This window comes from Triticum aestivum, chromosome 5A (genome assembly GCF_018294505.1).
Source record: "Triticum aestivum cultivar Chinese Spring chromosome 5A, IWGSC CS RefSeq v2.1, whole genome shotgun sequence".
Classification (NCBI taxonomy): domain Eukaryota; kingdom Viridiplantae; phylum Streptophyta; class Magnoliopsida; order Poales; family Poaceae; genus Triticum; species Triticum aestivum.
In genome coordinates this window covers 367818987-367879934 of record NC_057806.1, presented here as the reverse complement: position 1 = coordinate 367879934, position 60948 = coordinate 367818987, and the positions used below count along the sequence as shown (strand labels likewise).

General features: G+C 44.0%; 1 protein-coding gene across 1 annotated transcript; it reads right to left on the bottom strand.

The window, feature by feature from the left end:
* Nucleotides 1-18782: 18782 nt before the first annotated feature.
* Nucleotides 18783-27863, bottom strand: LOC123106936 (transcription factor TGAL7). Its single transcript, XM_044528966.1, has 11 exons — nucleotides 27592-27863; nucleotides 26813-26913; nucleotides 26260-26324; nucleotides 25976-26158; nucleotides 25779-25865; nucleotides 25430-25489; nucleotides 24603-24680; nucleotides 24436-24493; nucleotides 24016-24284; nucleotides 19937-20164; nucleotides 18783-19312 (listed from the first exon to the last, which is right to left on the bottom strand). The coding sequence occupies exons 1-11, from the start codon at nucleotides 27693-27695 to the stop codon at nucleotides 19142-19144; spliced, it is 1404 nt and encodes a 467-aa protein (XP_044384901.1). The 5' UTR covers nucleotides 27696-27863; the 3' UTR covers nucleotides 18783-19141.
* Between the last annotated feature and the right edge of the window lie 33085 nt (nucleotides 27864-60948).

Sequence of the window (60948 nt, the reverse complement as noted above, 5' to 3'; positions counted from 1 at the left end):
GGATCACGTAATCACTTAGAGGATTAGAGGGATGTCTATCTAAGTGGGAGTTCTTAAATAATATGATTAATTGAACTTAAATATTATCATGAACTTAGTACCTGATAGTATCTTGCTTGTTTATGTTGATTGTAGATAGATGGCTCGTGCTGTTGTTCCGTTGAATTTTAATGCGTTCCTTGAGAAAGCAAAGTTGAAAGATGATGGTAGCAATTACACGGACTGGGTCCGTAACTTGAGGATTATCCTCATTGCTGCACAGAAGAATTACGTCCTGGAAGCACCGCTGGGTGCCAGGCCTGCTGCTGGAGCAACGCCAGATGTTATGAACGTCTGGCAGAGCAAAGCTGATGACTACTCGATAGTTCAGTGTGCCATGCTTTACGGCTTAGAATCGGGACTTCAACGACGTTTTGAACGTCATGGAGCATATGAGATGTTCCAGGAGTTGAAGTTAATATTTCAAGCAAATGCCCGGATTGAGAGATATGAAGTCTCCAATAAGTTCTATAGCTGCAAGATGGAGGAGAACAGTTCTGTCAGTGAGCATATACTCAAAATGTCTGGGTATAATAATCACTTGATTCAATTGGGAGTTAATCTTCCGGATGATTGCGTCATCGACAGAATTCTCCAATCACTGCCACCAAGCTACAAGAGCTTCGTAATGAACTATAATATGCAAGGGATGAACAAGACTATTCCCGAGCTCTTCGCAATGCTGAAAGCTGCGGAGGTAGAAATCAAGAAGGAGCATCAAGTGTTGATGGTTAACAAGACCACTAGTTTCAAGAAAAAGGGCAAAGGGAAGAAAAAGGGGAACTTCAAGAAGAACGGCAAGCAAGTTGCTGCTCAAGAGAAGAAACCTAAGTCTGGACCTAAGCCTGAAACTGAGTGCTTCTACTGCAAGCAGACTGGTCACTGGAAGCGGAACTGCCCCAAGTATTTGGCGGATAAGAAGGATGGCAAGGTGAACAAAGGTATATGTGATATACATGTTATTGATGTGTACCTTACTAGAGCTCGCAGTAGCACCTGGGTATTTGATACTGGTTCTGTTGCTAATATTTGCAACTCGAAACAGGGACTACAGAATAAGCGGGCACTGGCAAAGGACGAGGTGACGATGCGCGTGGGAAACGGTTCCAAAGTCGATGTGATCGCAGTCGGCACGCTACCTCTACATCTACCTTCGGGATTAATATTAGACCTAAGTAATTGTTATTTGGTGCCAGCGTTGAGCATGAACATTATATCTGGATCTTGTTTAATGCGAGACGGTTATTCATTTAAATCAGAGAATAATGGTTGTTCTATTTATATGAGTAATATCTTTTATGGTCATGCACCCTTGAAGAGTGGTCTATTTTTATTGAATCTCGATAGTAGTAATACACATATTCATAATGTTGAAGCCAAAAGATGCAGAGTTGATAATGAAAGTGCAACTTATTTGTGGCACTGTCGTTTAGGTCATATCGGTATAAAGCGCATGAAGAAACTCCATACCGATGGACTTTTGGAACCACTTGATTATGAATCACTTGGTACTTGCGAACCGTGCCTCATGGGCAAGATGACTAAAACACCGTTCTCCGGTACTATGGAGAGAGCAACAGATTTGTTGGAAATCATACATACCGATGTATGTGGCCCGATGAATATTGAGGCTCGTGGCGGATATCGTTATTTTCTCACCTTCACAGATGATTTAAGCAGATATGGGTATATTTACTTAATGAAACATAAGTCTGAAACATTTGAAAAGTTCAAAGAATTTCAGAGTGAAGTTGAAAATCATCGTAACAAGAAAATAAAGTTTCTACGATCTGATCGTGGAGGAGAATATTTGAGTTACGAGTTTGGTGTACATTTGAAAAACTGTGGAATAGTTTCGCAACTCACGCCACCCGGAACACCACAGCGTAATGGTGTGTCCGAACGTCGTAATCGTACTTTACTAGATATGGTGCGATCTATGATGTCTCTTACTGATTTACCGCTATCATTTTGGGGATATGCTTTAGAGACGGCCGCATTCACGTTAAATAGGGCACCATCAAAATCCGTTGAGACGACGCCTTATGAACTGTGGTTTGGCAAGAAACCAAAGTTGTCGTTTCTTAAAGTTTGGGGCTGCGATGCTTATGTGAAAAAGCTTCAACCTGATAAGCTCGAACCCAAATCGGAGAAATGTGTCTTCATAGGATACCCAAAGGAAACTGTTGGGTACACCTTCTATCACAGATCCGAAGGCAAAACATTCGTTGCTAAGAATGGATCATTTCTAGAGAAGGAGTTTCTCTCGAAAGAAGTGAGTGGGAGGAAAGTAGAACTTGACGAGGTAACTGTACCTGCTCCCTTACTGGAAAGTAGTTCATCACAGAAAACTGTTTCAGTGACACCTACACCAGTTAGTGAGGAAGCCAATGATAATGATCATGAAACTTCAGATCAAGATACTACTGAACCGCGTAGATCAACCAGAGTAAGATCCGCACCAGAGTGGTACGGTAATCCTGTTCTGGAGGTCATGCTACTAGATCATGATGAACCTACGAACTATGAAGAAGCGATGGTGAGCCCAGATTCCGTAAAGTGGCTTGAAGCCATGAAATCTGAGATGGGATCCATGTATGAGAACAAAGTATGGACTTTGGTTGACTTGCCCGATGATCGGCAAGCAATTGAGAATAAATGGATTTTTAAGAAGAAGACTGACGCTGATGGTAATGTTACTGTCTACAAAGCTCGACTTGTCGCAAAAGGTTTTCGGCAAGTTCAAGGAATTGACTACGATGAGACCTTCTCACCCGTAGCGATGCTTAAGTCCGTCCGAATCATGTTAGCAATTGCCGCATTTTATGATTATGAAATTTGGCAAATGGATGTCAAAACTGCATTCCTGAATGGATTTCTGGAAGAAGAGTTGTATATGATGCAACCAGAAGGTTTTGTCGATCCAAAGGGAGCTAACAAAGTGTGCAAGCTCCAGCGATCCATTTATGGACTGGTGCAAGCCTCTCGGAGTTGGAATAAACGTTTTGATAGTGTGATCAAAGCATTTGGTTTTATACAGACTTTCGGAGAAGCCTGTATTTACAAGAAAGTGAGTGGGAGCTCTGTAGCATTTCTGATATTATATGTGGATGACATATTACTGATTGGAAATGATATAGAATTTCTGGATAGCATAAAGGGATACTTGAATAAAAGTTTTTCAATGAAAGACCTCGGTGAAGCTGCTTACATATTAGGCATTAAGATCTATAGAGATAGATCAAGACGCTTAATTGGACTTTCACAAAGCACATACCTTGACAAAATTTTGAAGAAGTTCAAAATGGATCAAGCGAAGAAAGGGTTCTTGCCTGTGTTACAAGGTGTGAAATTGAGTAAGACTCAATGCCCGACCACTGCAGAAGATAGAGAGAATATGAAAGATGTTCCCTATGCATCAGCCATAGGCTCTATCATGTATGCAATGCTGTGTACCAGACCTGATGTGTGCCTTGCTATAAGTTTAGCAGGGAGGTACCAAAGTAATCCAGGAATGGATCACTGGACAGCGGTCAAGAACATCCTGAAATACCTGAAAAGGACTAAGGATATGTTTCTCGTATATGGAAGTGACAAAGAGCTCATCGTAAAAGGTTACGTTGATGCAAGCTTTGACACTGATCCGGACGATTCTAAATCGCAAACCGGATACGTGTTTACATTAAACGGTGGAGCTGTCAGTTGGTGCAGTTCTAAACAAAGCGTCGTAGCGGGATCTACATGTGAAGCGGAATACATAGCTGCTTCGGAAGCAGCAAATGAAGGAGTCTGGATGAAGGAGTTCATATCCGATCTAGGTGTCATACCTAGTGCATCGGGTCCAATGAAAATCTTTTGTGACAATACTGGTGCAATTGCCTTGGCAAAGGAATCCAGATTTCACAAAAGGACCAAACACATCAAGAGACGCTTCAACTCCATCCGGGATCTAGTCCAGGTGGGAGACATAGAGATTTGCAAGATACATACGGATCTGAATGTTGCAGACCCGTTGACTAAGCCTCTTCCACGAGCAAAACATGATCAGCACCAAAGCTCCATGGGTGTTAGATTCATTACAGTGTAATCTAGATTATTGACTCTAGTGCAAGTGGGAGACTGAAGGAAATATGCCCTAGAGGCAATAATAAAGTTATTATTTATTTCCTTATAATCATGATAAATGTTTATTATTCATGCTAGAATTGTATTTACCGGAAACATAATACATGTGTGAATACATAGACAAACAGAGTGTCACTAGTATGCCTCTACTTGACTAGCTCGTTAATCAAAGATGGTTATGTTTCCTAACCATGAACAATGAGTTGTTATTTGATTAACGAGGTCACATCATTAGTAGAATGATCTGATTGACATGACCCATTCCATTAGCTTAGCACCCGATCGTTTAGTATGTTGCTATTGCTTTCTTCATGACTTATACATGTTCCTATGACTATGAGATTATGCAACTCCCGTTTACCGGAGGAACACTTTGGGTACTACCAAACGTCACAACGTAACTGGGTGATTATAAAGGAGTACTACAGGTGTCTCCAATGGTCGATGTTGGGTTGGCGTATTTCGAGATTAGGATTTGTCACTCCGATTGTCGGAGAGGTATCTCTGGGCCCTCTCGGTAATACACATCACATAAGCCTTGCAAGCATTACAACTAATATGTTAGTTGTGAGATGATGTATTACGGAACGAGTAAAGAGACTTGCCGGTAACGAGATTGAACTAGGTATTGGATACCGACGATCGAATCTCGGGCAAGTAACATACCGATGACAAAGGGAACAACGTATGTTGTTATGCGGTCTGACCGATAAAGATCTTCGTAGAATATGTAGGAGCCAATATGGGCATCCAGGTCCCGCTATTGGTTATTGACCGGAGACGTGTCTCGGTCATGTCTACATTGTTCTCGAACCCGTAGGGTCCGCACGCTTAAGGTTACGATGACAGTTATATTATGAGTTTATGCATTTTGATGTACCGAAGGTTGTTCGGAGTCCCGGATGTGATCACGGACATGACGAGGAGTCTCGAAATGGTCGAGACGTAAAGATTGATATATTGGAAGCCTATATTTGGATATCGGAAGTGTTCCGGGTGAAATCGGGATTTTACCGGAATACCGAGAGGGTTACCGGAACCCCCCGGGAGCTATTTGGGCCATAGTGGGCCTTAGTGGAAAAGAGAAGGGGCTGCCCTAGATGGGCTGCGCGCCACCCCCTTCCCCTAGTCCTATTAGGACTAGGAGAGGTGGCCGGCCCCCTCCTCCTCTTTTCCCCTCCGAGGAATCCTAGTTGGACTAGGATTGGAGGGGGAATCCTACTCCCAGAGGGAGTAGGACTCTCCTGCGCCTCCCCCCTTGGCCGGCCAGCCTCCCCTCCTCTCCTCCTTTATATACGGAGGCAGGGGCACCTCTAAACACACAAGTTGACACAAGTTGATCCACGTGATCGATTCCTTAGCCGTGTGCGGTGCCCCCTGCCACCATATTCCTCGATAATACTGTAGCGGAGTTTAGGCGAAGCCCTACTGCTGTAGTTCATCAAGATCGTCACCACGCCGTCGTGCTGACGAAACTCTTCCCCAACACTTTGCTGGATCGGAGTCCGGGGATCGTCATCGAGCTGAACGTGTGCTCGAACTCGGAGGTGCCGTAGTTTCGGTACTTGATCGGTTGGATCGTGAAGACGTACGACTACTTCCTCTACGTCGTGTCATCGCTTCCGCAGTCGGTCTGCGTTGGGTACGTAGACAACACTCTCCTCTCGTTGCTATGCATCACATGATCCTGTGTGCGCGTAGGAAATTTTTTGAAATTACTACGAATCCCAACAGCAACTAGATCTTCCCAGTAGCAGTAGGAGTTGTTGAGTCTGAAAATACAGATAGTTGGACATGGTTTTTCCAGAATTTAAAAGAACTAATAGGACATCCACCAGGTCTTGTCATCCACACAGATGCATGCAAAGGACTAGAAACTGCTGTTGAAGATGTATTCACAGGAGTTGAGCACAGGGAATGCATGAGGAATTTGGCAGCTAATTTCTCCAAAAAATTTAGAGGAATTTTTTTAATGATAATTTGTGGCCCTGTTCATTGACATATAGCATGAAAAAACACAATTATCATCTTAGACAGCTATACAGCAAACCTGGTGTGAAAGAGTACCTAGAAGAGCATCATAGCAAACTATGGGCTAGGGCCTTGTTCAATGAAATATGCAAAGTTGATTATGTCAATAACAATTTAGCTGAGTCATTCAATTCCAAAATTAAGAAGTGAAAGGGGATACACATTGTGGACTTGCTTGACAAAATTAGGCAGTTCATAATGGAAAAGTTTGACTTGAGACAGCAGATTGCAGCTGGGACATACAATGGGCACATCATAATCCCAAAAATCATGATTATGCTTCATGCAAAATCAAAAGACCTTGATATGTCCATAGTGAAAAGAAGCACATTTGAGGCAGAGATTACTGCAATTGACAAGGAAAAAAGAGAGTGGAGATATCCTGTTAATTTGCAAACACATACTTGTAGTTGTAGAAAGTGGCAAATAACAGGACAACCATGCATACATGCATTGTACTTTATCACTTCAATGAGAGGTCCAGTTAGTGAGATTGATCAGTATGTTCATGAGTATTTCTCTGTGGCAAATTCAAGGCTACTTATGCTGATAATCTGCCACTTCTGGAGGGCAAGCAACAATGGGATGTTGTAGACCCAGGATTTAAATTGAGTGCTCCATTGCAAAATAGGCCACCTGGTAGACCTAGGAAGACAAGAATTAGGGCTAAATCAGAGGGAAAAGGACTTGGAGGAAGAAAGAATAAGTGTTCAAGATGTGGGAAACATGGGCACAAAGGCATCCACTGCAAAGAGTCCATTGACCCTGCATTTGGAGAGGAAGAACATTGGGGTGCTGATAATGCTGATGATGAACCTCTGGCTAAAAATGATGAAGCAACTGATGTTGCTACTGATGCAACAACTGCTACTAATGAAACTATGGCATATGCTGCTACTGATGATGTAAATGCAAATGCAAGTGTTGGAGATGATGCAAATGCAGATGCAAATGCAAGTGCTGGAGATGCTGCTAATGCAAATGCAACTTCTGCATATGCAACAACAGTCAGTAGTGCAGTCAGGTACTTTTTTGGTTTATTTTTGAAGTTATTTCCTAACTTCTTCAATGTTTGCTAACTGACCTCTCCCATTTATTTGTGACTTTGCAGCCCAAGAAAGAACTACAAAAGACCAGCTGAGAGGGGGCAGTCACCACTTAAGAAGAAGTTCAAAATTGCAGAAGAGGAGATTATAGGTTCTGTCACTGGAAGCAATAATCCTACCAGTTCTTCTACTCCAAACAAGGCTGTGAGCAAAACTGTGAGCACCAGGAGGAGTTCTAGGCTCTCTTCAAACCCAGCTTGCAATACCAGGAGCAAGAAGAACAAGTAGATGTGGTAGTACTTGTAATGCTGTGAAAATTTGTTGTGGGTGTGAAAACTGTAAGGTCATGTACTAGATTTGAAGTTTTTTGTGGCACAATGTTGTGAACTCTCTTATGTCTCAATGTGATCATGTCCTATGTTTGGTCCAGCTGCTAGTGTGCCCATCTAACTGTCAAGTTTTGTCACATTACTACTGCACTGTCAAGTTTTGTCACATTACTACATTGCTACAAAATGGAACACAATATACTCAAAATAGCAAACTTATTTCCAGTTAAAACTTGTCACATTACACCAGATGAAACTCATTTCCAATGTGCTCTAATTAAGATAGCTCACACAACAAACATTACATTTCATTACAGACCATAATCCAGCTAGTATGGATTCTTAAACCACTCAGAAAAAACTGATGCCAAAATACTAATGCAAATTACTATGAGAAATCCCCATGTTTGTATAAGTTCATTTCTCTTCTTGATCTTCAGCTTGAGTTTCTTGTTCTTCTCTGTTAAGTACATCAACCTCCTCTCCAAATGATGGGACTTTAGCCAGCTTTTCTCCAATCCAGCATGAAGTTCCTCGAATGCACGAGCAACACAATCTGTGGGGGGGGGGATCAATCCAAACTACCCAGTCGCATTCATCAGGGAGCTGCAGAATTATATCTTACATTATACAACAAAAATTTGGCAAATAATGAAAGCAAAATGAGAGGACATACAGAGTGGGAATGAGAGTTAATCCCTTACATCTAGGGGGCAGCCTAAGAATCTTCTTCCCGTGCTTGCACCTCCCCAGGCGACGTGACGAGCGGGGATGAGACCGTGCCCTGCGCACCGCCGTGTCGTGCTCATCTCCAGCCCAGAGAATGACGGATGGGGGAGGTAGAACTCGGATTGAAACTGAACAATCCCAACACCATCGACCTAAACGCAAGAAATCCCCAATCTAATGAACCCTAATTGGGACAGAAATCCCCCCAGATCGATCCACCGACGAGCCACACTTACCTCGCAAGCCACCGACGAGCTCGACGTGGACATGCCGCCGCCCTCCAAATCGACCCACCGTCGGCCTCTGAATCATGTTGCGGTCGATCTATCCCCTCTCTAAATCGAGTCATCGAGAGGTTGAAGAAGAGGAGAGAGAGAGTGTGAAGCGGAGCGGAGGGGCATTTCTATGGGCCAGGGCAAATATGTCAAATTGACGGCAAGTTAGCGGTCAAACAGCCTTGACTGAACGGAAACGGAGCGAAGGGGCATTTCTATAAGTGGCACTGACGGCAGAGGGGCAAAACTGAGCATACCCGAAAACTAGGGGCAAAACTGAGTAGTGGGTTCGAGTTAGGGGCAGAACTAGAATTGGCCCTTTCAAAAAAATTCCTACGCACACACAAGATCATGGTGATGCATAGCAACGAGAGGGGAGAGTGTTGTCTATGTACCCTCGTAGACCGGCAACGGAAGCGTTGACACAACGTAGAGGAAGTAGTAGTACGTCTTCCCGATCTGACCGATCCAAGTATCGAACGTACGACACCTCCGAGTTCTACACACGTTCAACTCGATGACGTCCCTCGAGCTCCGATCCAGAAAAGTGTTGAGAGAGAGTTTCGTCAGCACGACAGCATGATGACGGTGATGATGTTCTACCGACGCAGGGCTTCGCCTAAGCACCGCTACGATATGACCGAGGTGGAATATGGTGGAAGGGGGCACCGCACACGGCTAAGGAACGATCACGAAGATCAACTTGTGTGTCTAGAGATGCCCCCTTGCCCCTGTATATAAAGGAGCAAGGGGGGAGGCCGGCCGGCCCTCTATGGGCACGCCAGGAGGAGGAGTCCTCCTCCTAGTAGGAGTAGGACTCCCCTTTCCTACTCCTACTAGGAGGAGGAAAGGAAGGAGGAGAAGGAGAAGGAAGGAGAAGGATGAAAAGGAGGAAAGGGGGGCCGGCCCCCTAGTCCAATTCGGTTTGGGCTAGGGGGCCGCGTGCCCTGCCTCCTCTCTTCCACCACTTGGCCCATGAGGCCCATTACTTCTTCCTCGTATTCTCGTAACTCCCCGGTACCCCCGAAAATACCCGAATCACTCGGAACCTTTCCGATGTCCGAATATAGTCGTCCAATATATCGATCTTTACGTCTCGACCATTTCGAGACTCCTCGTCATGTCCCCGATCTCATCCGAAACTCCGAACTACCTTCGGTACATCAAATCACATAAACTCATAATACAATCGTCATCGAAACTTTAGGCGTGCGGACCCTACGGGTTCGAGAATTATGTAGACATGACCGAGACACGTCTCCGGCCAATAACCAATAGCGGAATCTGGATGCTCATATTGGCTCCCACATATTCTACGAAGATCTTTCTCGGTCAAACCGCATAACAACATACGTTGTTCCCTTTGTCATCGGTATGTTACTTGCCCGAGATTCGATCGGCGGTATCTCAATACCTAGTTCAATCTCGTTACCGGCAAGTCTCTTTACTCGTTCCGTAATACATCATCCCGCAACTAATAATGCTTGCAAGGCTTTAAGTGATGTGCATTACCGAGAGGGCCTAGAGATACCTCTCCGACAATCGGAGTGACAAATCCTAATCTCGAAATACGCCAACCCAACAAGTACCTTTGGAGACACCTGTAGAGCACCTTTATAATCACCCAGTTACGTTGTGACGTTTGGTAGCACACAAAGTGTTCCTCCGGTAAACGGGAGTTGCATAATCTCATACTCATAGGAACATGTATAAGTCATGAAGAAAGCAATAGCAACAAACTAAACGATCAAGTGCTATGCTAACGAAATGGGTCAAGTCAATCACATCATTCTCTAATGATGTGACCCCGTTAATCAAATGATAACTCATGTCTATGGCTAGGAAACTTAACCATCTTTGATTCAACGAGCTAGTCAAGTAGAGGCATACTAGTGACGCTCTGTTTGTCTATGTATTCACACATGTATTATGTTTTCGGTTAATACAATTCTAGCATGAATAATAAACATTTATCATGAAATAAGGAAATAAATAATAACTTTATTATTGCCTCTAGGGCATATTTCCTTCAGTCTCCCACTTGCACTAGAGTCAATAATCTAGTTCACATCGTCATGTGATTTAACATCAATAGTTCACATCACCATGTGATTAACACCCATAGTTCACATCGTCATGTGACCAACACCCAAAGGGTTTACTAGATTCAATAATCTAGTTCACATCGCTATGTGATTAATGCCCAAAGAGTACTAAGGTGTGATCATGTTTTGCTTCTGAGAGAAGTTTAGTCAACGGGTCTGCCACATTCAGATCCGTAAGTATTTTGCAAATTTCTATGTCAACAATGCTCTACACTAAGCTACTCTAGCTAATTGCTCCCACTTTCAATATGTATCCAGATTGAGACTTTGAGTCATCTAGATCAGTGTCAAAACTTGCATTGATGTAACCCTTTACGACGAACCTTTTATCACCTCCATAATCGAGAAACATATCCTTATTCCACTAAGGATAATTTTGACCAATGTCCAGTGATCTACTCCTAGATCACTATTGTACTCCCTTGCCAAAAATAGTGTAGGGTATACAATAGATCTGGTACATAGCATGGCATATTGTATAGAACCTATGGCCAAGGCATAGGGAATGACTTTCATTCTCTCTCTATCTTCTGCCGTGGTCGGGTTTTGAGTCTTACTCAACTTCACACCTTGTAACACAGGCAAGAACTCTTTCTTTGACTGTTCCATTTTGAACTACTTCAAAATCTTATCAAGGTATGTACTCATTGAAAAACTTACCAAGTGTCTTGATCTATCTCTATAGATCTTGATGCTCAATATGTAAGCAGCTTCACCGAGGTCTTTCTTTGAAAAACTCATTTCAAACACTCCTTTATGCTTTGCAGAATAATTCTACATTATCTCCGATCAACAATATGTCATTCACATATACTTATCAGAAATGCTGTAGTGCTCTCACTCACTTTCTTGTAAATATAGGCTTCACTGCAAGTCTATATAAAACTATATGCTTTGATCAACTTATCAAAGCGTATATTCTAACTCCGAGATGCTTGCACCAGTCCATAGATGGATCGCTGGAGCTTGCATATTTTGTTAGCACCTTTAGGATTGACAAAACTTTCTTGTTGCATCATATACAACTCTTCTTTAATAAATCCATTAAGGAATGCAGTTTTGTTTATCCATTTGCCGGATTTCATAAAATGTGGCAATTGCTAACATGATTCGGACAGACTTAAGCATAGATACGAGTGAGAAACTCTCATCGTAGTCAACACCTTGAACTTGTCGAAAACCTTTTTGCGACAATTCTAGCTTTGTAGATAGTAACACTACTATCAGCGTCTGTCTTCCTCTTGAAGATCCATTTAATCTCAATGGCTCGCCGATCAATGGGCAAGTCAATCAAAGTCCATACTTTGTTCTCATACATGGATCTCATCTCAGATTTCATGGCCTCAAGCCATTTTGCGGAATATGGGCTCATCATCGCTTCCTCATAGTTCGTAGGTTCGTCATGGTCAACTAATATGACCTCCAGAATAGGATTACCATACCACTCTGGTGCGGATCTTACTCTTGTTGACCTACGAGGTTCAGTAACAACTTGATCTAAAGTTTCATGATCATCATCATTAACTTCCTCACTAATTGGTGCAGGTGTCGCAGAAACCGTTTTCTGTGATGAACTACTTTCCAATAAGGGAGCAGGTACATTTACCTCATCAAGTTCTACTTTCCTCCCACTCACTTTTTTCGAGAGAAACTCCTTCTCTAGAAAAACTCCGAATTTAGCAACAAAAGTCTTGCCTTCGGATCTGTGATAGAAGGTATACCCAACATTTTCTTTTGGCTATCCTATGAAGATTCACTTCTCCGATTTGGGTTCGAGCTTATCATGTTGAAACTTTTTCACATAAGCATCGCAGTCCCAAACTTTAAGAAACGACACCTTAGGTTTCTCGCCAAACCACAGTTCATACGGTGTCGTCTCAACGGATTTAGATGGTGCCCTATGTAACGTGAATGCAGCTGTCTCTAATGCATAACCCCAAAACGATAGTGGTAGATTGGTAAGAGACATCATAGATCGCACCATATCTAATAAAGTGCGGTTATGAAGTTCGGACACACCATTACACTGTGGTGTTCCAGGTGGCGTGAGTAGTGAAACTATTTCACATTGTTTTTAACTGAAGGCCAAACTCGTAACTCAAATATTTTACTTCTGCGATCATATCGTAGAAACTTTTATTTTTGTTACGATTGATTCTCCACTTCACTCTGAAATTCTTTGAACTTTTCAAATGTTTCAGACTTGTGTTTCATCAAGTAGATATACTCATATCTGCTCAAATCATCTGTGAAGATCAGAAAATAATGATACCTGCCGCGAGCCTCAATATTCATCAGACCACATACATCAGCATGTATGATTTCCAACAAATCTGTTGCTCGCTCCATTGTTTTGGAGAACGGAGTCTTAGTCTTCTTGCCCATGAGACATGGTTCGCAAGCATCAACTGATTCATAATCAAGTGATTCCAAAAGCCCATCAGCATGGATTTTCTTCATGCGCTTTACACCAATATGACCTAAACGTCAGTGCCACAAATAAATTGCACTATCATTATTAACTTTGCATCTTTTGGTTTTAATATTATGAATATGTGTATCACTACGATCGAGATCCAACGAACCATTTTCATTGGGTGTGTAGCCATATAAGGTTTTATTCATGTAAACAGAACAACAATTTATTCTCTTACTTAAATGAATAACCGTATTGCAATAAACATGATCAAATCATATTCATGCTCAACGCAAACACCAAATAACACTTATTTAGGTTCAACACTAATCCCAGAAGTATAGGGAGTGTGCGATGATGATCATATCAATCTTGGAACCACTTCCAACACACATCATCACTTCACCCTTAACTAGTTTATGTTCATTCTGCAACTCCCGTTTCGAGTTACTACTCTTAGCAACTGAACCAGTATCAAATACCGAGGGGTTGCTACGAACACTAGTAAAATACATCATCAATAATCTGTATATCAAATATACCTTTGTTTACTTTGCCATCCTTCTTATCCGCCAAATACTTGGGGCAGTTCCACTTTCAGTGACCAGTCCCTTTGTAGTAGAAGCACTTAGTCTCAGGCTTAGGACCAGACTTGGGCTTCTTCACTTGAGCAGCAACTTGCTTGCCGTTCTTCTTGAAGTTCCCCTTCTTCCCTTTGCCCTTTTTCTTGAAACTAGTGGTCTTGTCTACCATCAACACTTGATATTTTTCTTGATTTCTACCTTCGTCGATTTCAACATTACGAAGAGCTTGGGAATCGTTTCCGTTATCCCTTGCATATCATAGTTCATCACGAAGTTCTACTAACTTGGTGATGGTGACTAGAGAATTCTGTCAATCACCATTTTATCTGGAAGATTAACTCCCACTTGATTCAAGCGATTGTAGTACCCAGACAATCTGAGCACATGCTCACTGCTTGAGCTATTCTCCTCCATCTTTTTAGCTATAGAACTTGTTGGAGCCTTCATATCTCTCAACTCGGGTGCTTGAAATATTAACTTCAACTCCTGGAACATCTCATATGGTCCATGACATTCAAAACGTCTTTGAAGTCACGATTCTAAGCTGTTAAGCATGGTGCACTAAACTATCAAGTAGTCATCATATTGAGCTAGCCAAACGTTCATAACGTCTGCATCTGTTTCTGCAATAGGTCTGTCACCTAGCGGTGCATCAAGGACATAATTCTTCTGTGCAGCAATGAGGATAAACCTCAGATCACGGATCCAATCCGCATCGTTGCTACTAACATTTTTCAACTTAGTTTTCTCTAGGAACATATATATAACATAGGGAAGCAACAACGCGAGCTATTGATCTACAACATAGATATGCTAATACTACCAGGACTAAGTTCATGATAAATTAAAGTTCAATTAATCATATTACTTAAGAACTCCCACTTAGATAGACATCCCTCTAATCCTCTAAGTGATCACGTGATCCAAATCAACTAAACCATGTTCGATCATCACGTGAGATGGAGTAGTTTCAATGGTGAACATCACTATGTTTATCATATCTACTATGTGATTCACGCTCGACCTTTCGGTCTTCGTGTTTCGAGATCATATCTGTTATATGCTAGGCTCGTCAAGTTTAACCTGAGTATTCCGCGTGTGCAACTGTTTTGCACCCGTTGTATTTGAATGTAGAGCCTATCACACCCGATCATCACGTGGTGTCTCAGCACGAAGAACTTTCGCAATGGTGCATACTCAGGAAGAACACTTGTACCTTGATAATTAGTGAGAGATCATCTTATAAAGCTATTGTCGAACTAAACAAAATAAGATGTATAAAAGATAAACATCACATGCAATCAAAATATGTGACATGATATGGCCATCATCATCTTGTGCCTTTGATCTCCATCTCCAAAGTACCGTCATGATTTCCATCGTCACCGGCATGACACCATGATCTCCATCATCTTGATCTTTATCAATATGTCGTCACATGGTCGTCTCGCCAACTACTGCTCTTGCAACTATTGCTATCGCATAGCGATAAAGTAAATCAATTATTTGGCGCTTGCATCTTATGCAATAAAGAGACAACCATAAGGCTTCTGCCAGTTGCCGATAACTTCAACAAAACATGATCATCTTATACAAAAACTTATATCTCATCACGTCTTGACCATATCACATCACAACATGCCCTGCAAAAACAAGTTAGACGTCCTCTACTTTGTTGTTGCAAGTTTTACATGGCTGCTATGGGCTGAGCAAGAACCATTCTTACCTACGCATCAAAACCACAACGATAGTTTGTCAAGTTAGTGCTGTTTTAACCTTCTCAAGGACCGGACGTAGCCACACTCGGTTCAACTAAAGTTGGAGAAACTGACACCCGCTAGTCATCTGTGTGCATAGCACGGCGGTAAAACCAGTCTCGCGTAAGCGTACACGTAATGTTGGTTCGGGCTGCTTCATCCAACAATACCGCCGAACCAAAGTATGACATGCTGGTAAGCAGTATGACTTATATCGCCCACAACTCACTTGTGTTCTACTCGTGCACAACATCAACACATAAAACCTAGGCTCGGATGCCACTGTTGAGGAACGTAGTAATTTCAAAAAATTTCCTACGCACACGCAAGATCATGGTGATGCATAGCAACAAGAGGGGAGAGTGTTGTCTATGTACCCTCGTAGACCGGCAACGGAAGCATTGACACAACGTAGAGGAAGTAGTCGTACGTCTTCCCGATCTGACCGATCCAAGTACCGAACGTACGTCACCTCCGAGTTCTGCACACGTTCAACTCGGTGACGTCCCTCGAGCTCCGATCCAGCAAAGTGTTGAGGGAGAGTTCCGTCAGCACGATGGCGTGATGACGGTGATGATGTTCTACCGACGCAGGGCTTCGCCTAAGCACCACTACGATATGACCGAGGAGGAATATGGTGGAAGGGGGCACCGCAGACGGCTAAGGAACGATCACGAAGATCAACTTGTGTGTCTAGAGGTGTCCCCCTTGCCCCTGTATATAAAGGAGCAAGGGGGGAAGTCGGCCGGCCCTCTATGGGCGCGCCAGGAGGAGTCCTCCTCCTCCTAGTAGGAGTAGGGAGTCCTACTCCTACTAGGAGGAGGAAAGGAAGGAGGAGAAGGAGAAGGAAGGAGAAGGAGGAAAAGGAGGAAAGGGGGGCCGGCCCCCTAGTACAATTCGGTTTGGGCTAGGGGGGCCGCGCGCCCTGCCTCCTCTCTTCCACCACTTGGCCCATGATGCCCATTACTTCTTCCTCGTATTCCCGTAACTCCCTGGTACCCCCGAAAATACCCAAATCACTCGGAACCTTTCCGATGTTCGAATATAGTCGTCCAATATATCGATCTTTACGTCTCGACCATTTCGAGACTCCTCGTCATGTCCCCGATCTCATCCGGGACTCCGAACTACCTTCGGTACATCAAATCACATACACTCATAATACAATCATCATCGAAACTTTAAGCGTGCGGACCCTACGGGTTCGAGAACTATGTAGACATGACCGAGACACGTCTCCAGCCAATAACCAATAGTGGAACCTGGATGCTCATATTGGCTCCCACATATTCTACGAAGATCTTTATCGGTCAAACCGCATAACAACATACGTTGTTCCCTTTGTCATCGGTATGTTACTTGCCCGAGATTCGATCGTCGGTATCTCAATACCTAGTTCAATCTCGTTACCGGCAAGTCTCTTTAATCGTTCCGTAATACATCATCCTGCAACTAACTCATTAGTTGCAATACTTGCAAGGCTTTAAGTGATGTGCATTACCGAGAGGGCCCAGAGATACCTCTCCGATAATCAGAGTGACAAATCCTAATCTCGAAATACGCCAACCCAACAAGTACCTTTGGAGACACATGTAGAGCACCTTTATAATCACCCAGTTACGTTGTGACGTTTGGTAGCACACAAAGTGTTCCTTCGGTAAATGGGAGTTGCATAATCTCATAGTCATAGGAACATGTATAAGTCATGAAGAAAGCAATAGCAACAAACTAAACGATCAAGTGCTATGCTAACGGAATGGGTCAAGTCAATCACATCATTCTCTAATGATGTGACCCCGTTAATCAAATGACAACTCATGTCTATGGCTAGGAAACTTAACCATCTTTGATTCAACGAGCTAGTCAAGTAGAGGCATACTAGTAACGCTCTGTTTGTCTATGTATTCACACATGTATTATGTTTTCGGTTAATACAATTCTAGCATGAATAATAAACATTTATCATGAAATAAAGAAACAGATAATAACTTTATTATTGCCTCTAGGGCATATTTCCTTCAACTTTGACAGCCCAAACATGTTTGGAACTAGGAATCGAGCTTGAATTGATAACATCAACATACATTGATTTAACTGTAAATACTCCAGACCTAGTAAGCTTCCAGCGTAATTCATCTGGTTGTTGAGAAAGCTGAACCTCCATCAGTCTACTTACTAGACGGAGCCATTCTTCCCAACGATTGCCCATGGGCGCCCTTCCGAACTGAATATTAAGGGTGATAGATTGAAGTACCGTTGCAACAAACACCTCACGTCGTTGAACAATACGATACAAAGACGGGTATTGAATGGCTAAGGGTGTCTCTCCGAGCCAAGTATCCTCCCAGAATCGCGTACTAGCACCGTTACCAATAATAAACTTTGTCCTATTAAACAGGGATAGTTTGACTTTCATAAGCCCTTTCCAAAAGGGTGAGTCAGTCGGCCTTACTGTCACCTGAGACAAAGTTTTGGTTTGAAGATATTTGCTATGGAGGATTTGCGCCCAAGTGGCATCAGTCCCACTTGATAACTTCCACAGCTACTTGCTGAGAAGACATATGTTCTTAACTTCAAGATTTTCAATACCAAGACCCCCTTGGTCTTTCGGTCTATAGATGATATCCCATTTGGCTAGACAGTATTTTCTTTTTAGTTCATCACCCTGCCAAAAGAATCGTGATCGATAGAAGTCCAGTCTTTTCCTAACTCCAACTGGTACTTCGAAGAACGACAAAAGAAACATAGGCATACTCGTGAGAACCGAATTTATCAAAATTAGTCGGCCTCCGTATGACATGAGCTTGCCCTTCCAGCAACTCAGTTTCTTTTCAAATCGGTCCTCGATGTACTTCCATTCTCTGTTTGTCAGTTTACGATGGTGGATTGGTATTCCTAAGTATGTGAAAGGTAAAGCCCCCAAATCACAACCAAACACACGATTTCTACATAATAATCATGTGTGATGTACTACCTATCTCAACATGCTCGTCCGGCTAAATGTGCACACGTTTGCTTCGAGCTTATCGTGTGAGATGGGTTCCCCTATCGCACACAGGTAGCCCATATGGTGTGTGATGCACCCCCATATCGCACACCATGGCAAGACGTCAATTCGCATATAATGTGCATTAGAGATTTTTAACCGCGTGCAATGGATGGATCTGCACTAGTGTGAAAAGCTTTGGGCTAGGAGAACATTTCAACTTCTACTCACTTTTGTGGGAAATAAAATAGTTGGTGAACATTTTGAACTTTTTCTCAAAAGTTTTCATGGTGACGGTTTGTTTCAGAATAAAATATTAACCATTCAGCATGCTAATCAAGGAACTCAGACATATAATGCTATGACTTTCTTGCAAACATCCGACAGACCATATCCAACTCAATTTTGCTCTAGATGAACTTAAATTATCCAATGGTTGCTGAAAATCAGTTAGCTAGGAAGAAAAATGGTTGGAATCAAGTCACCACACTAATACCCTAGCATTCTTCTCTGGCTAGCAGCTAACACTGTATGTACACCTTACAAAATTAAGTTGCAAGTTCCACATGTGCAGACCGACCGAGAGCTGAACTCCCACACGTGCATGCACGCACACCCTCTCTCCCAGTGTGCATGCATGCATATGCTGGACCTTAATAAATTAAGCTAAATCTCGCAATCAGTCGACCGCTGCTGTTGCTTCTGCCCATGGTCTTCTTCTACGGCGCCGGCGGGCCCTGCTCGTCGTGCCGTGGCCTGGCAGCCCAGAGGGTGCTGACGGCGCGGAGGCGGTGGAAGTAGTCGGCGATGGCGACAAAGCAGCAGGCGGCCTGTCGGACCGTCAGCATGCCGTGCAGCTTGTCCAGGGTCTGCTGCCTCAGCCCATCTGCCTGCAGCACGCAGAAGGAAGAAACACTGTTAGTAGTTAACTTGGACAATCATTCATGTACACTTGAACAGTGCTAATCGAGAGAAAACGTCGACTTCCGAACGGTTCCATCAAGTGGCAACATAGGATCATGTGGGAGATGATAAACTACGTATGGGCCGGTTCGGTCGATCTGTCAGGATCACTCTATAATCAAGCTTGCTGCTACTTTTTCCTGCACATTAATTCTGCAAGATCATGATGTCCCAACTCCTCCATCTTGTCATCCCCCAGTTTCTATGTTAACGTGCGTCCGTTCGTACGTCTGCAGCGTCTAGCGCACATGTGTGTGTGTGTGGATGGACGGGCCGGGGGCTTCGACCTCCTTCCAAATTTGACTTGGTGCAACGCGTCTGGCAGCTGCTGGCTAGCTAGGTTTCGCCTAACCTAAATTCGTCCGGCCGGCCATGCCGTGCATGCTGATCCCAAGTTCCCAACAACCAGGCATGATGACGCAGTGCACGCGTGTGGATGATGCTGGCCGTACGTTCGTCTCACGTCCTAATTAGGGTCTGGTAGTGTGGGCCCCAGACGCAGTCTGATGCTGACGTGACGTACGCATCACATGTGATCATATACTACGCACCTGCCTGACGATGGCTTCCATGGAGGAGATCTTGTTGAGGGCGAGGGACATGTGGCCCATGAAGTTGCCGCCGGCGGCCTCCGGGGAGGCGATGGTGTCGGAGAGAGAGTGCTGGAGGGTCCCCATGGTGTGGTTCAGCGACTCCTCCGTCTCCTGCACCCACCGCTGGAGGTTGTAGATTCCCAGGAGCTGCCCCTCTGACAGCGACTCCACTTGCTTCAACATTACCTGCATTAGTTAATTATTTATTAAGTAATCCATCATATACAGTTAAGCGTATATCACTTTTGAATATTTAGCCCAATTAGTTGAGAGCATTTGTGAAATTATGGACAGTATATAATATGGTTTAGGTTTAGCTATATATAGATGTACTAAGCAATTACCAGAAATTAGATGCTTAGCTTCTAAATATATATTGAAAGTAAATATCTCTATTCTCCACAAAAATGGAAAACAAAAATATATATGGTCCATGCTGGAAAACAGAAATTAATGAGCTAGGTACGCGTGTAGTGCACTTCTTTGAAGGAAAGTGTAGAGCACATTTCATCAACACATATACATGATTTACCCATTCCATCTGGAATATGTATAGAGTAAGCTCAAAAAACAACCTAATATATGCTGAAAAGTCCACATGAAAAGACGCTCAAAACTACGTGATGTTCTCTTTTTGAGAATCTTGTTGCAGGTGATCTTCTCGGGTCGAGTTTTATATATACACACGCTTCTAGGATATATGTGCCTACATATAAACCTTCTAGAAGGCCAATGATATGGGAAAGAATCACAGTTCAGTGAGAAAACATGATTAACATTTTTCTTTATCTAAAATCGGTGCATTTTTTGTTGTCATTACAAAATTATTATGCAGGATTTTGGAACATGGAAGTTTTATCTCAAAGAAGGTCTCGAAATTACTAGACTCCGAGCAAAGCAAAAGAAAGCTGATTTGATTAGCAGTTGGATTGAATAGAATCTCTAATTTTATCATGTTTCCCAAAACTGGTGTTAGTTGATCCTTTTAGATCGGCTTCTTGTAGCCTATGTAATATGTAATTTGTTTTATTTATTAATATAGAAAATACCGTAGAACGATTGTTCTACGGTTTCGGCTAAAAAAATCATTTGGGAGAAGACGGTGTGGAAAATAAAGTTAGACTGATCAATTCACACACATGACCCATAAACTGAACTGCTAAATATTTGGTATATGCGCTCTTTTGATCTGAAATTTTCTCACGCCGAACCGTATTTCACTAGCTAATATGTTTTGGGCATTTGAATATACTGCTCGCTGGACAGTATAGACCACGTACAAAAGCATGATAGTCAGTTTAAAAATCCATTTTTTATATACGTCTAACACGAAATATGTGCAGTTCCTGGTTTCAGCATGGTCAAGAATGTTTTCTTTGTAGAATATAAGTGAACAGCAAAAGAATCACTATGAGATTTGGAAATCCGTCCCCATCACACATCTAACTTCTCCTACACATGTTTCTGTCCAATATTACCTACTCCCCAATCAATCCATTGTGTCTCAACAATGCACATGCATCCAAAAGCTAACCTTGTTTTTTTTTCCTTCCTCAGTTTCAACTATTCCATCAAGTATATATTGGATCCTCAGCAAAACCTTTTCAGTTTTTGGAATAAGTTAGGGGACCTCTGGAGTTGTTGACCATGTAATTAGAGCGGGGAAAATTAAGATGTGTTTTAGCTTTTCCAAAGCCGGCCTAGAGTTGCTGGAGAATGCAAGTAAGACCAGGCGCACATTAGCTAAAAAGGGCAAGGGAGACATTATTGGAAATTCATTTTGATGGGAAAAAAGTTGGAGGTGGTGACTCAACCTAACATGTCTTTAGGTTTAAACTAGCACACACACTTTTCCCAAAATGTATGTTTGTACTTGATGTTTCTCACACACAAAATTGTACATAAATGAATGGAATTTTGAGGGGTCGGGGGGGGGGGGGGGTCAGAAAAGTCAGGGTTTTATGATTTTGGAGGTGAAAAAACATAGGTAGAACTATATGCCATAACGTTTGTGTTTTTAACCATGTACGTAAATCTTTTAAGTGTCTAGATCGAATTGATTCTTGCGACATCACGGCGAGATCGAAATGTAATTGAAACAATCAACTAGAGACCGATGGCAGAAAATGGCCAACCCCAGGTAGGATATATAGTGTGGTAGGTTCGAAGTGGCATGTCTCCTGAGTGAATTGATCAAGGGAAATGAAATTAGGGTATTGTATAGATCAAGACTTGACATATGTATTGATATTTGAAGGATTAGTTGACCTTATGAGGGGGGGGGGGGGGGGGGGGGGGGGGATACCACATATAATAAGGAAGAATCTTTCATCAGCTTTGAGATGATTAATTAGTTCTTCATATAAAATGGGATCTATATGTTTCCATTTTATAGCCGAGTTAGTTACAATATGGTTGCAAGAACTAAATCCCATTTGCCGCGAAACAATATGAAAACTAAAAACATAATAGCCGATGAATAAACTGCATGCTTCCAGCCCACTATATTGTTTGCAAATGTTATTCATATGAATTGCCTAGACCATGAGACACTTCTTGACAGTTTTCCACTATATGAGCTTGTTTGGTTAAAGGAGATTAAGAAACAAAGTAATGTTTTCAAAGAATATTATTTTTGCAATCAGAAATTCCCATCTAATATAAACAAGTGGCTTTATAACATACTGTTACAATACGGTATTTCAAGTCCCAATGGTAAATACATGGTTAACCATATTTGGCCGAGACTCTAAAAGGGAGTAGTAGGGGAATCAGGGACATTAGGCTCTCGCCTTACTAAAATTAAACCTACCGTGGACCGAGCTTTTAACAAAGCTTAAAATAAGGAATAAGTTGGCATGATATCAACTAGATGCACCATTTATTTTTTGGGGACAAAATTAGTCTTTCTAGCTGCATCCTAAATCGAAGGGGAGCCTTGGTGCAGCGGTACAACTTTTGCCTTGTGATTATGAGGTCATGGCCGGTTCAAGTCTTGGAAACAACCTTTTGTAGAAATGCAGCGAATGGCTGCTACAAAATAACCAAAGTGTACGGACCCTTCTCCGGACCCCGTGCAAGCGGGAGCTACGTGCAATGGGTTGCCCTTTTAACTGCATCCTAAATCGCATGATCTGTCTAACTGCAGGGCTAAATCCATTACCATAATGTTTATTGTGTTATATTTTCACATTTAGGGATCGAGTCAAGCCCCAAGCTGATGGGTAATAAGACTGAAATCTACAAGCTCATAATCCCATGAAAACCCTCTTTAGAAATTCAAAAGAACGTTTTTTTTCATAAATCATAGCCCTACCCCCCCCCCCTTCTAAAAATGGACCAACTAGGTCTAGCCCTTGATGGCATTTTTTTAATAGAAGAAACAACCTGAGCACCACGGGGAGAGTTGAGACTCGAACCCGGGTGGGCTGTTTGTGCGCTCCCGTACAACTGACCAACGGAGCAACGCGCTGCTCTCCCATGCCCCCTCCTGTCTCTGCTTCTCTGAAGCATCGTGGTTGACGACTCTTCCCCACAACCTGATCTAATGGATCTGCGGAAATCAACGCTCATGCTCCTTGTTGTGTCGCCGGAACCAATGTCACTGTGATGTGGATGTGGGCAAGGTACTTATTTCACTATACCTTTGTCTCGATCACCCAAACAAACAACATGAGGACACAAAAACCTAACAAACTAGACAAAGACTCTCACAAGCGCGAAGAGATCCGCCTTCTCTCTTGCCACCCGAGGACTGAATGGCAGAGATAGAACATGAAAAGTAATTGCACATCAAAATCTTTTTGCACTTCCTCTTCGCTCATCAAGGGCCCACAATTTGACCTCCTACACTTGCTTCCACAATCCTCCCTCCCCCCTCACCCAGAAAACCACATGGTTGAATACATACACTAGCTAGGAAATACTACCCGGAACATGATATTCAATTAAGCGAGAATAGCAACCCTTAGAGACCATCCTTGGTATTGAATGGCTAGGCCATTCCTTGCAAAATAATCAAACTGTTGTGTGCATACCTTGATGACCTCTGTGGGTCGAAACCCACCCAACCAAAGGAAGCAACGTTCTGCGGGGCTGGCCCACACACCACATAAGAGATGGAAGATGTCAGTCCTAGCAATCGCGGCCTTGAGGTTTAGCAACTCTTCATGATGTGCCATGGCACCACCGACCAACACCTGCACCTGGTTGTCCGGCGCATTGTCGTTCAACAATGCCCTGAGCTGGAAGATCAACTTGCTGTGCTCTTCCACCCATCTCCCATACTCCATGTCAAACATACCAGCTGTCCATCATAGATATCATGTGGAATATTAGAAATAATATCGAGTTGTTAACTAGTAAATGCATAATTAGAAACACATTTAAAGGATTGTTTTAGTAATTCGTAAAATTAAAGGGACTGATTGATTGGTTGGTTTTGAGTGTCTCATTACCAAATGAAGGGGCAGATGGAAGGCCTTGGTGGTGATCTCCAGTACCCAACAAGACACCCTGCAGTAGTTATTTTAGCATGGAGCTTGTCAGTTGTCACTAACTGATTGATAACTCTAGCTAGGAGAGTTAATAAAAAAAAGCAAGTGTTGCTTTCCGTTTTAGTTACCTGTACTCTTCCTGCTTGAACCTGTTGTTCGATCTGGCTTAGCCTAATCCTACTTGTCTCCAACTGTTGGATGTAAGCCTGAAGAATGAAGAGGTAATTACCTCTAATTAGTTCCTTACATAGTTACATATGCTGCATCAAGGCGTATGGTAGATGCACATTCTATTTCAGTTTTTGAACGTCCTGGATCTAGAAATATTCAAACAGCGCTTGATTGAAGAGTTCACTCAACGACATAGAAAAGTTATTTTCCTTAAATATATCAGGAAGATGCATGGAAATTTGGTAGCATACAAAGCTTACTTTTCTGCTACTAAATTAGTCTAATTTCTATATCTGCTCGCACATAATAATGGGAGATAACTGGCACAAATAACCATAGGTCTTGAGGTGCTATATTAGTTTGTAGAGCCAACCAGCCACGGCATGATCAGAATATATTGCACCTGGGAATATCGAAACATAAATAGCGATAACACTCTTGGAAAGTACTAACATAGTTCTCTAGCTAGTTGGTGTGTCAAGTTCAAGAAAATAAAGATATCCCTGAGCACATAAGTCTGAAAGAAAGAGCCAAAAACTGCTACATCACAAATCTCATTTAATCACTACTAGCAGACAATGAAACCCCATTTATTTAGTGAAGGGAAAAGTATAGTTGACTAATGGCGGCGTTACTTGCATATGAACAGCGTATACACATATGTTTCGACCTTAATTAATGCCACATGTATTAATGTATGTTTATGAAGATATGTACATACAGAAATATATGCATGCACAATTTGTTTCTTTAAGTTACGGTGTTTCTTGGTTGACTGACTCACCTTCTTCCTGAGCCTACTTTTCCTGGCTGCCTCTCTATTCTGTGCAAGCCTCCTCAGTGTCTGCAACATGCACATATAAAATACACACACATGTCAAAGTCAAGAGTCATAACATATATATGCAGCTAGGGTTAACTACCATTTGTATGTATGTGTGTAGCCTGCCTGCCCTGTAGACAGTGACTGTTCACCCTCTCCTAATTAGTTTTCTATAAGAAAACCTCTTCTAATTAGTTATGTTATTCTACCTTTAGACTAATTAAATTATTATGTTTCAAAATATTTACTATTTGTGAAGATTTTTCTTTAGAAAGGAGGCCTGCCCGAATCAGTAGCCTAGCTAGTTTACCTTAGGGTCCTGTGTTCTCCTGTTCCCTTCCCTATCTGGGTCTGTGCTAGATGATGTTGCACCCTTCCCACTGCTGGTTCCTTCCTTCTGCAAGCCACATTTGTTACAAAAACATGTGAGAGAAAGGGGGGACATTTCTACATATATTCTGCCTATACTTTTGTAGATAGGAAGGAAGAAATTGTAAAATAAGATACCTTGATGAGACTGGCACTGTTCTTGTTGTCCTTGGCTGAACCAGTCAGCAAGGGTGTTGCATTGGGGCCGCCGGCGGCACCTTGCAGCACCAGCTGCTGCTGCTGTTCAGGCCTCTTTGGAGACGCCTGCTGCGGGTTACCGCCATTAGCAAGCATGGCCGCCATGACTGCGCCGCCATTAATCTACACTTACAAACATATCACCACCACGCCATCCATGACAAATCAATTAAATTGACCGTATATATTGTGTAATTTGCGTGCATACGTACGCATATACGTACCTTTGCAGTAGGGTTAAGCGGCTCGGCGGCATGCATGGGCTGCGAGGGGAAGATGTTCAGAGTTTCTGCAAGTGGGAGTAGGATTGATTAACAAGGTGCTGCAACTCGTAGATAGAGAGAGATAGAGAAAAAGATGTTGCGTGGTGCTTTGGAAGCTAGCTATAGCTAGAAATATTGAGCGAATGGAATTAATCCAGAATTAACACTAATCGCTCTTGGAGAAAGTGCTTTCGATCTTAAATACATGTGGTACTTGTAACGCATGCTTCTGGGGCTGCAATTCAACAGGGTGCATGAGAAGGCGCAAATGGAAAGGAATGTGTGAGAAGAGGAAAGAAGGAATATTTATAGCTTCTTTAAGATCAAGTTCTTGCAAAGGGGGGAGACAGTCTGTTACATGTCACACTCTTCACACAGGAAGAATTACCAAATCCATACCAAGAAGGAACACATCATCAGGAACAAAACACACGAAACCAACAACAAATTAGACACAGAAAACTGGGTGATTAAGCATATGTATGTAAGTGGGTTTTTTTTTCCGAAAACTTACGTCGTTGTTCCTGAATCGACTGTGGATCATGACCATCTAGGTAGAGAAATATTGCCGTTTGATCGAAATCTGCCATGTCGTAGCTCGTCGACTCCTTGCTCCTAGAAAGGAAATTGGATGAGGAAACAAGCAATAGTCGGTAGTTGAATACATCAGGAAGCAAGTAGGAACACAACTTTTCTTTAATGGAGCAGATAGAAGAGTCGGTGTGTGAAATCCATTAAAAAAGTTTTGATCTTAGCTACTTGCTGAAAGGTACAAGGAAAAGAATTGTATCCTAATATTTGGAAAGTTTGTTTCCTTCTTTCCTTATCTCAGCCCCTAAACTACTTCCATGTCCCTAACTAATCACTAGATAAGTAATTTGACATAATGATCGAGTGCTGAACAGTTCCTCATATATGTCTGTGTATGAATTCTTCAAAGCCATCAAAAACCCAAACTCCACAAGATGTCAAATGACGGTAGAAGAATCTTGGTCGTTTTGCTAATTAAACTAGTTACCTCTATGCATAGGCACACAAGAAAAATTCTTCGGAGACTGACAAAATAAAATTAAACCTAGAGAGGAAGCGGGGGAAACCAAAAGGTGAGAACAGAGAACCAGAAGGAACAAATATCAGTATGGAGTTGGTGAATTCCTAGCTATTCTATGGAACCAAACAAGCAAAAGTGTGCTGTTCATCTCTTTGCGTGGAGGCTGGGGGGAGACTCAAGGAGAGAACTCTGGAAAGGCCAAAAGAAGAGGGGAAAACGTAGAGCTCGTGTGATCAACTTACATGGAGGAAGAGGCGATCATCGGTGGTGGCGGGGCGCTCCAGAAGCCCAGGGGGAGCTCCGTGGGTTGGTGATGGTGGTGATCTTCTTCTCTGATGCCTCCCATGAAGCCCTTATGAAGGCTCTGACCATCCTCCACCTCGTCTGTCTCTCTCTTCACACTATGCACATCTCTAGCAAAAGGATACAAAATCAGATATTAATTGCAACTGACTTCTGTTTGCACTCTTCTTTTATACTTGGCACCAAAGATATAAAGAAAGGGCTGTAGCTTTTCGTCTGGAAGTCACCTAAAATCTCCCCCCTACTCCCCTTATCTTTTGACCAAGAGAGAAGAAGACTTTTAAGAGAGAGAGAGAGAGAGAGAGAGAGAGAGAGAGAGAGTTAAGGGTTGAGCAAATACTAGCTAGTCTGTATTAATTGGCAGATTGTGAGAAATTTTATTTCTACCATTCAAATTTGTTCTTCTCATTCTTAACACTTCCTATTCAAGTTCATATCAGTCTTGCCACTACATGTCTGCTAGTTTTTTTTACCTAGCGATGTTGAGCCAAGATATTATTGGAGAGAATTTATTTAATTAATATTTCCTCGTTAAAAGCGTATATATAAGATTTGGGTGGCGATGCGTGCGGTCACATAGGGATCGACAAAGAAGATATGAAGATGTGCCGCCAATTGTAAAGATGCTAAATCTCCTCCTTACTATAGCCTAATTATTGAGTGTGGTTTTCTGTAGATTGAGTTATATGGTACACCTTATCTTAGCCATCCATTTCGGCATCGCGATCCGTGCAGGAAAATTTGTCTTTTTTGCTTCTCTCAAATGAAACAACATATAAACTTCAAACTTTTCAGAACAATAAAAAATTCTAGCAATAATTTGAAAAAAAAACTTTTGAATTTTTTTCATGTACTTTAAATGCTTAAATAATTTTTTATTAAAAAAGTCTCATTTTGTATATTTATGTCAAACCAAAAAGCCTGAATGCTTTTTCACACGTTGAAGTTCTAAAGTTTGTTTGATTTGCAAAGTTTGAAGTCCATATGTTGTTTCATTTGAGAGAAACAAAAAAAATTACATAGTAAGTTGGAGAGCACAGATCTCAAAGCAATGTTGTTGGAGGGGTGAGGATAAGGGGTTACATGTAGCTCAACCTCCACAGGTGCTAATTATTTGAAAATGCAAGAAGATGATACAAAAAATTTAATGAAGGAGAGGGCCATAGGGGTGGGAACATATTAGTCCACATTGATCGTATTATTATTGGAAAAGATATGTTTGTCTTTTCTCTCCTTCCGTGACTACCCGTTAAATCTTATCATATCATTTTAGCCATTACTTCTTAATTCCATTAATAGAATCATTGTCGATGGTCACAGGTTTGTGAGATATATTGAGCACAAATTCAATTATTCGCTCCTCGCTATACTCATTTATAACGAATCTTGGGATGGGAGTTGTGTCCATTAATGTGATCGACTAGGACCGTCAAAGGACAAGATGATACGCTAAAGATCGGAAAAGGATTAAACCCGGTCTCTTCTTAGTAGATGGAAGACTATGAGAACTTCCATTTGTGTAATCTCTCATTTTATTTTTTGTGTTTGCCACTTCGAGTTTAGGTTTATTTCATATTGGCCATTGTCATCTAATTCGAAAAGGTGCATCTAGTACCTTATTGGATTTTGACGTTTAATGAAAAATGGTCAAGAGACTATGTGTGAACTAAGTGTTATCAAATTTTAGTCCGAAAAGTTGAGGTTTAATCAAATTTATCAATGTCGATGCAAGAATTACATTGATCATGTACATAAGGGCCTATGTAGTCCAAAATATGAAGGTGGGTGCGATACAATAACTTTGTTGATGATACTCATCTATTACTAAACTCCCTTTGATCCGGAGCTTCCTGGTGCATTGTCGGTTGTGGGGTCGCTATGGCTCTGATACATCCATTTTGCATCATGTTTTTGAAGGAAATATGCCCTAGAGGCAATCATAAAGTTGTTATTTTATATTTCCTTATTCATGATAAATGTTTATTATTCATGCTAGAATTGTATTGATTGGAAACCTAAATACATATGTGAATACATAGACAAACATTGTGTCCCTAGTGAGCCTCTACTTGACTAGCTCATTGATCAAAGATGGTTAAGGTTTCCCGACCATGGACATGAGTTGTCATCTAATAAACGGATCACATCATTAGGAGAATGATGTGATGGACAAGACCCATCCGTTAGCTTATCATATTGATTGTTCAGTTTTATTGCTATTGCTTTCTTCATGTCAAATACATATTCCTTCGACTATGAGATTATGCAACTCCCGGATACCGAAGGAATGCCTTATGTGCTATCAAACGTCACAACGTAACTGTGTGATTATAAAGCTGCTCTACATGTATCTCTGAAGGTGTTTGTTGAGTTGGCATAGATCGAGATTAGGATTTGTCACTCTAAGTATCAGAGAGGTATCTCTGAGCCCTCTCAGTAATACACATCATAAGCTTGCAAGCAAACGACTAAGGAGTTGGTCACGAGGTGATGTATTACGGAACGAGTAAAGAGACTTGCCGGTAGCGAGGTTGAACTAGGTATGAAGATACCGATGATCGAATCTCAGACAAGTAACATACCGATAGACAAAGGGAATAACATATGTTGTCATAACGGTTCGATAGATAAAGATCTTCGTATAACATGTAGGATCCAACATGAGCATCCAGGTTCCGTTATTTGTTATTGACCGGAGAGGTTTCTCGGTCATGTCTACATAGTTCTCGGACCCATAGGGTCCGCACGCTTAACGTTCGATGACGATATTGTATTATATGAGTTATGTGATTTGGTGACTAAATGTTGTTCGGAGTCCCTGATGACATGACAGACATGACGAGGAGTCCCAAAATGGTCGAGAGGTAAAGATTGCCATATATGACGATAGTATTCTGACACCAGAAGTGTTATGGAGTGTATCAGGTATTTATCGAAGTACCGAAGGGGTTACCGGAACCCCCGGGAGAAATATATGGGCCATATGGGCCATGGGAGGGGAGCACACTAGCCTACAAGGGGTGGCGCCCCCCCCCCCTTATGGCAGGAGGCCGAATTGGAGAAGGAGAAGAGGGGGTTCGGCCCCCCTTCCTTCTCTTCTTCCCTCTTGCATTTTTCCTTCTGGCAATTATGGTAGGTGATACGTCCATTTTGCATCATGCTTTTATATCGATATTTATTGCATTATGGGTTGTTATTACACATTATCTCACAATACTTATGCCTTCTCTCTCTCTTATTTTACAAGGTTTACATGAAGAGGGAGAATGCCGGCAGCTGGAATTCTAGGCTGGAAAAGGAGCAAATATTAGAGACCTATTTTGCGCAACTCCAAAAGTCCTGAAACTCCAGAAAGTCAGTTTTGGAATATATAAAAAATATTGGGCGAAGAAAGCACCAGAGAGGGGCCACCCACCGTCCACGAGGGTGGGGGCGCGCCCTACCCCCCTGGGCGCGCCCCCTGCCTCGTGGGCCACCTGGCAGGCCCCCGATGCCCATCTTCTGGTATAAGGTGTCTTTGGTGACGCTGTCTCGAGGGGGAACCTTGGCGGAACCAATCTAGGGCTCCGGCAGAGCTGTTCTACCGAGGAAACATCCCTCCGGGAGGGGGAAATTGTCACCATCGTCATCACCATCGATCCTCTCATCGGGAGGGGGTCAATCTCCATCCACATCTTCACCAGCACCATCTCCTCTCAAACCCTAGTTCATCTCTTGTATCCGATCTTTGTCTCAAAACCTCAGATTGGTACCTGTGGGTTGCTAGTAGTGTTGATTACTCCTAGTAGTTGATGCTAGTTGGTTTATTTGGTGGAAGATTATATGTTTAGATCCTTTATGCACATTAATACCCCTCTGATTATGAACATGAATATGATTTGTGAGTATTTACGTTTGTTCCTGAGGACATGGGAGAAGTCTTGCTATAAGTAGTCATGTGAATTTGGTATTCGTTCGATATTTTGATGAGATGTATGTTGTCTTTCCTCTAGTGGTGTTATGTGAACGTCGACTACATGACACTTCACCATTGTTTGGGCCTAGGGGAAAGCATTGGGAAGTAATAAGTAGATGATGGGTTTCTAGAGTGACAGAAGCTTAAACCCTAGTTCATGGGTTGCTTCATAAGGGGCTGATTTGGATCCATATGTTTCATGCTATGGTTAGGTTTACCTTAATTCTTCTTTCGTAGTTGCAGATGCTTGCGAGAGGGGTTAATCATAAGTGGGATGCTTGTCCAAGGAAGGGCAGTACCCAAGCACCGGTCCTCCCACATATCAAATTATCAAAGTAACGAACGCGAATCATATGAGCATGATGAAAACTAGCTTGGTGATAATTCCCATGTCTCCTCGGGAGCGCTTTCCTTTATATAAGAGTTTGTCCAGGCTTGTACTTTTCTACAAAAAGGATTGGGCCACCTTGATGCACCTTATTTAATTTTATTACTTGTTACCCATTACGAATTACTTTATCACAAAACTATCTGTTACCGATAATTTCAGTGCCTGTAGAGAATACCTTACTGAAAACTGCTTGTCATTTCCTTCTGCTCCTCGTTGGGTTCGACACTCTTACTTATCGAAGGGACTACGATAGATCCCCTATACTTGTGGGTCATCAAAACTCTTTTCTGGTGCCGTTGCCAGGGAGTGAAGTGCCTTTGGTAAGGAAAAAATTATATAGTGTGATGAAATTTACTGTCACTTGTAATTATGGGAAGTAATCCTTTGAGGGGCTTGTTCGGGGTACCTTCACCCTGACCAGTAGAGCAAAGATTTGCTCCTCAACCTACTGAACCTACTGAAAATGTTTACTTTGAAATTCCTTCAGGTATGATAGAGAAACTGCTAGCTAATCCTTTTACAGGAGATGGAACATTACATCCCGATATGCACCTAATCTATGTGGATGAAGTTTGTGGATTATTTAAGCTTGTAGTTATGCCCGAGGATGTTATCAAGAAGAAGGTCTTCCCTTTATCTTTGAAGGGAAAGGCATTGACATGGCTTAGGCTATGTGATGATATTGGATCATGGAACTACAACCGATTGAAATTGGAATTTCATCAGAAGTTTTATCCTATGCATCTGGTTCATCGTGATCGTAATTATATATATATATATATATATATATATATATATATATATATATATATATATAATTTTTGGCCTCACGAAGGAGAAAGTATCGCTCAAGCTTGGGGGAGGCTTAAGTCAATGTTATATTCATGCCCCAATCATGAGCTCTCAACAGAAATTATTATTCAAAATTTTTATGCCCGACTTTCTCTCAATAATCGCTCCATGCTCAATACTTCTTCCACTAGTTCTTTTATGATGAAGACTATTGAATTCAGATGGGATTTATTGGAAATAATTAAACGCAACTCTGAAGATTGGGAACTCGACGAAGGTAAGGAGTCAGGTATAACACCTAAGTTTGATTGTGTTAAATCTTTTATGGATACCTATGCTTTTCATGAATTTAGCACTTAATATGGACTTGACTCTGAGATAGTAGCTTCTTTTTGTGAATCATTTGCTACTCATGTTGATCTCCCTAAGGAGAAGTGGTTTAAATATCATCCTCCCATCGAAGTAAAAGTAGTTGAACCTATTAAAGTTGAAGAAAATACTATCACTTATAATGTTGATCCTATTGTTCCTACCGCTTATATTGAAAAACCACATTTCCCCGTTAGAATAAAGGATCATGCTAAAGCTTCAACTGTGGTTCGTAAGAGTAATACTAGAACACCTACACCCTCTGAGCAAATTAAAGTTGAACCTAGGATTGCTATGGTTAAAGATCTCTTGGTCGATAATATTGATGGGCATGTTATTTACTTCTGTGATGAGGCTGCTAGAATTGCTAGACCCGATACTAAATATAAACATAGACCTGTTGTAGGCATGCCTGCTGTTTCTGTTAAAATAGGAGATCATTGCTATCATGGCTTATGTGACATGTGTGCTAGTGCGAGTGCAATACCTCATACCTTATATAAAGAAATTATGCATGATATTGCACCTGCTGAGATAGAAGATATTGATGTTACTATTAAGCTTGCCAATAGAGATACTATTTCACCAGTTGAGATTGTTAGAGATGTTGAAGTCTTGTGCGGGAAAGTTAAATATCCTACTGATTTCTTGTTCTTGGTTCCCCACAAGATGACTTTTTTCCATTATATCTGGTAGACCCTTCTTGAATACTATTAATGCTAAGATAGACTGCAAAAAGGATATTGTTTCTGTTGGTTTAGGGGATATGTCTCATGATTTTAATTTTGCTAAATTTCGTAGACAACCCCATGATAAAGAATTGCCTAGTAAAGATGAAATTATTGGTCTTGCTTCTATTGCCGTGCCTCCTAATGATCCTTTAGAAAAATATTTGCTAGACCATGAAAATGATATGCTTATGAATGAAAGAAGGGAAATAGATGAAGTATTCTTTAAACAGGGACCTATTTTGAAACACAACTTGCCTGTTGAAATTCTAGGGGATCCTCCTCCACCCAAGGGTGATCCCGTGTTTGAGCTTAAACCATTACCTGATACTCTTAAATATGCTTATCTTGATGAAAAGAAGATATATCCTGTTATTATTAGTGCTAACCTTTCAGAGCAGGAAGAAGAGAGATTATTGAAAACTCTGAAGAAGCACCGTGCTGCTATTGGATATACTCTTGATGATCTTAAGGGCATTAGTCCCACTCTATGCCAGCACAAAATAAAATTGGAGAAAGACGCTAAACCGGTTGTTGATCACCAACGATGGTTAAATCCTAAGATGAAAGAAGTGGTAAGAAATGAAATACTAAAGCTTCTGGAGGAAGGTATAATTTATCCTGTTGCTGATAGTCTGTGGGTAAGTCCTGTCCATTGTGTCCCTAAGAAGGAAGGCATTACAGTTGTTCCTAATGATAAAGATGAATTGATCCCACAAAGAATTGTTAGAGGTTATAGAATGGTAATTGATTTCCGCAAATTAAATAAAGCTACTAGAAAGGATCATTACCCTTTACCTTTTATTGATCAAATGCTAGAGAGATTATCCAAACATACACATTTTTGCTTTCTAGACGGTTATTCTAGTTTCTCTCAAATACCTGTGTCGAAAGAGGATCAGGAAAAGACCACTTTTACCTGCCCTTTCGGTACCTTTGCTTATAGACGTATGCCTTTTGGTTTATGTAATCCACCTGCTACCTTTCAAAGATGTATGACTGCTATATTATCTGACTTTTGTGAAAAGATTGTTGAGGTTTTCATGGATGATTTCTCCATGTATGGAACTTCTTTTGATGATTTCTTAAGCAACCTTGATCGAGTTTTGCAGAGATCTGAAGAAACTAATCTCGTCTTGAATTGGGAGAAGTGTTGGGGAACGTAGTAATAATTCAAAATTTTCCTATGTGTCACCAAGATCGATCTAGGAGATGCTAGCAACAAGAGAGAGAGGGAGTGCATCTTCATACCCTTGAAGATCGCTAAGTGGAAGCGTTACAAGAATGCGGTTGATGGAGTCGTACTCGCGGTGATTCAAATCGCGGAAGATCCGATTTAGCGCCGAATGTATGGCGCCTCCGCGTTCAACACACGTACAGCCCGGGGACGACTCCTTCTTGATCCAGCAAGGGGATAGGAGAAGTTGAGGGAAAACTCCAGCAGCACGACGACGTCATGATGGAGGAGCTCGTGGTTCTCCGGCAGGGCTTCCCCAAGCACTATGGAAGAGGAGGAGTTCGAGAGGGGGAGGGTTGCGCCAGGAGAAGGGTATGGCAGCCCTCCCACCCCTCACTATATATAGGGGAAGGGGAGAGGGGGAGGCGCCCTAGGGTTTCCCCTAGGGGACGGCGGCTAGGGCAGATTGGATCTCCCTAGGGAAACCCTAGGGAGACTTGCCCCCCAAGCCAAGCAGGTGGAGGCTTGCCTCCTAAGCCAGGTGGAGGTGCCCCACCTCTCCAAGTAACATGGGAAAAGGGTGTGGGGCGCACAGCCCCTTAGTGGGCTGCTTTGCCCCTCCCCTTGGCCCATGAGGCCCTGCAACACTTGTCGGGGCTCCTGAAACACCTTTCGGTCATGCTGGCCATAGCCTGGTACCCCCAGAACACTTCCGGACTCCAATACCCTTCATCCAATATATCGATCTTCACCTTTGTACCATTCCGGAACTCCTCGCGACGTCCGGGATCTCATCTGGGACTCCGAACTACCTTAGGTAACCACATACTATTCTCGTTATAACTCTAGTGTCACCGAACCTTAAGTGTGGAGACCCTACGGGTTCGGGAACCATGCAGACATGATTGAGACACCTCTCTGCCCAATAACCAATAGCGGGATCTGGATACCCATATTGGCTCCCACATGTTCCACGATGATCTCATCGGATGAACCACGATGTCGGGGATTCAATCAATCCCGTATACAATTCCCTTTGTCTATCGGTATGTTACTTGCCCGAGATTCGATCGTCGGTATCCCCATACCTTGTTCAATCTCGTTACCAGCAAGTCTCTTTACTCGTTCCGTAATGCATGATCCCTTGACTAACTCTTTAGTCAAACTGAGCTCATTAGGATGATGCATTACCGAGTGGGCCCAGAGATACCTCTCCGTCATACGGAGTGACAAATCCTTGTCTCGATTTGTGCCAACCCAACAGACACTTTCGGAGATACCTGTAGTGCACCTTTATAGTCACCCAGTTACGTTGTGACGTTTGATACAACCAAAGCATTCCTACGGTATCCAGGAGTTGCACAATCTCATGGTCTAAGGAAACGATAATTGACATTAGAAAAGCTCTAGCGAACGAACTACACGATCTTGTGCTATGCTTAGGATTGAGTCTTGTCCATCACATCATTCTCCTAATGATGTGATCCCGTTATCAACAACATCCAATGTCCATGGTCAGGAAATCATAACCATCTATTGATCAATGAGCTAGTCAACTAGAGGCTCACTAGGGACATGTTGTCATCTATGTATTCACACATGTATTACGGTTTTCGGTTAATACAATTAAAGCATGAACAGAAGACAATTATCAAGAACAAGGAAATATAATAATAACCATTTTATTATTGCCTCTAGGGCATATTTCCAACAGTCTCCCACTTGCACTAGAGTCAATAATCTAGTTCACATCGCCATGGGATTAACACTCTTAGTTCACATTGCCATGTGACTAACACACAAAGAGTTTACTAGAGTCAATAATCTAGTTCACATCGCCATGTGATTAACACCCAAGAGTTTACTAGAGTTTGATCATGTTTATGCTTACGAGAGAGGTTTTAGTCAATGGGTCTGCAACATTCAGATCCGTGTGTTCTTCGCAAATCTCTATTTCATATTCTAGATATTGCTACTATGCTCCACTTGGAGCTATTCCAAATGGTTGCTCCACTATACGTATCCGGTTTGCTACTCAGAGTCATCCAGATAGGTGTTAAAGCTTGCATCGACGTAACCCTTTACGCTGAACTCTTCATCACCTCCATAATCGAGAAACATTTCTATTCCTAAGGACAATTTTGACCGCTGTCCAATGATCCACTCCTGGATCACTCTTATACCCCCTTGCCAGACACGTGGCAAGGCACATCGCGGTACACATCATGGCATATCGTATAGAGTCTATGGCTAAGGCATACGGGATGAATTTCGTCCTTTCACTTTCTTCTGCCATGGTTGAGCTTCAAGTCTTAACTTCACACCTTACAACTCAGGCAATAACTCCTTCTTTGACTGATCCATTTTGAACTCCTTCAAAATCACATCAAGGTATGTGCTCTGTAAAAGTCTTATCAGGCGTCTTGATCTATCTCTATAGATCTTGATACCCAATATGTAAGCAGTTTTACCCAGGTCTTCCTTTGAAAAACTTCATTCAAACAACCCTTTATGCTTTCCAGAAATTCTACATCATTTCCGATCAACAATATGTCATCCACATATACTTATTAAAAATGTTGTAGTGCTCACACTCACTTTCTTGTAAATACAAGTTTCTTGCAAACTTTGTATAAACCCAAAAGCTTTGATCACCTTATCAAAGCGTATGTTCCAACTCCGAGATGCTTGCTCCAGTCCATAGAAGGATCGCCGAAGTTTGCATACCTTTTAGCATCCTTAGGATTGACAAAACCTTTTGGTTGTATCATATACAGCCTTTCCTCATGGAAACTGTCAAGGAAAGTTTGTTTTGACATCCATTTGCCAGATTTCATAAATGAAAATGCAGCAACTACTAACATAACTCTAACAGACTTTAACATCGCTATGATTGAGAAAGTCTCATCACAGTCAAATCCTTGAACTTGTCAGAACCTTCTTTGAGACAAGTCGAACTTCATAAATGGTGACATTACCATCAGCGTCTGTCTTCTTCTTAAAGATCCATTTATTCTTAATGGCTTGCCAATCATCGGGCAAGTCCACCAAAGTCCATACTTTGTTCTTATACATGGATCCTATCTCGGATTTCATGGCTCCTAGCCATTTGTTGGAATCCGGGCCCACCATCGCTTCTCCATAGCTCATAGGTTCATCGTTGTCCAACAACACCTTTAAGATAGGGTTACCACTCAGAAGTTGTACACACCCTTGTCGACCTACGAGGTTCGATAGTAACTTGATCTGAAGATTCATTATCATCATCATTAGCTTTCTCTTCAACTGACGTAGGTGCCACAGAAACATCTTTCTGTGATGCGCTACTCTCTGGTTGAAGTGAAGGTTCAACAACCTCATCAAGTTCTATCTTCCTCCCACTCAATTTTTTCGAGAGAAACTTTTCTCGAGAAAGGACATGTTCATAGCGACAACAATTTGCCCTCAGATCTGAGATAGAAGGTATACCCAATCGTCTTGTTTGGGTATTCTATGAAGACACAATTTTCTGCTTTGGGTTCGAGCTTTTCTGGCCGAAGCCTATCGACATAAGCATCGTAGCCCCAAACCTTAAGAAACAACAACTTAGGTTTCTTGCCAAACCATAGTTCATACGGTGTCGTCTCCACGGACTTAGATGGTGCCCTATTGAAAGTGAATGTAATTGTCTCTAATGCATAACCCCAAAATGATAGTGGTAGATCGGTAAGAGACATCATAGATCGCACTATATCCAATAGGGTGCGATTACGACGTTCGGACACACCATTACGCTATGGTGTTCCAGGTGGCGTCAACTGTGAAACGATTCCACTTTGTATTTAGTGATTGCCAAACTCATAACTTAGATACTCTCCCTTGATCAGATCGCAGGAACTTGATCTTCTTGTTACGATGATTCTCAACTTCACTCTGAAATTGCTTTGAACTTTTCAAACGTTTCGGACTTATGCTTTATTAAGTAAATATACCCATATCTACTCAATTCATCGGTGAAGGTGAGAGAATAATGATATCCACCGCGTGCGTCAACACTCATCGGACCGCACACATCAGCATGTATGATTTCCAACAAGTCACTTTCCCGTTCCATTGTTCCAGAAAATAGGTTTTTAGTCATCTTGCCAATGAGGCATGGTTCACATGTGTCAAGTGATTCAAAATCAAGTGACTCCAAAAGTCCATCGGCATGGAGGTTCTTCATGCGCTTTACACCAATATGACCTAAGCGGCAATGCCACAAGAAAGTGGTACTATCATTATCAACTCTACATCTTTTGGCATCAATGTTATGAACATGTGTATCACTACGACCGATATTCAATAAACCATTCATATTGGGTGCATGACCATATATGGTATTATTCATGTAAATAGAATAACCATTATTCTCTGATTTAAATGAATAATCGTATTGCAATAAACATGATCTAATCATGTTCATGCTCAACGCAGACACCAATGCAAACAACATTTATCTAGGTTCAACACTAACCCCGAAGGTAGAGGGAGCATGCGATGGTGATCATATCATCCTTGGAAACACTCCCAACACATATCGTCACCTCGCCCTTAGCTAGTCTCCGTTTATTCCGTAGCTTTTGTTTCGAGTTACCAATATTAGCAACTGAACCAGTATCTAATACCCATGTGCTACTAGGAGTACTAGTAAGGTACACATGAATAACACATATATCAAATATAATTTTGTTGAAGTTTCCAGCCTTCTTATCTACCAAGTATTTGAGGCAGTTCTGCTACCAGTGACCGTTCGCCTAATAGAAGCACTTTGTCTCGGGTTTGGGTTCTTGGGTTTCTTCACTGGAGTGGCAACTGGCTTGCCATTCATGAAGTTTCCCTTCTTGCCCTTGCCCTTCTTTGAAACCAGTGGTCTTGTTAACCATCAACACTTGATGCTCCTTCTTGATTTCTACCTTTTCGGCCTTAAGCATGACGAACAGCTCCGGGATAATCTTCCCTTGCATGTTAGAGTTCATCATGAAACTCTAGCAACTTGGTGATAATGACTGGAGAACTTTTGTCAATCACTCTCTTATCTGGAAGATTAACTCCCACTTGATTCAAGTGATTGATGTACCCAGACATTCTGATCACATGCTCACTGGCTGAGCTATTCTCCTCCATCTTGTAGGCAAAGATCTTGCCAGAGGTCTCAAACATCTCAACACGGGCATGAGCCTGAAATACCAATTTCAGCTCTTGGAACATCTCAAATGTTCCATGGCGTTCAAAACGCTTTTGGAGCCCCGAGCCTAAGCCGCAAAGCATGGCACACTAAACTATCAGGTAGTCATCAAAACGTGTCTGCCAGATGTTCACAACATCCACAGACGATACCAGAGGGGTTGGCACACCGAGTGGTGCATCAAGGACAGAAGCCTTCTGTGTAGCAGTGAGGACAATCCTCAGACTACGGCCCTAGTCCGCACAATTGCTTACAATATCTTTCAACTTAGTATTTCTCCAGGAATGTATTAAAACAAGGAGCTAAAGCGCAAGCTATTAATCCACAACATAATTTGCAAAGACAATTTAGACTAGGTTCATGATAATTAAGTTTGTCTAATCAAATTATTTAATGAACTGCCACTTAGATAGACATCCCTCTATTCATCTAAGTGATACATGATCCGAATCGACTAGGTCGTGCCCGATCATCACGTGAGACGGACTAGTCATCAACAGTGAACATCTCCATGTTGATCACATCTACTATACGACTCATGTTCTACCTTTCAGTCTCTTGTGTTCCAAGGCCATGTCTGTACATGCCCGACTCGTCAAGTCAACCTAAGTGTTTCGCATGTGTAAATCCGGCTTACACCCGTTGTATGCGAACGTTAGAATCTATCACACATGATCATCATGCGGTGCTTCTAAACAATGATCCTTTGCAACGGTGCACAGTTAGGGGAAACACTTACTTGAAATTTTGTGAGGGATCATCTTATTTATGCTATCGTCGTTCTAAGCAAATAAGATGCAAACATGATAAACATCACATGCAAATCATAAAGTGACATGATATGGCCAATATCATCTTGTGCCTTTTGATCTCCATCTTCGAGGTGCGGCATGATCACCTTCGTCATCGGCATGACACCATGATCTCCATCATCGTGCCTTCATGAAGTTGTCTCACCAACTATTACTTCTAATACTATGGCTAACGGTTAGCAATAAAGTAAAGTAATTACATGGCGTTTTTTCATTGACACGCGGGTCATACAATAAATTAAGACAACTCCTATGGCTCCTGCCGGTTGTCATACTCATCGACATGCAAGTCGTGACTCCTCTTACAAGAACATGGTCAATCTCATACATCACATATATATAATTCATCACATCCTTTTGGCCATATCACATCACATAGCATACCCTGCAAAAACAAGTTAGACATCCTCTAATTATTGTTGCATGTTTTATGTGGCTGCTATGGGTTTCTAGAAAGAATGTTTCTTACCTACTGAGGGAGTCCTGGATTAGGGGGTGTCCGGATGGCCGGACTATACCTTCAGCCGGACTCCTGGACTATGAAGATACAAGATTGAAGACTTCGTCCCGTGTCCGGAAGGGACTTTCCTTGGCGTGGAAGGCAAGCTTGGCGATACGGATATGTAGATATCCTACCATTGGAACCGACTTTGTGTAACCCTAACCCTCTCCGGTGTCTATATAAACTTGAGGGTTTTAGTCCGTAGGACACCAGACAGAACAACAATCATACCATAGGCTAGCTTCTAGGGTTTAGCCTCTCCGATCTCGTGGTAGATCTACTCTTGTACTACCCATATCATCAATATTAATCAAGCAGGACGTAGGGTTTTACCTCCATCAAGAGGGCCCGAACCTGGGTAAAACTTCGTGTCCCTTGCCTCCTATTACCATCCGGCCTAGACGCACAGTTCGGGACACCCTACCCGAGATCCGCCGGTTTTGACACCGACATTGGTGCTTTCATTGAGAGTTCCTCTATGTCGTCGCCATCAGGAAGGATGCCTCGCCCCGTCTTTAAAGACGACACCGTTGCTAAGGGAGCTTTGGCTGTCGGCCAAACCCTCCGGCTAGGTGGTTTTCTTATGACCGCCTGTTCGGCTTCTACGCCGACGATGACCTCTTGAGCCTTCGAAAACAATCTTCATGTCAGCTTGGAACTTGCCGAGCAGTTAGATCCAATGGATCTCTCCTCCATAAACGAGCTCTTGGATCGCATCGCCGCCCTGGGAGTCGCTACAGATTTCTACCAGATTGGGCCTAAACCCGATCTGAGAGAGATTAACTCTCCCCAAGTCACCCATCACGTTGTCGTGGTAGAGGGACAGTGCGGCGACCCTTCATCTATCTTAAGGACTAGCTACGTCCGGATTCCCGATCCCTCCAAGCCGGATACCCGTGGAGGGGAGGATATCACTCAAGACCTAAACTTAGAGTCAGGCGACGGGCTGGATTCATTGGACAACATCCAGGAATCCAAATTTTCGAGTTTGGAAACTCCTCGGCCTCTGAGCCTCAGATTGGGTGAGGCTTCGGATTTAATTCCACCCACCCACCCGAACACAAGCGATCTATCCCAAATCAGGCAAGAGCCCGAAGAAACAGTACATCATTACTGGGCCAGATTCCTCCTGGTTAGGAACAGGATAAGGGATTGCCGCGAGGAAGACGCAATCTCAATCTTCTGCAATAATTGCACGGACAAGGGAATCCTCAACGCCATAAGTCGCCGTGATATTACACGCTTCGCTGACTTGGCGTCCATCGTACGAAAGTATTGTGCGATGGAAAGCGCCTGGAAAACCGAAATAAAATTTTGGGATGATCCGGCCCTGAATATAAACCCAGTCTGAAATAAAAGGGTGCATCATCGCCAGACACCCGGGTCAAACACCAAAAAGCAAAAACCCTCTACAGGGCATGGAACCGTACTGGAAGGATGGCTCAATGGACCCTGTAAAATTCACAGTACAGAGGATGCCACACCAACTCACAGCCTTAGAGCATGTTGGATACTCCGGCAGGTGGCCAAAATTGGCGAAGATCTCCTAATTCTGGAGGCCACAGAAAGCCACCCCAGAGACACCAATACGGTATTAACAGTCTTCGAGACTTTCGCATCAAATAATATGCGAAAAAGGACACTCCGCAGCCTTGCCGAAGTCTACCAAGTAGCAACAATAAACCCATGGAGTGACACGGCTATTACCTTTACCGCCAGTGATGAACCTAAATTCCGAATAGCCCGAGCACCAGCCGCATTGGTCCTTAGTCCAATAGTGGACGGCTTTCGTCTTACCAAGGTACTCATGGACGGCGGCAGCGGATTGAACCTCATTTACGAGGAAACCCTTCAAAAAATGGAAATAGACTGGAAACACATTGAGCGAAGCAGCACAGCCTTTAGAGGAATAATCCCTAGTCGGGAAGCGCGCTGTACAGGAAAAATCACACTAGATGTGGTGTTCGGTATGCCGGATACACTCCGCACCGAAAACAAGATAGCCGCACTGGCCCTCGAGGCACTATCCGAAGCCCTAGCGGCTGAGGAACTGACTGCGCTGCGCTCCATGGTGAATAGGGACGATGTGGCACTCGACAAAAGATCCAAGTCCACCTCCTTTAAACCGGCGAACGAAATAATCAAATTCCAGGTCCATCCAACGGACCCCAATAAAATAGCTTCCATCGGGGCACAGTTAAACCCTGATGTAGACGCCGCACTGTGAGAGTTCCTACGAAAGAACTGGGACATTTTCGCCTGGCACCCTTCAGACATGCCAAGAATCCCACGCAGGCTGGCCGAGCACAGCTTAAATATCCTAAAAGGATTCAAACCTGTCAAACAAGCTCTTCGGCGTTTTTCCGAACCTAAGAGACATGCCATGGGAGAGGAGCTAGCAAAGCTATTGGAGGCCGGATTCATCAGAGATATAAAACATCCGGACTGGCTAGCAAACCTGGTGATGGTACCAAAGAAGGACAAATCCTGGTGCCTGTGCGTTGATTTTAAAGACCTTAACAAGGCTTGCCCAAAGGATCCCTTCCCCCTCCCTCGCATCGATCAAATTATCGACGCCACCGCAGGACATGATTCGTTTTGTTTCCTTGACGCATATTCCGGCTACCATCAAATCAAGATGGCAGAACCAGACCAAGCCGCAACGGCATTTATCACACCATACGGCCCATTCTGCTTCAACACAATGCCCTTCGGGCTCAAAAACGCCGGTGCAACATATCAACGCATGATTTAGACATGTCTGGCAAACCAGATCGGCAAAATAGTGGAGGCCTATGTAGATGATGTGGTCGTCAAAACAAGACATTTCGAATCTCTAGTAGACGACTTGAGGCTCACATTTGATAACCTCCGAACATACGATATCAAGCTCAACCCGGAAAAATGCGTTTTCGACGTTCCAGCCGGAAAGCTCTTGGGCTTCATTGTATCCGATAGAGGAATTGAAGCAAATCCAGCCAAGATCCGAGCTCTGTCACAATTGGATATCCCAAAAGACCTCAAACAAATACATAAGTTAACCGGATGCGTGGCGGCTCTAAGCCGCTTTATCTCCCGCTTGGGAGAAAAAGCCCTACCCCTTTACCGCCTCCTTCGGCGCACCAAACACTTTGAATGGACGGATGCAGCCACGGCCGGACTCGACAAAATAAAAGCCATATTGGCAACAAACCCAGTCCTGGCCGCGCCAAACATTGGCGAACCAATGCTATTGTACATCGCAACAACACATCAGGTTGTAAGCGCAGTGCTCATCGTCGAACGAGAAACGGACGGACACAAATTCCCCCTTCAAAAGCCGGTCTATTATGTGTCCACTGTCCTCACTCCATGCAAATCACGGTACCCGCATTATCAAAAGATTGCTTACGCGGTATTCATGGCATCCCGGAAGCTACGACACTACTTTCAAGAGTGTTCAATAACAGTAGCCTCGGGAGTACCACTTAACGATATTATAAACAACCGTGACGCAACTGGACGAATTGCAAAATGGGCCATTGAGCTCCTCCCGTTCGACATAACTTATAAGCCACGACGAGCCATCAAGTCGCAAGTTTTGGTCGACTTAGTCGCAGAATGGACGGAGGCCGAACTCCCTAAAGAGCATGATACATATTCAAATTGGATCATGCATTTTGACGGCTCCAAGATGTTGGCCGGACTAGGGGCTGGCGTCGTTTTGACGTCCCCCACAGGAGACACAGTTCAATACATACTCCAGATTATGTACACAGACTCCAACAATGCAGCCGAATATGAGGCCCTTTTACATGGTCTCCGGATGGCAGTGTCCATGGGCATTCAACGCCTAGAGGTGCGCGGGGACTTGAACCTCGCAATATCCCAAATAAATGGAGACTTCGATGCCAAGGATCCAAAAATGGCAGCTTATCGCAACACCGTCCTAAAAATGTCAGCTCGGTTCGAAGGGCTTGAATTTCACCATATAGCCCGGGAAAATAATCAGGCGGCAGATGTCCTGGCACGCATCGGCGCAAAACGCGATGTAGTCCCCCCCAACATCTTCTTGGAAAGGCTGTTCAAGCCATCCGTAGTATGGGAAGGGGAGCCGAACAATAACAGCCCAGACCCAACCGCACTACCCGACACCGAACATTCTGACACAATCGGAGGCTCTGCCAATGAAATAACACCTTCAGCCCACGTAATAATGGCCGTCATCGCCCCGTGGACAGAACCGTTCCTCGCCTACCTTACTAGGCAAGAACTCCCCGAGGACCAAAATGAGGCACGCTGCATAGTGCGGCGATCCAAAGCCTACAAAGTCCACGAGGGAGAGCTTTATAAGAAAAGCACTACCGGAGTACTTCAAAGGTGCATCTCCGAAGAGAAAGGGCGGAACCTCCTGGCTGAAATTCATGCCGGACTCGGCGGTCATCACACTGCAGCTTGGTCCCTTGTAAGCAAGGCCTTCCGTACATGATTTTATTGGCTGACGGCCTGGGCAGACACCCAAGACTTAGTCCAACGATGCGCCGGTTGCCAGCTCTTTGCAAACCAAAGCCATATGCCACCCACTGCCCTCCAAACTATCCCCATCACTTGGCCCTCCGTGGTCTGGGGGCTTGACATGGTGGGACCCCTTAAAGGCGGAACCCACAAGCAAAAATACTTACTGGTCATGGTGGATAAGTTCACCAAATGGATAGAAGCCAAGCCTGTTAAGACGGCCAAATCCGGACCGGTGATAGACTTTATATCCGGGGTTGTACACCGCTACGGCGTCCCCCACAGCATCATCACTGATAATGGCACGAACTTTACGGCCGACGAGGTAAAACTCTGGTGCAAAAACATGGGCATCAAGCTCGATTATGCTTCCGTCTATCACCCACAAACTAACGGTCAGGTCGAACGTGCAAATGGTCTTATCATGAGCGGCATCAAACCCAGATTAGTGCGGTCCCTCAAGGAATCTAACACGCACTGGGTAGAGGAGCTCGACTCCGTACTCCAGGGGCCGCGGACCACGCCGAATCGCACCACCGGATACACACCATTCTTTATGGTGTACGGCACAGAGGCAGTTCTGCCTTGCGACATAATTCATGACTCACCTCGAGTGCGCATGTACGAAGAAAGAGAAGCAGAACTCGATCGGCAGAACAGTTTGGACACATTGGAGGAGGAGCATGACGTGGCAAAAGCCCGTTCCACATTCTATCAACAGCAGGCTCGAAGATACCAAAGCAGAGAAGTACGGGCCAAAAATTACAACGTTGGCGAATTAGTTCTACGCCTGCCAGATAAGAAAAAGGACAAACTCAAGCCCAAGTGGGAAGGTCCCTTTATAATTGACCAAGTCCTGACTGGTGGAGCGTACCACCTGCGAGATGCATCGGATAACCGACTCGAGCCGAACCTATGGAACGCAGCCCGTCTCCGAAGATTCTATGCCTAGCGCCGGACTCTGTGTTCGTCTCCTTCCTCTGTCCATTTTTTATATACTGTCTGTCTTACAGTTCTCTCCTTCTCCCCTTCCTTTCTCTTATAGCCTTTAAAGGCTCATCAAATGACGTGCTAATCGCACTCATTAAACCTGGGGGCTTCTTTTAACAGAAGCTTATTTATACGGGCTTCATGCCCAACACATGTGTTACACTTCCGCATGTACCTTTTATTTCATCATTATATGCATCGATATGACTTAAGTTTTGGCCAAGCTGGGTTGCCTGACTCCTGTGCTTACCCCTACGTTCCCGATTATTCGGCTAGGCGGTAAAGGGAGCACCTCTGCGATTGTTACTACCGGATCAGCCGGATGTGTACCTCAGACTGGGTGAAGCCGAAAGCTAGCGTTCTTAAGGGAATATTCGGTCGGTGACCTAAAAGATGATCTTTTCACTTATTTATTTATGCGCCCCCAGATGCCTTTTCTAGCATCTTTTTCGCAGAATGGGCATGCACTTTAGGGCATGCCTCCCAGGGAAAGGAACCCCTAACAGAACTATTCTCCCTGGAAGATGTTTCTTACTAACCATGTAATATAACATAACTAGTCGAGCACTTGTCTGTTCACGCACTAATGACCCCTATGCCTGGTCTCCATGCATTCCCCGGTTCTTATATAACCACATGAGAATTCGGACACACTCTGGACCGTCAGGTCCCGAGGCTGAAGCGAAAAGGTCGGCCATGACAAACGATCTACAATCCGGCTAGAAGGCATTATAAATGTCAATTAAATTACATAGTCATTCTGACTGATTGTATTCCTCTTCAATACCATCTAACAGGCTGTCTAATTTACAGTCCTGCTGGGAATACTTTGCGGCCAATTCTACTTGGCCGTATACTAAGCTTACAAGGATCTCCTTCCCATCGGGCCCCACAGGACCGACCTCAGCCATGTGGTTGGGGTCAGCCTTGGTGTATCGCGTCTTCACCATGGCCCAGGCCTCTCTAGCGCCTTGACGACAGGCCGATATCTTCGATAATCGGAAATGCCGCCGTGCTCCCTTTAGCTTCTCCGCAAGCTCTCCAAGACCTTCGGGCAAGGAGATGGATGACCATAGGGCCTGGGCGACGCCTTGCATCGCCTTCCGAACTCGCTCGAGCAGTTGTGAGAGCTCGGGAACAAGGTCACCCGTAGAACCGGGCATCTCCTTTGCAGGACGACCTGTTAGCACACTTACAGACATTACTCTGTTAGTCGACTTCCCCGCCGAACTTTTTTTCAAAGGTTCGTTCAAGCACTTACTAAATATGCCGCACTGAAGCCGCTGATTCTCCTTAACGGAGTCTGACAGCTGGGCATGAACATCTTTCAGGTCGACGCCCAGCTTGATGTTGGCATCTTGGAGATCGTTTTTCTCCCGCCTCACCTTTGTCAGCACCTTCTCACCAGCCTTCAGCTGGCGTAGGAGGTGTTGCCTTTCCGGATTCAATCCGACGCCATCTGCAATTTCATTTGTCAGATTCGCACCCATGCCGTGCTTCGCAAAATACTTATCTTTCGAAGTGTATATTACCAGAGGGGGTCTCCTTGCGCTCCCCTGCCGCGGCTAGTGCGGCCTCAAGTTGGGCTTTGCACTCTTCCAGTTCCTTGGACAGTAGGGAATTCTTTTCTGTAAGAACCTGCATAACAAATGATCCTTAAATCAGTTATTCTAACTGTTTCAAGTCTCGGGGGCTACTGGCATATATATATATATATACCAAAATTTTCTTACCCGTATGTCTTTTACATATTTCTCCGTGGCTCTGGCTAGACCATTTTGAGCGGCACGGAGGTACGCATCTCCCAAATTAAAGGCATCTAATGCCTCTTGGGAGAAACAAGCATCGCGAAGAATTGTCCGGTGACGCCTGTGGTTCATGGCACTCTCCACCTCAGAGTGGGTGGCAGACAACCTGTCCACATCCTCCGTCGGAGGAGCGTCCGGTGCGCGCCTTGTGTTCGCCCCCGCCTCCGGACCAGGCTTTGGAGCCTGGCTGGTGGAGGCGCGATTGGCAGCCTCTCCGGATATAGTCCGGCAAGGTCTCTTTGTCCTGAAGAGAGCACGAGTGCTAATATTCCTTGAAGGTATAACACCTGGATAAGGGGGCGCGCCATACCTTTGCGCTGACGCCTCGGCCCGGACTACACCTCTTTTCTGCCCACGGGGCCCTGCGGCCCCTCGTTGGCTTGTCGCCGCAGGTTCGGCCTCCCGTCTCAAAAACCTCCCCTGTAAAGTTCGGTTGTAATCAGGAAACTGAAAACACGAGAGGGCGGATGACAGTGTCCTGGACTAGGGGGTACTCACCACGTTATCTCCCGATCTGTTAGATTGGGTCGAGGACCCCCATGGCCGTATACTCATGGGCGAGTTCGGACAGCTACTGGATACAAGGAAAATTCCACAAGACTTGGCGATCAAGACAAGGACTCCACCCCACCGGCGTATTCGGCTAGGACTCTTGTTACCCTAGGCCTCTGGTGCATTATATAAACCGAGGCCAGGCTAGTCGATAGAAATATACAACAATCATACCATAGGCTAGCTTCTAGGGTTTTAGCCTCTATGATCTCATGGTAGATCAACTCTTGTAATACCCATATCATCAAGAATAAATCAAGCAGGACGTAGGGTTTTACCTCCATCGAGAGGGCCCGAACCTGGCTAAAACATCGTGTCCCTTCCCTCCTGTTACCATCGATCCTAAACGCACAGTTCGGGACCCCCTACCCGAGATCCACCGGTTTTTACACCGACATTGGTACTTTCATTGAGAGTTCCGCTGTGTGATCGGCAAAAGGATCCATGGCTCGTCTGCAGGTCAACTGCGATGCCCGCATCTTTGGCGCCGGCTCAACTGGTCACCTTGGCTCGACCGAGGACCATGCTCCATCTCCGATCGTCATGTTCGGACGAGGGCCTTCATCAACATCAACTCCGATCTCTATCAAGATCATGGAGGAATCATCCATGGAGCTCGGGGGCTCAACGTCAACATTGCCCTCGGGCGACCGTGCTGTTTTTCCGAACAACAAACTTGTATCCGCTTCCACCACCTCTTAGAGCATCGCTTTGACGATCCCTTTGGTGGAATTGTGCGGAATTGAGTCTACAACAACTCTGGAAAATTTCATTGAGTTCTGATGGAGGAATCTCCGACAATCTACGATATACCGGAGCCCTGTCAAATCTGGACAGGAATCTGGATGCGTTTAGGGCGTGGTGTACAGCTTCTAGCTCGGACGTCCTTTCGAAGATCCAACCGTTGATCGGCTGCGGAATTCCTATATCTACCACCTCTCAAAATTTCAGCTCGATCCGACCATCCAAACTCCAGGAACCTTCCGATCAGTGCATCACTTTTCGGATCTGTTTTCTGCGCGAAAACAAATCCGACCCGACTTCGTCTTTTTTATGAACGGGATTTCGGACATCCCTTTTGAAGGAAGTTTTGTATGGGGTATTGTGTTTTGTTCCCGAACACATCCCACTAACTTTAAGATCTTTTGAACATGATCTTCAACATCATGCTGGTGTCAAACCAGTTCGGCAATATTGTTCCACGGCTGCCGACTTGTGCTAGACACGTCGTCACTTTGTTGAGCCAAGCTCAACTTCTTCGGATCATCATCTCGGCAAGCCGAACAAGATCCAGGCATCACGAAGGATAAATCATCATCAACATCGCCGCCCCTCGGATTACACGGAGCAGGAATACCGGCATCGCCGCATGGTCGCTTCATCAAGCCGGCATCGACCACGTCACGACCTGCATCGGCAGGGCCGCACTATTGCTTCTTCAAGCTGGTGTCCATCACGCTGACCTACTTCAACTCATCGGCTGACATCGAGGCTGGACTGGGGGCTTCGCCTTCTCTTCATCAACCTACTCCGGACACTTCGGCGTCACTAGCCGGCCAGCTCCGTCACATTAGCTGGACCGAGGGCTTTGCCTCGGCGAGCCAACCTTTACCAGCATTGCCATGCCGTCGTTTTATCGCACATTAGGCAATGGGTGTGCGGATCGAGTCCCAATTTCGGGAATCACCTTCCTTTGGATTGCTACAACAAATAAACCAGGTGCTATTAATCCCAGTATTTTTTGCTTGTTTGGGTTCATTTTTCCCAAGGTATTATTACTCTGGCTTGTCCATCATATGTACACAGGTCTATCAAATGGTGGCCGCATTAATGACGGTCGCACGGTGGTTCAGTCAGTCTCCATACATAGTCCGGTGAATGCCGCATCCGGAACTCGGACCGCTGTGAATTCAGGCTTTGCCACGCCTTTACCGCATCACGCCGACGCCCTGCATCGACATTGACTTCGGCGCCAGGCCATATTTCTTTTATTACTCACTTTGCATAAATTATTTATTATGCAATGATTTTTTAATTATTATTATTATTATCTCCGGTTTGCACTACTTTTTGTGCACAGGAAAATGATCCGGGGACTTCGGCATCACTCTGCCGGTCTGCATTGACCGTGCTATGTCACCACTTCGGTGTGTCAAGCTCTCCACTCCGCCACCTCGGGACCGGCTTGGGGGATGGAACCTTGTCCCGCATCAAGCTCGGACCGCGTCATCAATGCCGAACACATTAACCAGCTAAGTCACTTTCATGCTCAAAGTTTTAATTTTTAACTTGTGTTCGGTTCGACCAAGCATTATACTTTTTTGGGAAAAAGTTTCTTGTAAAAAATTCCCTTTTCCAAACTTTGTTTGTGACACATAATTCAAATACCCCGTTTACTTGGGGGCTTCCTTTATGAAGCTTTTCCTCTTGCATATGATTATACTTGTATGGCTTCGTTCCTTGTTCGTGTATTACGCCACAATATGCACCATATTGACTTAAGCGATTTGCAAGCTGGGTTGCCTCGCTCCTGTGTTTACCCCTACGTTCCCGATTGTTCGGCTAGGGAGTAAAGGGAGCACCTCTGCGATTGTCACGATCGGGTCACCCGAGCCAGACCTCAGACTGGGTGAAGCCGAAAGCTAGCGCTCTTATTGTTTTCAATGATGGTCGGCACACAACGGAACTCATGAGTACAAAAAATCTATTGCACAAGTCTCATAATAACAATGAGCACCAAAGAAAGGTATCGGTGGGGGTACTATTTTCTTTGAAGATGCTTCTTACACTTTGCAGTAATATAGCATAAGTTCCCTGAGCGCGCTTTGTCTGTTACAACCTTATGGCCTGATTGCCTGGTTATTGGAAACACCGTCGATATTCTCGACCGATGGAGTACATAACACTTTTCAGTCCTTGACCAAAGAGGGAGAAGCCGACGGTCGGTTAAGACGCGTTTAAAGTTCGGTTGAACATAGATATGATATAAGTACTTCGGTACATGGAATCATTCTTTTACTCAAGTCACTTGGGGGCTCTTAAAATTTATATGAGCTATTTTATAGTAAATGTGTTTTCTTCTTGGTCGTTGCAAAGTCTTTTTCTATCGCTCATTTTTCGACGTGAGTGTGTGGTCAATAGCCAGATAACCCATTTTCTCTCTAGTGACCGCTCGAGTTTAGTTCGCTAAACTGGTCTAACGAGAAGCACTCCGCCTTCGGGATAGGAGGCTGCTGCCGTAGGCTGACCTGCTTGAGGTCTTGAGATCGGATGTGTAATGTTAAAGCATGACAAGCACTCTTTTTTTTTCTAAGACCAATTTTCGGACTGGCACCGAACACTTTATCTTGTTCGGACGTCAAGTTTTTACTAACGTTTTTTTGGTTTTCCAAGCTTATGGCACTTTTAAACTATTTGTGTGTTTTCAGCACAAGTCTCGCAGTGCAATACCGGACACCTTTATAGATTCGGCAAAAATATTCTCGGATATTGCTATATATGCATCGGTTTCGAATTGTGTCTTTGGTCAATAGTTGGGTTGCCCGGCTCCTGCACTTGCTTCCTACATTCCGCTTTGTTCGGCTAGGCGTGCAAAGGGAGAACCACTGCGATTGTGCTTCTAGCTCACACGGTTAAGCACCTTAGTGGAGAAAGCCGAAAACTGACTATCATAATAAGCGTAAACTGGTCAGCGATCCGATGACTGTGCTAAATGATGGGCCACTCATAACAATGGCCGAAGTGTTTACGGCTTGACCTCGACTATCGCCGAACACTACCGGGGCTATTAACTGGCCTCCCAAACTAAATCCTCGATATTTTGCTCTTACATTAGAGCTGAGGTTTCATGATCATGCTTAGCATGACAACCCAAAGAAAGGAACCGATAGCGGGACTATTTTCTTTGGAAGACATTTCTTCTGTTAAACAGTAATATAACATATCTCTCTGCATACCTTTGTTTATAAAACCGTATGGCCAGATTGCCTTGTTTGTCGTAAATCTTTGCCCTCATAAAGGCTTTATAAAGTAGGACAAACACTCCTCGGCTACTGGCCGAGGAGGTAGAAGCCGATGGTCGGTCAACAAAGTTTTGTACAATGCGGATCCGAGCATTAATGACGTAAAGTACTTGGATACATAGAGTCATTACACATAATTTGTAATTTTACTATGGATATCGATCCTTAATTCGGCCACCCGTGCCCGCATTAAGGCTCGAGGGCTACTGGGCTTCGGGCTTATCATTTACAAATATTAAAGGGGCACATCGATCCCCTGATCTGGTGTTGCCACCTGACCAGTGTCTCGGGGGCTACTGCATTGCCTATCCAATGCAGAAAATTTTAAGTGTAATATAGTTTCCGAGGAGATTTTGATCCTCAGGTTGGTCGGCCGCACCCAACCTGAGTCTCGAGGACTGAGCATGCTGCTTTTTGTGTCCCGAAGTATCTTGCCGAGCTAGGACTTGATCCTCAGGCCGATTTTACAAATCAACCCGAGTCTCAGCGGCTACTGGGATCAGCGGTCTTATGTCATCCTTCAGGTGCATCTCGGGTTTTAAACCGATACACACCTTGAGGGCTACTGGCCATATATCTCGGTAGAGAATAAATTGCAATAATAAAAAATATTGACAAAAAATCGGCCCACAGTCCGGCATAAAGCTCGGGCGCTAGTGGCTGGCTCCATAGAGGGCATTTCCAGCATTAAGCTCGGCTACACTCCTTCAACTTTTTTGAACCAAGGTGATATGACACCTCGGATATAGTCCGGCGTTGGAGCTCAGATACAGTCCGGCGTTGGAGCTTGGACATAGTCCTCCATTGGAGCTCGGATACATTCCGGCGTTGGAGCTCGGAAGCGGTCCGGCATTGGTGCTCGGCCGCAAAAGATACCTCGAATGCAGTCCGGCGTTAGAGCTCGGACGCAAGAGGACACTGCCTCCCGGGAACAACTTCAAACCCGAGGTGTGGCATAAAAATAACAAGGCATTGATAAAGGCCGGAAACTTAAAGGGGCTCCTCAGATACCCGACGTGTAAACTCGTCGAATGCATTTCGGCGATCCTCAAGATCGAAGATGAGAAGATTTGTTGAACCAGTTTTTAGGACCGTCAACCGAAGATGAAGAGCAGTTCGGAAGAATTGAGGAGCGTCCCTAACTTGAAGACCGGTTCAGGGGGCTACTGACGGTGTCCTGGACTAGGGGGTACTCACCACGTCATCTCCCGATCTGTTCGATTGGGCCGAGGACCCCCATGGCCGTATACTCATGGGCCAGTTCGGACAGCTACCGCATACAAGGAAGATTCCACAAGACTTGGCGATCAAGACAAGGACTCCTCCCCACCGGCGTATTCGGCTAGGACTCTTGTTATCCTAGGCTTCTGGTGCATTATATAAACCGAGGCCAGGCTAGTCGATAGAAATATACAACAATCATACCATAGGCTAGCTTCTAGGGTTTTAGCCTCTACGATCTCGTGGTAGATCAACTGTTGTAATACCCATATCATTAAGAATAAATCAAGCAGGATGTTGGGTTTTACCTCCATCAAGAGGGACCAAACCTGGGTAAAACATCGTGTCCATTGCCTCCTGTTACCATCGTTCCTAAACGCACAGTTCGGGACCCCCTACCCGAGATCCGCCGGTTTTGACACCGACAGCGGACCCCTATTCGGGGTACTGGGACTCCGATCTCAGTTACCTGGGAGGCTGGGATTAGCCCTGGGTAATTGGCCGTAATGGCCACCAAGGCGTTGTCCTTGCTCAATTGATGAAACACTCCATCAATCAGCTCCACAAATAAGTCCGGATCCTCTTGAGAGGCCGGGCCGAGGGACCGTCCTGGGTCCTCGGGTTGTGGAGGAGGGCTGTTCATTTCTTTAATAGGCTGGCGCAGCTCCTGCATTGAAGTCGTTAGACTGAATGTTTGACAATGGGAATATAAAACGAATGGGCAGGTAAATATGACCACTTACCCAGCTTGGGGGATTGTACATAGAAAATCCACCCTTTGGGTCGACACGGAGAAAATCCTCCTCTTCTCCCTTGTACAAAGCGGACAAGGTTTTTGTTAGAGCCGCAGCCGAATCCGGCCCCTGACGGCCGTAGCGGGTGGCGTCGTCCTCCCTGTTGAAGTCCCACATGGGGTGGCCTCTGTACTATAGCGGCTGCACCCCTCGCATGATGCATGCGGCCATGAACCCGATCATGGTCAGTTCGGAATGAGCTAACAATCTTATCTGGCCCATCAGGTAACAGACGTCCTTGTCACTTTCCCTCTGAGGGCTCCGTGGACGCCAACTTAGGCGCTTCTTTAGTGGAGCACTGTCGAACTCAGGAAGGCCGATCCGGACAGGATCCGGCAGTGGGATGTCCTATATGTAAAACCATTCCGAAGGCCAGTCCTCGGACGCCTTCTTTGGGGTTCTGGGTAGATATCCGGTCCAGGCGATGCGCCACCCTTTGGCTCCGCCCACTTGAAATATCGACCCCTTTTGAGAACAGGGCACAAGGTAGAATAGCTCTTTCCACAGCCCGAAATGAGCCTCAACACCCAAGAACAGCTCGCAGAGGGCTACGAAGCCCTCGATATGCAATACGGAGGCAGGCGTGAGATTGTGTAGCTGGAGGCCATAGAACTCCAGGAGCCCCCGGAGAAATGGATGGATTGGAAATCCGAGCCCCTTATTAAATAAGGGACGAGGCACACCCGCTCTCCTTTGGAGGGATTAGGGGCACTCTCCGCTTGGTCTCCGCCATTATAGATGGCAAGACCGTCTCGAACCAGGACCATATAGGCCGGGGGGAGAAATCCCTTGGTCTGGAGCATCACTAGCTCGCTATGCGGGATGGAGCATCTCTCCCAATATCCAGGCTGAGGGCTGGAAGGGCGAGAGGAGGATTTGTAACGGCTGGCCATGGTGGTATGGACCTTTGTCGGATGCGCTCTAATGAACACTCGCGAAGGGGAGAAGGTGTGGTTTGGATCTAAATCCTCGTCCCCTTAAATGGGCGGCTCATTTACGCGGCTAGGGGTGTGGATGTAAAAACACTCAGACTTTTCATATTCGTTTGACACGTGGGAGACGGCCATTATTGGGCGTAGAAGACGAGGAGCGCAACATTTACAAGAAACCATACTTTATTCAACAGGTACACGGAATTTGGAGAAGAACCCGCCTTGCAATGCCGAAGACAATCTGCGCGCTGAACTCATCGTCATTGAAGCCTGGTTCGGGGGCTACTGAGGGAGTCCTGGATTAGGGGGTGTCCGCATGGCCGGACTATACCTTCAGCCGGACTCCTGGACTATGAAGATACAAGATTGAAGACTTCGTCCCGTGTCCGGAAGGGACTTTCCTTGGCGTGGAAGGCAAGCTTGGCGATACAGATATGTAGATATCCTACCATTGTAACCGACTTTGTGTAACCCTAACCCTCTCCAGTGTCTATATAAACCGGAGGGTTTTAGTCCGTAGGACAACAGACAGAACAACAATCATACCATAGGCTAGCTTCTAGGGTTTAGCCTCTCCGATCTCGTAGTAGATCTACTCTTGTACTACCCATATCATCAATATTAATCAAGCAGGACGTAGGGTTTTACCTCCATCAAGAGGGCCCGAACCTGGGTAAAACTTCGTGTCCCTTGCCTCCTGTTACCATCCGGCCTAGACGCACAGTTCAGGACCCCCTACCCGAGATCCGCTGGTTTTGACACCGACACCTACGCAAAAGCCACAACGGTGATATGCCAATTTCTATTTACCCTTCATAAGGACCCTCTTCATCGAATCCGATCCGACTAAAGTGGGAGAGACAGACACCCGCTAGCCACCTTATGCATCAAGTGCATGTCTGTCGGTGGAACCAGTCTTACGTAAGCGTACTTGTAAGGTTGGTCCAGGCCGCTTCATCCCACAATGCCATCGAATCAAGATAAGACTAGTAACGGTAAGAAAATTGACCAAATCATCACCCACAACTACTTTGTGTTCTACTCGTGCAAAGAATCTACGCATAGACCTAGCTCTGATACCACTGTGGAGAACGTAGTAATAATTCAAAATTTTCCTATGTGTCACCAAGATCAATCTAAGAGATGCTAGTAACGAGAGGGAGAGAGAGAGAGGTAGTGCATCTTCATACCCTATAAGATCGCTAAGGGAAAGTGTTACAAGAACACGGTTGATGGAGTCGTACTCGCGGCGATTCAAATCGCGAAAGATCCGATCTAGCGCCAAACAGACGGCGCCTCAGCGTACAACACACATACAGCCCGGGGACGTCTCCTCCTTCTTGATCTAGCAAGGGGAGAGGAGAAGTTGAGGGAGAACTCTAGCAGCACGATGGCGTGGTGATGGAGGAGCTCGTGGTTCTCCAGCAGGGCTTCGCCAAGCACTACAGAAGAGGAGGAGGAGTTGGAGAGGGGGAGGGCTGCGCCAGGGGAAGGGTATATCAGCCCTCCCACCCCTTACTATATATAGGGGGAAGGGGAGAGGGGGAGGCACCCTAGGGTTTACCCTAGGGGGCAACGGCTAGGGCAGATTGGATCTCCCTAGGGAAACCCTAGGGAGACTTGCCCCCCAAGCCAAGCAGGTGGAGGCTTGCCTCCCAAGCCAGGTGGAGGCTCCCCACCTCCCCATGTAATGTGGGAAAAGGGTGTGGGGCGCACAACCCCTTAGTGGGCTGCTTTGCCCCCTCCCCTTGGCCCATGAGGCCTTGCAACACTTGCTGGGGCTCCCGAAACACCTTTCGGTCATGCTGGCCATAGCCCGGTACCCTCGGAACACTTCCGGACTCCAATACCCTTCGTCCAATATATCGATCTTCACCTTCAGACCATTTTGGAACTCCTCGTGACGTCCAGGATCTCATCCAGGACTCTGAACTACCTTCGGTAACCACATACTATTCCCGTTACAACTCTAGCGTCACCGAACCTTAAGTGTGTAGACCCTATGGGTTCGGGAACCATGCAGACATGACCGAGACACCTCTCCAGCCAATAACCAATAGCGGGATCTAGATACCCATATTGACACCCACATGTTCCACGATGATCTCATCGGATGAACCACGATGTCGGGGATTCATTCAGTCCCGTATACAATTCCCTTTGTCTATCGGTATGTTACTTGCCCGAGATTCGATCGTCGGTATCCCGATACCTTGTTCAATCTCGTTACCGACAAGTCTCTTTACTCGTTCCGTAATGCATGATCCTGTGACTAACTCTTTACTTTAGTTAAACTGAGCTCATTATGATGATGCATTACCGAGTGGGCCTCGAGATACCTCTCCGTCATACGGAGTGACAAATCCTAGTCTCGATTCGTGCCAACCCAATAGACACTTTCGGAGATACTTGTAGTGCACCTTTATAGTCACCCAGTTATGTTGTGATGTTTGATACACCCAAAGAATTCCTACGGTATCCGGGAGTTGCACAATCTCATGGTCTAAGGAAACGATACTTGACATTAGAAAAGCTCTAGCGAACGAACTACACGATCTTGTGCTATTCTTAGGATTGGGTCTTGTCCATGACATCATTCTCCTAATGGTGTGATCCCGTTATCAACAACATCCAATGTCCATGGCCAGGAAACCATAACCATCTATTGATCAACGAGCTAGACAACTAGAGGCTCACTAGGGATATGTTGTCAACGATGTATTCACACATATATTACGGTTTCTGGTTAATACAATTAAAGCATGAACAACAGATAATTATCATTAACAAGGAAATATAATAGTAACCATTTTATTATTGCCTCTAGGGCATATTTCCAACAAGAAGTGCTACTTTATGGTTAATGAAGGTATTGTCTTGGGGCATAAAATTTCTGAAAGAGGTATTGAAGTTGATAAAGCTAGAGTTGATGCTATTGAAAAGATGCCGTGTCCTAAGGACATTAAAGGTATAAGAAGTTTCCTTGGTCATGCCGGTTTTTATAGGAGGTTCATTAAAGACTTCTCAAAAATTTCTAGGCCTCTGACTAATCTCTTACAAAAAGATGTTCCTTTTGTCTTTGATGATGATTGTGTAGAAGCATTTGAAATACTTAAGAAAGCCTTGATTTCTGCACCTATTGTTCAGCCACCTGATTGGAATTTACCCTTTGAAATTATGTGATGCTAGTGATTATGCTGTAGGTTCTGTTCTAGGACAAAGACATGATAAGAAATTAAATGTTATCCAATATGCTAGTAAAACTCTAGACAGTGCCCAGAGAAATTATGCTACTACTAAAAAAGAATTTTTAGCAGTTGTATTAGCTTGTGATAAGTTCAGACCTTACATTGTTGATTCTAAAGTAACTATTCACACTGATCATGCTGCTATTGAATACCTTATGTGCAAGATGCTAAACCTAGACTTATTAGATGGGTTCTCTTGCTACAAGAATTTGATTTGCACATTATTGATAGGAAGGGAGCTGAGAACCCTATTGCAGACAACTTGTCTAGGTTAGAAAATGTTCTTGATGACCCACTACCTATCGATGATAGTTTTACTAATGAACAATTAGCTGTCATAAATGCTTCTCGTACTGCCCCATGGTATGCTGATTATGCTAATTACATTGTTGCTAAATTCATACCACCTAGTTTCACATACCAGCAAAAGAAAAAGGTTTTCTATGATTTAAGACATTACTTCTGGGATGACCCACACCTTTATAAAGGAGTAGATGGTGTTATTAGACGTAGTGTACCGGAGCATGAACAAGAATAGATCCTACACAAGTGTCACTCTGAGGCTTATGGAGGACACCACACTGGAGATAGAACTGCACATAAGGTTTTGCAATCCAGTTTTTATTGGCCTACTCTTTTCAAAGATGCCTGTAAGTTTGTCTTGTCTTGTGATGAATGCCAAAGAATTGGTAATATTAGTAGACGTCAAGAAATTCCTATGAACTATTCACTTGTTATTGAACCATTTGATGTTTGGGGCTTTCATCATATGGGACCGTTTCCTTCCTCTAATGGGTATACACATATTTTAGTTGCTGTTGATTACGTTACTAAGTGGGTAGAAGCTATTCCAACTAGTAGTGCTGATCATAACACCTCTATTAAGATGCTTAAAGAAGTTATTTTTCCGAGGTTTGGAGTCCCTAGATACTTAATGACTGATGGTGGTTCACATTTTATTCATGGTGCTTTTCGTAAAATGCTTGCTAAGTATGATGTTAATCATATAATTGCATCTTCATACCACCCACAGTCTAGTGGTCAAGTAGAACTAAGTAATAGAGAGCTTAAATTAATTTTGCAAAAGAATGTTAATAGATCTAGAAAGAATTGGTCCAAGAAACTTGATGATTCATTATGGGCCTATAGAACTGCATATAAAAATCCTCTGTACAAAATGGTTTATGGAAAATCATGTCACTTACCTCTCCAACTAGAACATAAGGCATATTGGGCCATTAAAGAGCTCAACTATGATTTCAAACTTGCCGGTGAGACGAGACTATTTGACATTAGCTCACTT

What these genes read in the sequence shown, in the direction of transcription:
- LOC123106936 (XM_044528966.1), bottom strand. Translation starts at nt 27,695, where the DNA reads ATGGGAGGCATCAGAGAAGAAGATCACCACCATCACCAACCCACGGAG. An exon ending in AAAGTAGGCTCAGGAAGAAG is followed by an intron (nt 24,681 to 25,429) that starts GTGAGTCAGTCA and finishes TTCATTCTTCAG; the next exon opens with GCTTACATCCAACAGTTGGA. An exon ending in TTCAAGCAGGAAGAGTACAG is followed by an intron (nt 24,494 to 24,602) that starts GTAACTAAAACG and finishes TAACTACTGCAG; the next exon opens with GGTGTCTTGTTGGGTACTGG.